This window comes from Helianthus annuus, chromosome 1, assembly GCF_002127325.2.
Source record: "Helianthus annuus cultivar XRQ/B chromosome 1, HanXRQr2.0-SUNRISE, whole genome shotgun sequence".
Classification (NCBI taxonomy): Eukaryota; Viridiplantae; Streptophyta; class Magnoliopsida; order Asterales; family Asteraceae; genus Helianthus; species Helianthus annuus.
The window spans coordinates 111,380,376-111,452,464 of record NC_035433.2 but is presented as its reverse complement, the minus strand read 5'-3'; the positions used below and the strand labels follow the sequence as shown (position 1 = coordinate 111,452,464).

At 38.7% G+C, this 72,089-nt stretch overlaps 3 protein-coding genes across 3 annotated transcripts; 2 read left to right on the top strand and 1 right to left on the bottom strand.

Annotated features, from left to right (window-relative positions):
• The first annotated feature begins 18,759 nt into the window (after window positions 1–18,759).
• Window positions 18,760–19,272, top strand: LOC110929992. Its single transcript, XM_022173195.1, has one exon. It carries the CDS (start codon window positions 18,760–18,762, stop codon window positions 19,270–19,272), a length of 513 nt encoding a protein of 170 aa, XP_022028887.1.
• An 11,808-nt stretch (window positions 19,273–31,080) lies between these two features.
• On the top strand, window positions 31,081–35,018 carry LOC110875762 (cytochrome c oxidase-assembly factor COX23, mitochondrial). The gene is made up of 3 exons (XM_022123967.2): window positions 31,081–31,229; window positions 34,076–34,152; window positions 34,754–35,018. The coding sequence occupies exons 1-3, from the start codon at window positions 31,136–31,138 to the stop codon at window positions 34,799–34,801; spliced, it is 219 nt and encodes a 72-aa protein (XP_021979659.1). The 5' UTR covers window positions 31,081–31,135; the 3' UTR covers window positions 34,802–35,018.
• Window positions 35,019–40,866: 5,848 nt separating this feature from the next.
• On the bottom strand, window positions 40,867–45,207 carry LOC110875755 (aquaporin NIP1-1). Its single transcript, XM_022123959.2, has 5 exons — window positions 44,750–45,207; window positions 43,098–43,322; window positions 41,987–42,184; window positions 41,841–41,902; window positions 40,867–41,239 (listed from the first exon to the last, which is right to left on the bottom strand). The coding sequence occupies exons 1-5, from the start codon at window positions 44,876–44,878 to the stop codon at window positions 41,023–41,025; spliced, it is 831 nt and encodes a 276-aa protein (XP_021979651.1). The 5' UTR covers window positions 44,879–45,207; the 3' UTR covers window positions 40,867–41,022.
• Window positions 45,208–72,089: the final 26,882 nt, after the last annotated feature.

Here is a 72,089-nt window from a genome sequence, read left to right as displayed (position 1 = left end):
AGCCAGGGTGTGACAGCTTGGTATCAGAGCTCTGATCATAGCGAACTAGGATTCCTTCTCGAGTCTAGACTATGATCACTAGGGCTCTCACGAAAACATTTTTACTGCATACCACTTAAGTCCAGATCCAAAACGTTTTTACAAACAAATGTTGAGCATATTTTATTTATTTATTTTTAGGCTCAGTCTTGGAGGCTGAGGCTTGGTCTTGGAGACCGAGGCTCGATCTAGAGATCGAGGTAGATGGCTAGTGAGACTAGGAAGAGTAGGCTCAGTCTTGGAGGCTGAGGCTCGGTCTTGGAGGCCGAGGCTCGATCTAGGAGATCGAGGTAGATGGCTAGTGAGACTAGGAAGAGTACGCTCAGTCTTGGAGGCTAAGGCTCGGTCTTGGAGACCGAGGCTCGATCTAAGAGATCGAGGTAGATGGCTAGTAAGACTAGGGAGAGTAGGCTCAGTCTTGGAGGCTGAGGCTCGGTCTTGGAGGCCGAGGCTCGATCTGAGAGGTCGAGGTAGATGATAGAGCAGTCTTAGAGACTGGGAGAATTTGGCTAGTGGGACTAGGAGTATCAGTCTAGGAGACTGGAAGGCTAGTGGGACTAGGAGAATTATTTGATTGCTTATTGACTAACATGTTTATATGATTATATGATTGATTATTATATGTATATGTGTTTGTGTTACAAACGCCATGCTTTCATCATGTACTAGAAAGATGGACACTACGAATCCCATGGCCATAGTATCAGACGACATAGTTTCATCGGAGCACGAGGTGTACATTTCCGATACTACCGGCACAGACGATGACGACTTTCAGCCCTTTTGCGCTGCCTGATGTCGTAACAGAGCCTACTGATGGCCATCTTGTTGGGAATTTGCCACTCGCGGTAATCCCTGCTCCTGTGCCCCTTGCCGCTTATCCTGTTGTTGATATGCCCCCCCCCCCCCGACGTGGCCTCTGATGACGATAACGATCTACTAGAGGAGGACCCATTCAAGGGTGAGGCCCTATTGCTGCTGGTATTAGCCTACTGCTTGCGGACGCTCCTGCAGGGGAAACTCATGCCCATTCCCCTGTCCCAGACTCATTTGAGTTCCTGACATCCGCAATTTCGCATATACAGGGAGTGCAGCACCATTCACACGACGCCGACCCTGATACGGCATCATCAGCTGCACCGGTTCCCGCACAAAGCTTTGAGTTTGATCACAGTATTGAGGGTGATCTTGTTCTTCCACCCGGTTTTGATCCAGACCATGACCTTGAGTTCATACACTTAGACCAGCCCTTGGAGGATCCTGTAACCCTCTGTGATGGTTGATCCAGCTGATTTTGAGATGGAGTTTGTTGATCCGGAGCCAGCCGTGGCCCCTGAGCCAGGCGTTGCTCCTAACACCGCATTGGAGCATGACCCTGTTCATGCCGATGCACCTGCTGTTGCTCCTTGATTGATCATCTGCTTGGACGAGAGAAAATTTGGGGTAACTGTGCAAGACAATTTATTATTACGGGGGCCCACGTAATAACGACTTGTAGTGCACAGAAATCCTGGTGGACTCTGCGGGTCAAGCTAATGAAAACCAATGTAGCAGGAAATAACTCGAACACGAATGACCAAGGCGATGAAGCCTCGAGTTCATTCTATTTCAAGCAACAAGCCAAATTGGCAAGCCTATGTGAAGGCTCAGAAATTTATTTTCCCCACCCATACATTGAGTATATTTACGTGTAAAATTGGGTGATTACATGATGGCTTATGGTGCTATGTATCTCATAGACAATTGGGAAGTTGTCTAACCCACTTCATGCTATTTCGGCAGAAGGGAATGCCACCCAGGCGTAACACAAACACCAGTATATTGCCAACGATAAAAGCCGAGCTGCAAAAACGCATCTCACAGGCAAATGCATGACATGAAGCACTCCGCTCTAAGCACAGCGATGGCACTACTGGAAATAACCCCCCCCCCCCCAACTGACCGCACCTATAAGCAGTTCCTGAACTGCAAGCCTTTGAACTTCGACGAAACAGGAAGCGCCATTGCATTTGTTCGTTGGTCCGAAAAGATTGACTCCATTCTAAGAATGACTAACTGTTCGCCCCAACAGAGTGTTACCTTTACCTCGAGGTCATTTCTAGATGGCACACTCTCATGATAGGATCTTCGGATTCAGACCCTTGGTACAGATGCTGCTTATGCACTGAGCTGGGACGAGCTCAAGGGAATGATTGAGGAGAAATGTGGTTCTAAGACTGGAATAACAGAAGCTTGAGATGGAGTCCTGGAATTTGAAAATGGACGAACCAGAGATTCCTGAACATGTCCAGCGATCGCACGAATTGCCTAGGGTCGTCCCCTACTAAGTCATTGATGATGTATGATACAGTTGGGTACCCGTAAACCTTACATTTTGGTCTCGGTTTGTGGCAATGCAATCGCAGTGATCTATTGTTTATGTTCTATGACATGGGATGTTATGTGGCTGATTTATTTATAACATGAGATGTTATGTGCTGATATTGTTGAATACATACGTACGTTTCACCTGCTATGACCTAACCTACGTGAAACATCTTTTAGAAGATGCCACCAAGACGCGAAATGCACATGCCCACCTCAGAGGCGGAACTCCAAAAGATAATTGATGCAGCTATAGCACAGCACGAGGCCCTACGCTCCGAACCTAGCAGAGGCACCTCAGAAAATAACGGTTGTTCCTACTGGCACTTCCTCAATTACAAGCCTCCGAAGTTCGACGGCACTGGGGGTGCCATAGCTTTTGTGAAATGGATTGAAAGTATGGAATCCATCTTTCGAATGAGTGGTTGTACGCCAGAACAACAAGTCCCATACGTTACTGAGTTGTTTCAAGATGGAGCTCGATTATGGTGGAATCTTCAGGTTCGAATAATGGGCCTAACTACAGCATACGCGTTAACTTGGGATGAGTTGAAAGGAATAATGCGTAAGAAGTATTGCACCCAAACAGAAACACAGAGGTTGGAAGGTGAATTCCAGAGCCTGATAATGGAAGGTCCGAAAATGTTGGAATTCATGCAAAGACTTCATGATTTGGCACGAGTCGTTCCGTACTTGGTAGAACCAGAATTGAGGAAATTAGGACATTTCATTTGGGAACTGGCACCTCAAGTCCTGAGTTTAATGACAGCATCCATGCCACCAACATCTATGGCTGCAAGTAAGATGGGCTTGGCACTCGTTACGGAAGTCATTAGACTAGAAAAAAAACTTGCAAACCCTGGCAAGGAGACTCACGTCGAGTCATCCGGAAGTAACAAACGGGAGTTCTCGAACCTCAAGCAAGGCACTAGTGGAGTTGTTAAGAAAGGAGAGTCAAGCGCGCCAGCTCAGGTTACAGCTGGTAGTAGAAAGAAAGGAAAGGGATATATGGGCACTCAGCCCAAGTGCAACACCTGCCAGCGTTACCATTCTGGCCGGTGTAGTTTGAGAGTGTGTGAAGCATGTGGAAAACCTGGCCACTTGAAGGATTCTTGTTGGGCCACTGTTGGCCAGGGAGGCCAAGGAGGATTTGGAAACAGAAACAATAACCGGGGTGGTAATGGAAATCGACCACAAGGAAACATTGGAGGAAATGGGAATCGAGGCAACAATGCGAATCAAGCGGGCACTGTGAATCGTAACCAGAGGAATAATCAAGCTGGAAATGGTGGTGGAAACAGGCAAAGACCTGGATGCTTTAACTGTGGTGATGATGGGCACTACAAGAGGAACTGCCCAGAGTTGAACCAAGCCCGGGGAAGGGTGTTCGATATCGAAGCAAGGGAAGCGCGCCAGGACCCCAATGTCGTTACTGGTACGTTCCCTGTAAACCAACGCTATGCATCCGTTTTATTTGATACTGGTGCCGATTATAGCTTCGTATCATTAGAGTTTAAGAATATGCCTGGGTTAGCCGCTACTAAGTTAGATATTCCGTACTCAATCGAATTGGCTAATGGAAAGTTGGTAAAAGCCAATGAAGTTGTCAGAGGCTGTGTGATCGAATTGGGAGAGCGTGAGTTTGCTCTGGATCTACTACCAGTCCAGCTGGGGAGCTTCGACGTGATGGTAGGAATGGATTGGTTATCAGGCAGCAAGGCTGAAATAGTTTGTCATGAAAAGGTAGTTCGTATCCCAACCGAAGATGGTGACACAATTGTGGTTCACAGAGAGAAGCGTGATACGCCATTAAGAATTATCAGCTGCCTCAAAGCGCGAAAGTGTTTACAGAAGGGATGTGCTGCCTTCCTGGCACACATTGTAGAAAAGAAAGCTGCTGAGCCGAAAATCGAAGACATCCCTGTCGTGAGGGAATATCCAGAAGTCTTCCCAGAGGACTTGCCTGGATTGCCACCCTAGAGGCAAGTGGAGTTTCGCATCGATATAGTTCCAAGCGCTGCGCCTGTGGCTAAGGCACCTTATAGACTTGCCCCGTCTCAGATGCAAGAACTGTCGACACAACTTCAAGAGTTGTTAGACAAGGGATTTATCCGACCAAGCTTCTCGCCTTGGGGAGCTCCAGTTTTGTTTGTCAAGAAGAAGGATGGTATTCTTTGAATGTGCATTGACTACCGGGAGTTGAACAAGCTGACGATCAAGAATAGATACCCTCTGCCAAGGATCGATGATCTATTTGACCAACTGCAAGGATTCAAGCTTTTATTCAAAGGTCGATCTTCGATCTGGGTACCATCAGTTAAGGATACAAGAGGAGAGTATCCCAAAGACAGCCTTTAGAACTCGTTATGGACACTACGAGTTCCTAGTTATGCCGTTTGGGTTAACAAACGCACCTTCAGTGTTCATGGATTTGATGAATAGAGTTTGCAAGCCGTACTTGGATAAGTTCGTGATTGTATTCATCGATGACATCTTGATTTATTCAAAGACGAAGGCTGAGCACGAACAGCACCTAAGAGCTATTTTGGAGCTGCTGAAGAAAGAACAGTTGTACGCCAAGTTCTCTAAGTGCGAGTTTTGGCTACGAGAAGTACAATTCCTTGGACACGTGGTGAACGGAGATGGAATTCATGTTGATCCCACAAAGATCGAAGCGATCAAGAATTGGGAAACGCCAAAGACGCCAACCGAGATTCGGCAATTCTTAGGTTTGGCTGGTTATTACCGAAGATTCATTGAGAATTTTTCAAAGATCGCTCAACCATTAACGCTCCTCACGCAGAAAGATAAGAAGTTTGATTGGGGAATCAAACAGGAAGAAGCGTTCCAGATATTGAAGGATAAGCTCTGCAACGCGCCAATCTTAGCATTACCGGAAGGTACAGATGATTTCGTGGTATACTGTGACGCCTCACGTCAAGGATTAGGTTGTGTGTTGATGCAACGCCAAAAGGTTATTGCTTACGCGTCACGCCAGCTGAAGGTACATGAAAAGAACTATACCACACATGACTTGGAACTTGGCGCAGTGGTTTTTGCATTAAAGATCTGGAGACACTACCTTTATGGTACGAAGTGTACGATTTTCACAGATCACAAGAGTCTACAACATATATTCAACCAGAAGGAGTTGAATATGAGACAAAGACGATGGGTAGAGTTGTTGAATGACTACGACTGCGAGATAAAGTATCATCCAGGGAAGGCAAATGTGGTCGCCAATGCCCTAAGTCGAAAAGAGAGGATCAAGCCCATAACGGTTAGGGCTTTAGAAATGATAATTCAGACCGATCTTTCCTTGCGCATTCGTGCCGCGCAGAAAGAAGCTCTCAAGGAAAGAAACCTTGAAGAAGAATATCTCCGTGGGATGGAGAAGCTATTGGTACCAAACGGGGAAGGAACGTTATGTTTTGAGAAAAGGATTTGGGTTCCTTTGTTTGGAGGTTTAAGGAAGGTTATTTTCGATGAAGCTCACAAATCGCGGTACTCTATCCACCCTGGAGCGGATAAAGATGTACCAGGACCTTAAAGGTTATTATTGGTGGCCTAGGATGAAAGGCGATGTGGCGATTTATGTGAGCAAGTGTTTAACATGCGCTAAAGTGAAAGCGGAATACCAGAAGCCCTCGGGACTTCTGCAACAACCGGAAATTCCCAAGTGGAAGTGGGAACAAATCTCCATGGATTTTATTACGAAGTTGCCAAGAACGCCAAAAGGCCATGACACTATTTGGGTAATAGTGGATCGATTAACGAAGTCAGCGCACTTCTTACCTATCAGAGAGAAGGATAACACGAGCAAGTTGGCCGAAATTTACATGAGAGAAACTGTTACACGCCATGGAGTACCTCTCTCCATCATCTCTGATAGAGACGGAAGGTTCGTATCAAGAATTTGGCAATCCTTCCAAGAAGCTTTTGGCTCGCAATTGAATATGAGCACCGCGTTTCACCCGCAGACTGACGGGCAAAGCGAACAGACGATACAGACTTTGGAAGACATGCTGAGAGCGTGTGTTATGGATTTGGGCGGTAACTGGGATAAGCATTTGCCTTTGGTCGAATTTTCATACAACAACAGCTACCACACCAGTATCGGTGCAGCGCCATTCGAAGCCCTATATGGCCGCAAGTGCAGATCACTGCTTTGTTGGTCTGACGCAGGTGATAGACAGTTGGTTAGTCCTGATGTGGTCCAGGAAACCACAGACAAGATTGCACAGATCCGAGATCGCATCAGTGCGGCTCGTGACCGTCAGAAAGCCTACGCGGATCGAAAAAGGAAACCTCTGGAGTTTGAGGTAGGAGATATGGTTTTGTTGAAGGTATCACCCTGTAAGGGTGTGGCACGCTTCGGGAAGCGTGGGAAGTTGAATCCGCGGTATATTGGCCCGTTCAGAATTCTGGAAAGAATTGGGTCCGTAGCATACAAGTTGGATCTACCTGCCGAACTGAATGGTGTTCACGATACGTTCCACGTATCAAATTTGAGGAAGAGTCCAACGCAAGATACCGTTGTCATTCCTACCGACGAAATTCATGTTGACGACACGCTCCATTTCGTTGAAGAACCTGTTGAGGTTACGGATTGGAAAGTGAACAAGATCCACCGGAGCAGTGTCAAGCTCGTCAAGGTTCGTTGGAATGCCAGACATGGTCCTGAATACACCTGGGAACGTGAGGACCGGATGAAAGAGAAATACCCCCATTTATTTCCCAAGAACCCTGCAACTAGAAGCAGAACTTAAAATTTCGGGACGAAATTTTTCTAACGGGGGGAGAATGTGATAACCCTCAGTAAACCAGGTATCCGTACGACTCAATTAATAATTAATTACTACTTAATTACTGTGCTTACCTAAAATTGTGGATAAACTGCTACTTGAATGTTGATACATGTACACACCTGCATCATACTCTATTTACCGTCACTACATTATTTACACGCTGAACCTTAGTGATAAACATGATGCACAAAAGCACAGTAGCACTATGAACGGATAACCTATTGAACATGCTGATAAGCCAGCATCAGGCAGATATTGCCTCTAAGGCCTGTATGAGCCAGAAATATTTCACTACACCCATAGTGAGTGTAGGGATACAAGGATTGTAGAACTGCGCCTCTAGGAATAAGATACAATGACAGGATGTGCCTAGGACATACACTAAGCACAAAACTCAGCACTTCAATTAACAATTCAGCTTTTAGCTAACTAATAAAGTGCCAAAACATGAGAAAAATATTACTAGACACTTTCCAAAGTGTCGGGAATAAGTTGTGTCACTAAAAGTGGTATTAACGACACTCTAAAGCTTTGTTAAGCGCTTTAACGGATTACTATCCAACCGAACAACCGGACTATACCCGGAACATGAAAATATTGTCATTAACATTATTTGTCTTTTTCTGAGTCAGTTAGGGTCCCTGAATACCCTAACACCCGCTATAAAGCACAACACACAACTAACCGGGTTAATACTTAACTAACCTAACTAACCTAACTATTATCTAACTAATAGTTACAAATGAACTAGAACCCCCCCCCTTTAGAAACCGTCCCCATCTAGGGGACATACTTGGTACACTTTTGATTATTTTATTCTTGGATGTTTAATATCTAAGAAACACAAAAACCATTGGATCTTAATCTCACAATTGTCTATAAGTACTAGAGGTTGCACATATGATTATTCACCATCCAACATCTCAACAAAACACCTCTCCCCTTGCTCTATAAGCTTCGGTCGAGATCCCCTTGTACATCCATCATATTTTCGGCTTCCATCATCACATTCCAAGATCACATAAGTGTCAAGGATCACGCATAAGGAGTCTTGGTGCACTCGGAGCTCGAAGGACCTCATTCTCTTGCTTTTATCCTCTCATTTTGCGCTTAGATTCTTCCCTAGCCTCGAGCTAGTGGTATGTTGCTTGAATCACCTACTCGAACTATTTTGAAGTGGTTAATATGATGTGTAACGGTTGAAACTCGAAATCTTACAAGTTGATGCATTAAAGTCTACTAAAAACACTTAAAATGATGGTTAAAAGCTCATATGATGTGTAAATGTTGTAGTAATTGATTTGTGTGGTTATTTGGACCCGATCTATGTTGTGGTAGCTCGGATCATCATTTAACCCGGGTTGGTCATGATCATGGATCATGACATAAGGTTGTTTTGAATGTAACAAGGGTTAAAGGGTGAAACTCTACCACACACGAATCATGAACTTGTGTAAAAGCATTTTTACTTGTGAAATAGTGTTTAAAACTAGCAGATCTACGTATCTACAAGTGGTATTTTCAAAGGACCGAGTGTCAAGAAAATCATGTTTTCTAAAGATGGATCTTACACTAACAAGAATGATTTTTAACACACAAGTGTGTAAACACTTGTGTAACACAAAGATCCGACAAAATAGCTATTTTTGTAAAATTTACAAGAAGATGTAAAGACAGACTTTCTATAAAAAACGGGGTTTTTACGAAATCAGATTGATTTGTATAAAGATCCGCTAAAAGTAATGAGGTTACTACATAGTTTTGGAAAAACTACAAGTTCATGAAACTTTTGCGAATTATATGTTTCTTAACTAGTTTGTTGATATATTGAATATTGTTTTGATTAAATAAGAAAATTTGTTGGATTGATTTGTAAAAGAAAATGATACGCTTGAAAGCGTGGCCACCTCCAGTTACAGAGGAAACTCTGGCGAAATTTTTCCAAAAACCTAACACTTAGAATTATTTTCACTATAAGTGTTAGAAATACTTTTCGACACGTTTTCAAAATATAAGTTTCGCCACGACTTTATTTACACATATCGGAGGTGGGATTTTCACAAAATCAAACGTGATAAATATATATTTAGTAAATATATTTTTCACAACGTTACTTGTTAATTATTTTGTGAAGTATATAATATTATTTTTAGGGTAAAAATAATATTATCGAACGTTAACGGATCCAAAATAATACGAACGCTTTCACGATAAACATATAAGTTACACCGGTAATTATTATTACCACTCGATCGTTAAAACGTAACTTACGCACTTTACGGAAATAATTATGAACGCGTATATTTGACAAAGTATTATTTTGGGAGAATTTTGTGAAGTAAAAATATAATATTTTTTGAGAAAAATAATTATATTTGAAGTAAGAAATAAATATATATTAAGTGAGACTTAATAATATATTTCGAACACACATGTATTAAATCCCCCATCCTTGGGAAGGAGAATAATTACCAAGTATGCGCAGAATGTAAACACGAAATAGTTGTCTAACTATTTCCCAAAACCTAAACATTAAAGCTAAGGCACGGCCGTCCATCTAATAGAGTTAGTACATGTAGGTCGTTGCACAGCTGCTTGACTTGGAGTATTACTTGGTAGAGACGCACCGCTGTGAGTTCATGTCCCCCTTTTCTCTTAACTGTTTTCAGTTTTCTAAACTGCGGGAGTGAAATACATGTTACTTTGATTATGATTACTTTATACATGGTATGGTTAGCGTAAGGAGGGTTACTATTTAGATCATGTGAATGGGTAGGCGGAAACTTGAGGTCATTAATCCTCAGGGTAGGACCGAGGGACAGGAGCGATAGATCTATTTGGGTGTAGCGAGCCTAGTCCCAGGCCCAGCATAACGGACCTCGGGATGACTTTGTACCCGGCGCATAAATCTGCTAGGTTTGAGCCTTCCTACTTGCATTTCACACATATCAATGGCCTTGCAAACCATTGGTGATCTCTTTTTCCTTATTTGCTACATACCAGGATTTTTATACAAACAAAGGTTTATTTGCTCACTTACGCATGAACTCGCTCAACATTATTGTTGATTTTTCAACTTACATGTATTTCAGGGAATTAAAGGATCTGGCACGGTATGGCACGTTTTCCCGCTGCACTATTTCCGAGGTTATCCGGGTTTAGGGAATGTGACTCTTTCCTGGACAAGTCACAGTCCTTAAACCATGTTTATGTTATGTTTGAGTTTGTAATGTTTGTTGAACAATGTTATGGTTGTTAGGGTGTTGTTCCGTTAAATCAATGTTGTTGTTTTTGGATATTAAAACTTAATCGAATGGATGATCTTGCATGGTTTTTATTCATATAGCTTTGTTATGGTTAAGCTATGGTATTAAGAAGTCACACCAAATTAACCACGCTTCCGCAAAGCCAGGGTGTGACAGTATAACCCTTAGAAGTTATACCTATTGGTCATGTTGTTTGATAGGTTATATGACAAGTCTAGACCTTATATTTTAAAAAGGACAATTATGCCCTTTTTATCTTAAAAACTAAAGAAATGGTTTTCAAACCAAAGTAACTATTATTTTGTCTTTTAAACAGAATATATAATGTTATGAAAAGTGTTTTGACACCTTAAGACTTGTCATAAGACCTATCTAACCTTCTGAACCCGCTATTACGCGTATAACTAGTTATATGAACCTAGTTCATGTAATTTAGGCGTAATGGGTCTAGATATATCAAAACCACTCCAAATCAGAATGCTTGGTTAAATAACTTTTATCCAATGAGTCATTGCACTCAGATAGGTATAAACCATATTCTATATAATCTACGCTTAATCTAGCGAACCGATTCTTAAGTAACGTGTCATATCTAAAGGGGCTAACATTTGACTCGTATACATTCTAACAGATAATAATTATGTTCAATCCAGACTATAGAACCCCTCAGATAATCGGACTTGGGTCAATAATACTTTTACTTGCGGCTTTTGCTACATTATAATCATATTGATTGGAATCTAGCAAAAGGTAAATACTCTTAACTTATTTTGTTTTTAAACTTGGGGTATGGTGAATACGTCACTTGGAGTGGGTATTACATAAATGAGTCGTCTATGATAACTCATAAATGTAAGAACCGGTTTAATCTGTTTTATTTGATAACCAGAACAATTGGGGGTTATTGGTACCGTGTCCGGGCGTCCCGACTCATAAACTATTATGGCCATACGGAATAGCATGCAGGGGTAGGCATACTGACTATAAGACACGTTTTATTCAACTTTGGTGTGTACCTTAATCATTATAGCACTGAAAATGACCGGCTCTGATCTATGGTTCCCATTGTATGACAAGTATGTAAATCTGGTGACAAGAAAGAATCCCAAAAATATTAAATGATTACCTACGGGTTTTCTATATGTATAAAACTCTTTTTGAAAAACTGTTTTCAAAACGAGTCAGTTAATTGATTTACCAGCGAAAGCTGATGTATTTTCAAAAGATTGAACCACAAGTACCGAACCTTACTATTAGGCTGGGAATTCGGGTTGGCTAGAATGAAGGCTAAGGAATTTGCAACTCCTCAAGCTTAAGGCCTGTGATGTCTAAAGCTCTGTTTATTAGATCCCGCCTGTGGACTTATACTGAAACACTTGTACAACTTTTATATATATTCAAGCTTTTATTGAATTATATATTTTACTCCAATACTTCCGCTGCATATTATTATATTGTGATACTGTTATCCAATCGTCATGACCCATCCGGGCCCACCGGAAATCGGGGTGTGACTGTGACAACCCGAGATTTCAAGGTCTTTCCTCGACACGTTACTCGTTTCGTATAGTGTTTTCGTAATCTGTTTGCATTATACCTTGTTCATGTTTGGTGCTTAGTATTGTGCTGGATTAATTAATAACAGCTTATGAGATTTAGATAAACTGATCACAAACATTGATATGTGCATGTCTTTCCTAATAAAAGCTTATAATGAAATTCCCAATCAGTTTGCATGTGATGTGATGTTCAATTGAACGACTCATGTGACCTTGTAGGTAAGGTCCAATTAGAAATGTTGACATTATAAGAGTGGTCGGCCATTTCTAATTAATTAAATATTGATAGGCCCTATTAGTAGTGTTGAAACAGGAATTATATGTGCATGTGAGCATCGATATTTGTTCACTGCATGCATGTGATATGTAACACTAGAGTTTAGTCATGATTCCATCTTCGACGAAACTTGGGGTTTCGTCCAAAGGTGGGGTTTCGTCGGGATCGGGCTTCGGCCCAAGGTAGTTTCGCCGGCCCAACTTCTTTATATCATAAAACCTTGTGAGCAGTTACGTAGTCACATTTAGAAACCCTAGCTCCGTCCTTGAACTTACAGCAGCACTCATCTGTACCTCGAAGTCTCCGTGCACTCTCGTAATCGCCCCAACGATCGGTTAGCACCTCACTGTGTGTTGTTTGATAATTGTCAAGTGTTGTCTGTCATTGATGTTTAACAATTGTTATGTGTGTCTTTGATCTATTATGAATGTAGGGATTTGTACCAGAAACTGTAATCGTATGTTGTGTGAATTAGGGCCCTGATATCTTAGTGTTAAACTGATAGATTGGAACGTAAATGATAAAGATTTGATGTTTTGTATTTAGTCAAGATTACTGTGTTATTGATGAATCTGTTGCCATGTGAGTATGATCTTATCTGTGCACAAAATCACCGAATAATCGGGATCTGTGACATTAGGCACAATGATTACTTAGGGTTGTGTATGATTAGGATAATGATTGCTTAGGGTTGTGTATGATTAGGATAATGATGGTTCATCTTCATGGTACATGTGTATGGTTAATAGGATTAGTGGATCTGAATGAAGAAAATCGTCAAACTATTAGCATCTCATGAGTAGTAACTGTCTGTTAGGGTTAGCGACGAAACAGGATAACTTTCGTCGTATGACTACTCGACGAAACATGTCTGCTTTCGTCACTAGATACACGACGTAACTTGTACACTTTCATCGCATGTAAACTGGACGAAACCCATGATGTTTCGTCATAAAAGGGGTTACGTCAGTGAGGTTGTGCATGAACAGTAAGGGTCTATGAATGATAATGATTGGTGAAACTCTATTAATTGCATGTCAATTATGATTGATACTGACTGAGCAAACATGTATGGGTTGTCAGGAGTAATATGTTTGACTATTATATGTGATCTGAAACATACATGTGAACTGGATTGTATGGATGTACGTAACTGATAAGTAAATCACAGTGTGAAATGTATACTATCAATTATATGTGAGTATTGTGAATATAAACTGACATTGCATACATTAATACCGTAGGCCGTGACTGTTTAAGTGTGAACAAGTAGTTAACAAACCGAGCAAACCAAGGTGAGTTCACTGCTCTTTTCCAAGCATGCATCCCGGGAAGGGATATCGGGTAACATTTTCAGGGAAGAACGTCAGGTTAATGGGATGTTTGTTATTACTCAGTTTCTATCATATAAGACCCCTTACATCTACTGATTGTTACCGGTCAGGCAACGAGGTATTTAGTTGATAGCGCTATTAGGTTTGGCACCCTCACACCGGGCAGGAATGGACGGGCGTGAACTATTTACCTTGACCACTTGACCAATGCTTTGATAGAGGCATTGGGCAAACACATCTAGTAGCCACATACGGTAATCGAGTTAATAACATCATCAAAGCAAAACATTGAACTGTTTTAAACACACATCTGGTAACTAAACGCGTTAACAAAACTTTGAACTCACCAGCGTCGTCTGACACACTGGTCTGCATGCTTGCAGGTCGTTAGATTTCTTGACATGGACTTACTACCTGGAAGTGCTGGAGTGGTCATGGATCGAGGCTCTTGGATATATATTTGATACATTGGTTTTGAACACTTAGTATGAAACAGTTGTTTAACGATTTACATATGCTTCCGCTGAACATCTACTTTGGTTTAAACTTATGATTTGGATCTGTACTTGGTAATTAAAGTAAATGTTTTATTTAAATTCTATACGTGGTTCAATGTGATTGGTGGCTTGGATCCTGGTACGTCACACATTCCGCGGTGTTCCCGCATGTGGTATTTTGGGGGTGTGACAGTGACATTATGTAACAGTTATAGTTCTACGATCAAACCCTAATTTCAACAATGTTACGAACCAAATCAACAGTTTAGCAGTTCTAATGTGTCAATATCATCTCTAATATCTGACAAACAACTACACAATCATTCACAAACAATTACACATTCATCAGGCATGATCAATTAAACACAGATCAATTGTTTGGATGTCTAGGGTTTTGTATGAAATCAAAAGAACAAGGTATCAACGTATAACATACACACTTACCTTAGATTCGATCTAGTGTTGTTCTTTTGATGGATTGGAAGATCAGAATTGTGTGTGAAATTTGTGTAGCTAAAGATGATCAGAGAAAACACAATTGTCGTACAGTGAGATTATGGAGAGTGTTTAGGGTTTTGAAGTAGCTTTATTAGAGTTTCTAATATTAACCATAAACACCCCTAACCGTATAACTTTCACACAAAAGCACATAACATCTCGTAGTTTGCAGTTAAAGCATATAATTCACGTATTTGTTATGCAAGTATAAACCGTCCGTTATATAAATTATTTGTGTTAGTCACCAACATACGAGAATTAACTTGTGTATGTGTTCTGGTAATTCCCCGAATTACCAAAGTAGACTCATTTAACTAACCCTAGTTAAATGCAGTGCTATAAATGTATGTCTAAACTAACTGTGGTTAGCTTAAAGCATTAACCTGAAATTGCGGGTTTTTAAATAATAGCTTGGCTAGTTTGTACAAATTACTGGGTATGGTTTTTGTTACCAATCTTATTTATCTTTAATAATAGTAACTTATTTTGAAAATGCAAACCCAAGTTATTTCTGTTCCACCTTTTTAAATCTTACAAATATTTTAGAGTAAATTACAAAAATCGTCCTTTACGTTGACACTAGATTGCAAAGTGTGTCTTTTGTCTTCATAAAGTACAAAAATGTACTCGATGTTTTCAAACCCTTGCACATTATGTCCTTTACCCCTAACTCGGTTACTTTTCATGGTTAAATCTGATCAAGTGAACCCTATGCGAGGGTATTTTGGTCATTCCACATATTTAATTACTTTTTTAAACAAACCCCATTTAATCTCACCCAACTCACCATCAAACGAATGCAGCCCAATCTTCTTCCCCTTTATCTCTATCACTGACTACCAGAATAACTCACCTAGAAATCACCATCCACCTCTGCCACACCAGCATACATCACCACCACAAACCACCATCCACCTCGTCACACCAGCATCCATCATTTCCGTAAACCACCATCCAACTCCGAGCATCCACCCCCGCCACACCAACATACCCCACCTCCGATCATCCACCGCCGTAACCCTAAACTTCGTTCCAACACCATCTTGTAAGTCCTGACGATTAGAAATTATATCTGGTTAGATTGGAGCATAGATCGGATACATGTGTCAGAAGGTATGCCCTAAATTTTCCAAGACCTTCACCATTTCTTCTATTTAAGTTTTCTTCTCACTCGGGATCCCAAAATCCCTCGATTCAATCCTTTTTTTTAATTTTTGGGGAAATTGATGAATGTAAGTGCGTACTTTGAAGGGTTTAATTCAGTTTTGTTTTGAGGTGAGTTATTGTTGAGTAATTTGTTGGAGAGTTGTCGGTTTGGTTGTTTATTAGGTTAGAGGTTTGGTCTAAAACTTAAATGGCGAATTGGATCTGGATTGAATGAAGTATTTGTGAGTGGGTGGTCTAGTTACTTTTGGGATTGTTGGCATGTAAGGAATGGCGAGATGTTAAGGTGAAAAAGCTTTGTCGCCATTTTTTGGTTTGGAGTGGTGCTAGGTGGGTGGTGAAGGTAATTGTTGGTGGTGGGTTTGAGTGGTGGTGACATGCAGTGTAGAGTGTGTGGAGGTGGTGGTGGTCTGGTGGGGTGTATGGAGGTGGTTGTGGTGTATGGAGGTGGTGGCAAAACCCTTCTCTCCATTCAAAGTGTAGAGCAAGAGAGAGAGAGTTGAGAGATAGATAATGAATTTTGAGATGGAGAAAGAGGGGGTCTTTATGTTTATTATTTTAGTATTTAGAGTTAAATAACCAAAATACCATCATATGGGGTTCGCTTAGTCAGATTTAACCATGAAAACTAAGTTAGGGCTAAAGGACATAACGTGGAAGAGTTTGCAAACATTGAGTACATTTTTTGTACTTTTTGAAGATAAAGGACAAAGTTTGCAATCTAGTGTCAAAATAAAAGACGATTTTTGTAATATACTCAATATAAAAGACGCATTGATGAGTGTTGATGTAGAAGGGGCCGCTGATACTCGGCTCATGTTGAATTTTCGAAGATTGAGGAGTCTAATATCGGGTTGGGCATCCAAATGTATTGAAAAGGAGCGGGGGGAACGATGTCTTTTGGAAGAGGAACTCGGTCAGTTGGATGTGATAATTGAAGAGCGTTCTCTTTCAGAGGAGGAGGTGTCGAGTTTAGAGGAGATTAAGAGAAGGTTAAGCGAGCTCGATATGTTCCGTCAAAGAGATCTCAAGCAAAAAGCTAGGAATAATTGGGCTCCGTTCGGAGATGACAACACTCGGTTTTTCCACGGCTGCATTAACAAAAAGAAAGCGTCGAATTATATTCCAGGTTTGATGGTTAATGAGGTGTGGGAAACTAAGCCGGAAATTGTCAAGAGAGAGGTTCTTCGTTTTTATAGATCGAAGTTTAAGGAAAATATGGTTGTTCGTCCGAAGCTAGTTTGCTATGGGGTGAAGAAGATTGACAGTATTGAAGCCGATAGGTTGGTTCAACAATTCTCTTTACAGGAGATTAAAGATGCGGTGTTCGAGTGTGGGGCGGACAAAGCGCCGGGACCGGATGGTTTTAACTTTCGTTTTATTAGATCGTTTTGGGAGATGTTGCAGAATGATTTTATGGAGGTGATGCTTCACTTTCACGAGGTGGGTAGATTCAGTCCGGGTGTGAGCTCGTCATTTATTACTATGATTCCCAAGGTTGGTGATCCGGTGGAGTTATACGATTTTACGCCTATTAATTTGATTGGGAGCATTAGTAAAGTCGTTTCTAAAGTCTTAGCGAATAGAATGAAGGTGGTATTGGGTAAAGTTGTTTTGGAAACTCAGTCGGTGTTTTTGACCGGGACGTATATTTTGGATGGGCCATTAATGGTAAATGAGGTTATATCGTGGGCAAAGAAGCGCTGGAAGCAAATTTTTCTATTCAAAATTGACTTCGATAAAGCTTACGATAATGTCAATTGGGATTTTCTGTTATCAGTGTTAGAGCAAATGGATTTTTCGTTGAAGTGGCGAGAGTGGATAAAGGGGATTTTGGTCTCGGCTAGGTCTTCGATTCTTGTGAATGGTTCTCCAACTTTTGAGTTCGGATGCCAAAAAGGAATTCGGCAAGGGGATCCTATATCTCCTTTTTTATTCATAATATTGATGGAGGCTTTTTCGTGTTTAATGAATAGAGCTACTGAAAGAGGAGCTTTTGATGGTGTAAACCTCCCGAACAACGGTCCAACTTTATCTCATTTGTTATTTGCGGACGATGTTATCTTGATGGGCGATTGGTCTTCTTTCAACTTCGACAATATGAAGCGGATTCTTCGGATTTTTTATTTATGTTCGGGCTTGAAGATTAATCTTCATAAGTCAGTTTTGTATGGAGTTGGGATTGACAATGATGAGTTGAAAGATAGAGCGGCCTTTCTTGGATGTAAAGCGGGTGATTTTCCATTTTCGTATTTGGGAATTAAGGTTGGAGCTAATATGAACAGGATAGCTAATTGGGAACCGGTGATTAACACGTTTAGAAGGAGACTATCGAAGTGGAAGGCGACGTCTTTATCGATTGGTGGTCGGTTGATTTTGATTAAATCTGTTCTTAATAGTCTTCCTACTTATTATTTTCCTTTGTTTAAAGCTCCAAAGAAAATTATTAATGAATTGGAAGGTATGATGCGAAGGTTTTTGTGGGGTGGATCTGATGAAGTGAGGAAACTTAGTTGGGTCTCATGGGATACGGTTACAAAATCTATAGAGGAAGGGGGGTTGGGAATCGCTAGACTTGAGATTAATAATAAAGCATTAATTGTTAAATGGTTATGGAGGTTTTTAAATGAGCAGCATAACTTGTGGAGAAAGGTTGTTATTTCGATTCATGGATCGAGTTGTAGTTGGGGTATTGCTCCGGTGATTTACGGATACACTAGTGTTTGGAAGAATTTTGTGTCGCTTTGGAATAGTATCAAGGTCGAAGGAAGAGGGCTTGGTAGTGTTGTCCGCGGTCAACTTAGGGATGGGAGGCACATTCGGTTTTGGTTGGACACATGGTTAGGCGACGAAGCTTTTAAAGTTAAGTTTCCTAACTTGTTTGCGTTGGAAAAAAGATAAAAAGGTTTTGGTTTGTGATCGGTTCAGAACCCAAGGGACGAGTCGGTTGTTTATGTGTAATTGGAAGCGAAACGTGGCTAGTACAGAGGAGGGTGACGAGAAGCAAGCTTTGGAGGCCGCATTGGTTGGGTGTACCGTGACCGATAAGAGTGATACTTGGGTGTGGTATAATGGTAGAATTAGAGATTTTTCGGTCTCCGAGGTCAAGAAGTGGATAAAGGGTTCGACCAATAATGGTGTTCAGTTTAGTTTCTCATGGAGTAAGTGGGTGCCTCTCAAATGTAACATCTTTATGTGGCGTCTTTTTTTGGATCGGTTGCCTACAAAAAACGCGCTGATTAGGAGAAACATTCATGTGGATAGCCCGTTATGCGGTTGGTGTGAGATAGAGGAAGAAACGGCAGAACACATTTTTACTGGCTGTGGGGTTTCAGCCGGGGTTTGGAACGGGGTCTCCAGATGGTGTCGTATTCCGGATATTTTTGTTTTTCATGTTAAAGACTTGGTCAATTTGCACGATTTATGTGGGATTGTTGGTGTAAGAAGGCGATGGTGCAGGGGGTGATTATAATTGCTTGCTGGGTTATGTGGAAAGCGAGGAACGACAAGATCTTTTCTAATAAAGAGTCAAAGGTGGTGGATGTTGGATCGTCGTTGACCCTGAATAAGTCGATCAGAAGAGTCGTTTTCCAATTCAAAGGCGGAAACAGTGAATTAGATGCTCAAACTAAATATAATGCTTCACTTTATTGATTCTAACAACGTTTACAACCTGGAAGCAATTCGGCAGCACTTCGTTACAAGTTCCAAGCCGTTACCAAATGAACTAACCAAGCACCTATATATAGAGTTCTGGAACCGCTTATATGGACTGCCATAAAAGCGATCCAGACAAGTTAGCTTGGATCGCTTTTATGAACATTGTTCATATAAGCGGTCCAACATGATAATTCATCACATTTCGTTTCTCGAACCTCGTGCACTGGTTAATCTAGCCTATCCTATTCTATTTCATGATACAAGACGAAGTCAATAGACGTAATGCACCAACAGACTCCCCCTCGGATATTGACGAAGTCTTCAGTGACCATTCTCTATTATGCCACCTCTTCAGTCTTGATCATTTGCCAACTTGATCATCAGTAGGCTCCCCCTCTCATCAAGCTTCTCTCATCAAGCTTCCGTGCTTTTAGAGATCATCACCTTACTTTTCAGCTACAAGCTCTTCCTCATTTACAACTTATCTTCAGACTCCCCCTTAGACTCGATTCTTCGGGATCGTAATCTGATTCTTTCCTGTAATCACTCATACAAATGACAAGTAACAACATTTTGAACGTTTTAATCAAATTCTCTAATCTACTCCCCCTATCAACAAACTCAACATATATGGCAGTAAACAAGAATCCAACTCCCTCACATTTAATCATCCACGTCCAAATTAATGATTTTGAAGATATTCACAACCTGTTTTTGAAGTTTTCAAATTTCAAATTAATGAACTTGTTCCTAAACACAATCAGCTTACTCAGATTTTGAAACTCAGCATTTCAGACATCGGTTTATCGAAAATAACGCAGAAAGCAAAATCTTTTTGTATTTTCTGAAATTATAAAGCTGTAAAGAAATATATACAAACAATATTTACAAACAATATTTTTGTTTTGAGAATGCAACAGAGGATCATATCAGTTTTTGACAAGTCACAAGTACCGTTAAGCTTTAAATCATACTCAGTATTAAACAATTCACTTAGATTGTCGATATACTGATCCATTTAAATTTTCATACAAATTTCAACTGATTCAGGATACGAATTATATGTTTTAAGACTTAAACTCATTCATGTGTCCCACTTCTTGAATATACTCCCGAATCCAGAATCCCAATATTCAGTCTTACAGGTAAGAATACTACAATGATGTCTGTACATAAATTACGGGATAAATGCGAGAACTGAGGGATCTCAGGTCAGAACTTCCGTTCAGCAGAGAGATATCAGTTTCGACTTTGCAGTATGTCCCCTTTAGAGGATCTTTTCAGCTACAACAGATGATTATCAATTTTATTGTCTAATCAGCTGAGGGCTTTATGCTATATTTCAAGCATTTCAGGATAAAGTATTAGCCAGGGACTAGGTCAGAACTACCGTTCAGCAGAAGTCCCGGAATAATACCCCAGACATCATAGAGTATAAACACCTAGTATATCAGAATACGAGACCTTTCAAACGAGATTTCAGGGGTTACCTATATATCCAAGTAGTGTTCCCCACAAAATAAGTAAGTTTGAATTTAGGTTTATATCCCGAAAAAGCTTACTAAATGTATAAAAACCTATCGACATATCATTAGTGAGACTGCTTAATGCTATATAATCATTACATATCTTTAGCATACTGTAACTGTCTACTGATGTACAATCATTTCCTCTTTTTACGCAAAACTCAAATTTTTGATTTATCATGTTTTTGGCTTTTTCGAATTTTCTAATGTTTTTGTATTTTCTAACAATATTTCTCCCCCTAAAATGCAAAACCATTAAAGAAATTTGACAAACCGATACTGATAGCTTTGTCTCGCCATCCATTTTCTGCTTCTCATGCTTTGTTTTGCAGAAAATATAACATCAAGTACCCCCATGATTGACAACCCATTGATTTTGACAGTTAGAAAACCGTTCTTCAACTTGTGAGTAATCATGTTTGTTCCGCCGTGAGGGTTTCGGCATAGTCCATCACCACTTATACAAAGGAAACTAACATCAAACATCACAATCATCAACCAAACAAACAAACAACCAACAAACAAACAACAATCATCAAACACAATTCAAATTTATACAAAACAACAAATAAACTCCCTGTCTGACCAAAACCAGGGATCTTCAACCTCTTCCCGTGCAACACTCTCACAATCTTCATCAGCACTTAGCACCTGCACATTCAAACTTTATCAAATACACAACCAATTTGACATAAACATTTCAATCAATAAAGATAGATGCCTATTCATGCTTCGCGATAAAGGAAGCTCCGGCAATTCAGACTATCTAGTCAAACATGGTGTCCACCCAGGCCTCAGCAGCCTTAGGTGTAACCTTGATTCTAGCAACCTGAATTTTAAAGTTTTCAGCCTTGAGCGGTGGAAAATTTGCATCACAGGCAACCAAAACTGAATCCTCAGACGTTTTCACCCCAGAAGTTGAACTTATTGTTTCAGTTTTTGGTTTCCAAATTTGTTTTTGTTTCTCAGTTTTCATACCAACATTCCCATCTTTCATTAAATCAATACTTTTCTTAACAGACCACACATGACCTTCCGGAGTACCTCTTTTGTAAAAATTTGTTTCTTTCTGAACCTTTTGAGTTTGAACAACATTTTTAGGTTTCCAAATCTTTTGAGGTTTTGTTACAACAACCGATGTTTTCTGACTCTGTGTTGTTCTCAATCTGGGTGTGTGAAAATTCCAGGTCTGTCTATTCGGGTTTGATTTCCAATTTTGATTTGAAGCAAACTTGTTTGTGTTAAACTTCCAAGTTTGTTTCGAATCAAATCTGGTTAACCTTGATTTCCCACTTTCAGATTTTTGGTCTTTAACATCAACAGACTTTGGATTTGAACACTTTCGCGCAACATGTCCAATTTGATCACAATTAAAACAAACTTTCTTAGACACATCTTTTGGCTGTTGTTGTTTCTTTTTCATGGCCTCAAACGCAGCATTAGATTGTTTTCCAATTTTGAATTTTTCTTCTTCGGTGAAACTTTTTCCTTGAACAAAACTTGTTGTTGTCTGGAAATTTTGCCTGTTACTTCTATTCTGATTTTGTTCCTTCTTATAACCCAAACCAGCTTTCATGTTTTTCTTTTTAGAACCCGAATTGTTATAAGAACCTCTGTAACCTTTACCAGCAAACTTCGACATTTCAGATTTCTGAATTTCAACCATCTTGAAAACTTTGTCAATTTTCTCTGAAATCACATTCTGAATCGGGAAAACAACGTCTAAGAATAATTTGTCTGATCCAATCATGGTATAAACCAATCCCTTTGAATCATCATTCAAATTTTTCTCGGATGTTGTGTTTTTCAGATATTCATCATGAAAATTTCCTTCATTTTCAACTTGTGATTCAGTTTTACCTGCATCAACTGACTCTTCTTTGAAAACACTTTCAACAACTTTATTAACCACCCCTGAATCATTTAGATCATCAGATTTGGTATAAATCACATCGATGTTGTCGGGTAACTGATCAACCATGTTGATTACTTTTTCCACTTTTTCGCCATCATAGAATGTATAATTATTCTCCAACGGTGGTGGAACTTGATGGTATTCAGACCCTATTCCCTTTTTGTTTTCAGACTCTTTCTCATCAGGTGTGATGTTGAAAATGCGTTCCAGAATATATGAAGATGAATGATAACTTTGCAGTTTATTGACCAACTTTTCTTTGTCTGCCAATTCTTGTTTAAGCTTAGCAACATCATCAATATATTGGTTTACCACTCTTTGTTTATCTTCATATCTAGCTTCAAGAAATTTAGTGTTTCTTTGACAAGCACACAATCTATCATCTAGACTTTTGACTTTACTCTTTAAAGTTTCATACGCTTCTTTTACAGTTTCATATGATAATTTCATTACATCATATTCTTTTTGCAACTCTTGAATTTTGATGTCTTTTGGAACACATTCGTTGCAAACAACTGAACACTTTTCTTTTAATTTCTTGTTTTCTGTTTCAAGATCATCACATTTTAATTTCAATTTTTCATTTTCTTGTTTCAAAAACTTTTCATTTTCAATCATCTCATGACATTTTTCTTTGAAAATTTTTTCTATTTTAGTGAATTCAATGTCTCTGTTGTTGAGTTTTTCATCTTTCTCAATACAAGAACTGCACGTTTCCATGCATTTCTTGCATTGCTGTTCAGCTTCATTATCAATTTTATCAGAAGTATCAGTTTGAATTATTACCTCAATGACTGGCACTTTGGCTTCCTCAATCTTCTGAATCTGATCTTCCTCAGCCACTTGCATTTTCTCTTCAACAACTTCCTCAGCTTTCTCTTCAACCTTCTTTACTTCATTCACCATCTTCTCACTTTCAGTCACAATCTCTTCAACTGTCTTCTTCTTTTTCTCCTCCAGACTAGCAAAGATTACTTTCCGAATGCCTTCTTCAACCTGTTGTTTGTATCTTGGATTCTCCCTAATGCCTTTGCACCAAACATCCACAGTAGGAATAGCAGCAACTAGTGCATCAAGGTCAACTGTCTTTGGATCAACAGTTGGATTTCCTTGAGGATCAACATAGCATCCTTTATCTTTGCTCCACCTACCTGCCCATGTTGCTTCTCTGTAAGCATTATACACATCATCCAATCTCATACGAGCATGTCTTTCTTCTCGAGTCAGTGTTATTTCAGCAGTCATTGCCTTAACTTCTACTTCAGCAACCTCTTCGTCATATTGACTCCAATCATAGCCCTCATCATCGTAGATGATTAAACCAGGTGATTTTGCGTCTATCAACCCCACTTTCCAATCAAGAGTTTGAACCATAGATTTATAATCATCATCTATACTATCCACATTTTGATCACAATATGACAAAGCAGCTCTCTTTTCTTTGGATGATACTCCATCAATTTGCTTTCTAATTGGCTGATCCGTGTTCTTGTGATATATTGCCTTTTTGTAATAATCTTCACGAAACGGATTTACACTTTCATCAGCTCTGTTGTTTGGACATTCTCTTTTGAAGTGACATTTTTCCTTACATTTGAAGCAAGTTACTTTGTTCTTGTCAAAACCCATCTTCGTTTCAGGTCCTTCCAAACATTTTCTGCCAGTGATCTCCATGAATCGTTGAGCTCTTCGAATGACGCTTGCCATGCACCAACGAATATCCATGAGTTCCATTTCTTCTGGATCCACCTGATCGTAATCCTCTTTTGTCATGTTAGGATTTCCGATCTTTCCTGCAATTAGACCTTCGTAAGATACCAGAATGGACGCTAAGAAACTCATAAGCTGTTGAGCAAACTCATTGTTTAGCAATGGAGAGTTCTTCCAATCAGAGTTGGGATTTGCAGTTGATGATCCAGATGCAGATGATGCATGATATCCTGGATCATGACTTGAAGAAGTATTCTTTGATGTGTCACTGGTCTTTTCTGCCGTAAAACCCGTTTTGATTCTTGGAGATTCATTGATTTTTGAAGACTCATTATTCTGTAACAACCCTCTTCGATAATACAAACCAACATTTTGTTGATAATTGGAACTTGACATCTTGTTTTGTTTTTGAATCAACAAATCATGCCCCTCAATCTTCTCTATCAATTGATCTAATGTCAGTTTCTCAAAATTAACATCATTTTTCAGCACAATCACATATGTTTTCCAATCATCTTCAGGAGGCAAAGCTTCAACCAGTTTATCTACCATCCCTTCTCTATCTTTATTAATTTCGAATCTCTCTAGCTCGATCTTTAAATGACAAAAACGTTCAATCATTTGACGAACTGTTTCATTCTTCATGCAGCTAAACATATCAAACTCTTTTTTCAACAACGAAATTTTGTTCTTCTTGATATCTTTCCCTCCTTCAGCTTTCACTTTTAATGCTTCCCATATTGACTTAGAAGTTTCACCATACTGAAGTAGTGAAAAAATATCCTCTCTGATGGATTGTTGAAGTAAAGTCTTCATTCTCAATTCTGCTGAATGTTCCTTTTTATCATCTGCTGTGAAATCTTTTAGTGTGATCAATTCACGTCTATCATTTCTTGGTTTATTATATCCCAAAGTTAAACAAATCCAGCTATCATACGCATAAGCTTGCACCCAGTTTTCAAATCTTTCATACCACCAGTGATAGTCTTCGATATTCATGAGCTTTGGTGGTCTTTGATGATTTCCGTACACATTGTCGTAACTCAAACTTTCTGATATCACTTTAGTAGCATTCTTTGGAGTAATTGGTACATCTTCTGAAGTAAATGCATTGTAAAACGTGTTGTAAAACTCTTCACCAAAATCTGACATCTTTAATCACCTAAAAGTAATGACCTGGAAGCAAACAAACAAACTTAATCAGTTCAAACAATATTAAGTAATTTTGAAATTCACTAACACTTGATTGTCGTGAAATAATCTTGACACTTGAACGAAATCAAATTGATCGTATGAGCGAACAAATAATCGGAACTGATTGAACAGATAAGAGGACCAACAACTTTGACCAAAAGAGCAAACTGGATCGGACCAAATAAACGATCCAGTTATCGTTCAAATGAGCGGACCCGAACAATGTATCTATAAGCGGTCTAAACAAGTTCAATCAAGCGGACCAAGACTTGTCATACGAGCGGTTCAGAAATTGTCACTCGAGCGGTCCAGAATATGTCGTATGAGCGGTTCAGAATATGTCACTCGAGCGATCCAGACCAGAAATGTACAAAACAGCGGCCCAGAATTGTTCGGATGAGCAAACCAAACTTAATTTTTGGAGCGGTCCAGACTCAATACTGTACGAATGAGCGGTTCAAACAACTTCTTTTCGAGCGATCCTGGATGTTCGAAAAAGCGATCATTAGTTTTTAGCCTGTTTTACCCATTTTTAGTCCAATTTCACTCTAAAACTTTCTAGGGTTTGTTATTGTCCAATAATACACGTCCTGTGAAAAATTCGTCCGATTTTAACCGTGGAAACTTGTCTAAATCGAAAAAGAAGGTGTAGAAGACAGAAAATAGATCAAATTTGAGCTGAACTCTTCTTCCTTAGCTCTGATACCACTTGTTGGATCGTCGTTGACCCTGAATAAGTCGATCAGAAGAGTCGTTTTCCAATTCAAAGGCGGAAACAGTGAATTAGATGCTCAAACTAAATATAATGCTTCACTTTATTGATTCTAACAACGTTTACAACCTGGAAGCAATTCGGCAGCACTTCGTTACAAGTTCCAAGCCGTTACCAAATGAACTAACCAAGCACCTATATATAGAGTTCTGGAACCGCTTATACGGACTGCCATAAAAGCGATCCAGACAAGTTAGCTTGGATCGCTTTTATGAACATTGTTCATATAAGCGGTCCAACATGATAATTCATCACATTTCGTTTCTCGAACCTCGTGCACTGGTTAATCTAGCCTATCCTATTCTATTTTATGATACAAGACGAAGTCAACAGACGTAATGCACCAACAGTGGAGCTGGTGGCTGACATCAAGACTTTGGGCTTTCTTTGGTACAAGCACAGATTCAAAGATGGTGTGGTGGGTTGGGATAGATGGACTAATTTTGATTTGATGTAATCCGGTTTTTTTGTTTGGGTTTTGGCTTGTTTTCTCCGTCTTGGAGATAGCTTGCCTTTTTGGTTTTAGTGAAAGTTAATCTTCAAAAAAAATATATTTTATGATGAAAAAACACGCAAGTTTAATCATGAAAAAGATATTTAATGTATTGTATGATAGATAATGTCAATTTCACTCCTATAAAATATAGTGTCAGGATATATTAGTAAGTTTTTTTTTTTTTTTTTTTTTTTGCTAGAAAGGCTGAGAAGTAATCTTGAGTATCAATTGGTTAATTAATTAGATGAGTATAATTGATAAAAAAGAAGGAGGCGCGTGGGTTTGTGTAGGGGTATTCTAGTCAATCCAAATCAATAATTTCTCTATCCTCCAATTCCCCCTTTTTTAAACGTTAATAACTCTTTCATACGATATTATTTTTTTATAAAAATTGCACAAAAAAAAGAGCGTTTTTATATCTTTAAAACGAGTATACTATTCCTATATTTTTTTTTCAAAAACTCAGATGCGTAAAACGCAATGGACAAAAAGCATAAAAATGATTTTTTTTCTAAAACGCAATTGACAAAAAAAATACAAAGAAATGCCTTGTTTCTAAAATGCAATAGACAAAAAAACACAAAAGAAATGTGTTATTCTAAAACGCAATGGCTAAAAAACACAAACAAATGTCTTTTTTTGTAAAAGAAAATGGCCTAAAAACACAAAGAAAAGTCTTATTTCTAAAACGCAATGGCCAGAAAACACAAAAAAATGTCTTTAACCTAAAACGCAATGGCCAGAAAACACAAAAAATGTATTTTACCTAAAACACAATTGACTAAAAACACATAAAATGTGTTTTACCTAAAACACAATGGACTAAAAACACAATAAATGTGTTGTTTGTAAAACGCAATGGCTGAAAAACACAAAGAAATATATATATTTTTTTGTAAAACGCAATGGCCTAAAAACACAAAGAAATGTCCTATTTCTAAAACGCAATAGCCAGAAAACACAAAGAAATGTCTTTTTTCTAAAACGAAATAGCCAAAAAACAGAAAAAAATGTGTTTTTACCTAAAATGCAATGGACTAAAACACATAAAAATGTGTTTTACCTAAAACGCAATGGACTAAAAACACAATAAAATGTGTTGTTTTTAAAACTCAATGGACTGAAAATATAAAAAAGTGTTTTTTCAATACTTTGTAAAACGTAATGACTCAATTCAAAAACTCATATCGTAAAAATGAAATTCAAAAATTTCTTACATAGATCGAAACCGATTTCGTCAACGATTGACGAAATTTGAAAGCTAGAAACACTTATCAGCGATCGAATCGAACGAATCGAGTGATTCGCTTCAAAATCACGGGAAAAATGAGATGTTGTATCAAATTAAACTGGGTTTTTTCAAAAAAAGTTGAAGAAGACATTGATTAGGTGTTTGAATCATTGATTGGTGACGAAAATCGCACTATAATGTAGTGATTATTGAAATAGAAAGTGAAGAAAAGGTTAAAGATGGTGGGTTTTGAAAATGATGGGTTTTGAAGTTACTGGGAGAGAAGAAGGAAGAAATTGGATTAAATTGATTAAAATACACTTTCTCTTTATTTTTAAATTTTGTCATATGTCATAATTCTATTGCTTCATATCCTTTCTATCCAAATTAAACTTACTATTTGATTTTCTCCCATAAAATATAAACAATTATTACAGTTTAGCAATTAAGGAAACAAAATTTCACATTTTAAGAAAACAAAATATCAATTCCCGGAAAATAATATACTTATTCTTACGAATTCAAAGCTTGTGACTATTTTAGCCAACTTATAACTTATTAACTTTTTGAAAATAATACACAACCAAAACAGATCCACCAGAGGGTGTTTGGGAGTGCTTATTTTAGCCAACTTATAACTTATTAACTTTTTAAAAAGTTAAATGATGTTTGGGTTTGTGAGGGGAAAAGTCAATAAGTTACTACATTGTAACTTATTAACTTTTCCAAAAGAGTAAACTGCCATTTTGGTCCCTGTGGTTTGGGCACTTTTGCCATTTTAGTCCAAATCTCAAACTTTTTACATCTGGGTCCCTGTGGTTTGCATTTTGTTGCCATTTTAGTCCAAAACTCAAAATCCCTGATTTTTTACTGTTGAAAACTAATTATTTTGTCCTTTAGTGCAGGGGCATTTTGGTTATTTTTAAATATAATTTCATTTGTGCAACCAGCAGATCAAATAAATCATCATCATCCCCAACATAATCACATCTCTCTCTCTCTCTCTTTCTTCTCTCTCTCTATAGCACCACCACCACCACCACCACCACCGTCATCCCATCCAACACCCACACCTCCTTCCTCATTTTCCGGTGACAGCGGCTCCGCAAATAAAACCCTGAAGTTGTCGATGATGAAGATGAACACCAGCAGCAGCAAACACCAGCCACCACTGCCCCCATCTGCCACCACCGCCCCCATCTCTCTACACCACCTCTCAATCCCGCCACCTGCCATCACCCACTCCCACCCCCACCCCCACAACCACCGTCACCACCACCCACCTGCAACCACCAACACCACCATCCACCTGCCACCACAACCATCGTGAAAACCCCTCAAATCCGAAAACCCACCATGAAAAACCCTCAAATCCACCACCGTAACCACCCAAAATCCCCAAATATTCACTAGAAACAAAAACCAAAATCCCCAAATATTCACTAGAAACTTCATGAAACACCCAAAATCCCCAAATACTCACATTATCACTTACCAGACGATGTATCCCTATCACCGGAGTTGCCGCCGTCACCACCTTCACCAAACTCAAAGCAAACCAAACCCGAGCCACACCATAACCACCTCCACTGCCGTCGTCAACCACCCCCTTACGTCATCATCATAATCACCGTCCATCATCATCATCAATCATCATCATCATAATCAGTCATCGTCAACCACCCCCTATTTACAGAACTGAAAAGAAAGAAGGATGGAGGAGAGATTTGTGTAGAGAGAGAGAGAGAACTGAGAGAGAGAGTGTGTGTATGGCGGTGGACGGTGGTGATCTGTGGTGATGACGGTGGTGAACGGTGTAGAGAGAGAGAGAGAGAACTGAGAGAGAGAGAGGGAGAGTGTGTGGTGTATCTGTGTTGTTTTAGTGAGAGAGAGATCGAGGGTTATATATATATATATATATATTATATAATATATAATTAATTTTGTTTTAATTTATTAGAAGAGTAAAATCAGAATGACCAAAATACCCCTGCACTAAAGGACAAAATAATCAGGTTTCAACAGTCAAAATAGAGGGTTTTTTGGATTTTGGACTAAAATGGCAACAAAATGCAAACCACAGGGACCCAGATGTAAAAAGATTGAGATTTGGACTAAAATGGCAAAAGTGCCCAAACCACAAGGACCAAAATGGCAGTTTACTCTTTCCAAAAAGTCATAAGGGGGTTTGAAAAGCTAAGCCAAACATCTCCTTAAACCAGTTCGGATCCAATGTGATACCCCCATTTGAAACCGGCTTCAGTAGAGACGAGACTCTGAATCCAATTTTGAAACTGGTTCGAGAGAACTTTAGTTGAATAATACGTTGAAATTGGTTTCCAGTCTGGTCTAATCCGTATGGTTTTCCTTTAGCAACCGGTTTTAAACGCTTCACCAGTTTGGGGTGATCCACTTTGACTTCCACCAACTCGACCCAAACAAAATATAAAACCGATCATGTTTGTCCCAAAAACCAATATTATAAATGGTAATTGGTAGCGGCATCTTAGGGGTGGGATAAGGCTTATGGACCTTTTGGTCATGGGTTCGATTCCCACAAGAGGTTTTTCCAGATTTATTGGGTTTCCTCCTGAATTGGTGTATAGGCGTTATAGTCTAGTGGAGATGGATATGATCGGGTGGTTCCCCTGGTGACACGATAAATCGATAATACTCCAATGGTCCGTTAGTGATCCAAATTTGTCGTTAAAAAAAAGATAGAAAGCCCATATCAGGCCCATTGGGCCAAACAACAAGGCTTTGACTTGTAGTGAGCATCTTATAATCTGTAAAGCTTTATCAAAAACGAAGATCAAGCTGAAAAAATGGGTTCTACGAAAGATCAATTGCCGCCATATCCAAACGCAGCTCGAATTTCAGATTCTCAGTGTTATCCTCAGTACACTGCTTCTCTCAAGTGTAACAATCTTCTACCTATACTTTTTATTGTTATTTGTTTTATTGTTAATCAACATTTGTAGTTTTAGGGTTTATTTATTCGTATCTAGTGTTAGGGTTTATCTTCCTTTGTGGATGCTTAATTCGATCATTGGTATAAACTATGGTGATTTTATCTAGAATGTTCTTTGATCCGGAGAAAATTTTGTATTTGATTGGCTATTTGTTCTGGTTTGCAAATTCATTGCTTTAGAATATGATTTAAGATAGTGATTTACCTTTTAACTATATGTTCGATAGGAACTGTGTTACACCTTAGGCAAATCCCACGTATGTTTTGGCGCAATGTTTATGGATGAGGGGAGAACTCTACAGTTAAACGTGCTTAGGTAGGAGCGGTATGAGGATGTGTGACCTCGTGCGAAGTCTATACTTGGGCAGCAAAAAAAATCCGTGAGCTCTTTGTGGGAAAGCAGACAGTATTAGTGGTACGAGAGGCCGGATGTTACAAATTGTTTAGGGGCTGTTTGGCAACATCTGAATGGTTAAGTGCTGAACCAATAAGAGGTCTGAATCATTAAGTACTGAACCAGTAAGAGGTCTGAGTCTGACCCATTAAGAGCCTGTATAATGTTTAACCGTTCAGAGGCAAATGTCTGACCAATTCAGATTAGAGGTCTTAACCATTCAAACTCTGTATAATTCTTAACCATTCAGAGGCAAATGTCTGAACCATTCAGACATCTGCTCGTGAAACAATCAGTCTGAACCATTAAGTGCTTAACCAGTAAGAGGTCTGAACCATTAAGAGCCTCATTAAGAGAATCAGTCTGAAACAAACAGCCCCTAAACAATTTGTAAGCTTGGTTTTAAAATGCGTGTACTGTAGATTCATATTGGTTAGACAGTATGAGAATTAGTAAGGAATATCTTGGAAGCTTGGTTTTAAAATGCGTGTAGCGATTCGATGCGTTTTGATCTCAAAACCTGATGCGTGATGCACAATGCACGAAGCGCACGCATCACGAATGCGAGGTGTTCTTTATTTAAAAATACTAAAAAAAATTTATAGCTAATATCTTAACTCGTGAACCTTTAAACACTAAAATATAATATACTCTCATCATCTATTGTCAGATTTGTTCAATTAAAGATCTAATTTGTTCGAATACCGCTCAACTGCATAAGACGCCACATTAGACCACATCATGTGATGCGCGCATCATGGAATCACAACATGTGATGCAATCTCATCACTGCATCATGTGATGCGCGCATTATGCGTTCTTGATGCGCACATTTTTAAAACCAAGCTTGGAAGAATTTTCTTTGTAGGATTAAGAAAGAGAATATAGAGTTTTTAAAATTAAGTGAATTCCAAATATGGAAGAATATAAGGGGGGAATTATTTGCATTTTGCACCAAGAGTATAATCTTAAAAGACCCAGAATTCTAAGTAATGTTGCAACCGGTAAACTTTATCTTTTCCAAGAATTCCAATCTCCTCATGAGTGTTGTTTTGATCATGTTGTCAGCTACATATAAATATACAATCTGTTTTGTGAAGCTGCATAGAATTTTCCACCTGTTAACCTCAAGTGCGTGTTGGTTTTAAAAAGTGCGCGCCTAGGCGCGAGGCTCATCAAGTCTCAGGGTCCCTCGCTTTTTTGCTTAGCGCCTAGAGTAAACCCAAGAAGCGGTACGCTTGAACGCTTTTTTTGTTAGGCGATGAGGCACTGAAACGTGCGCTTTAAGGACCTTACACGAAAATTACACGTTCTGTGTAGAAACAACCATACCTGTGAAGATGAAACACCTGGCTATTCATAAAATTGGAGATAATATTGCCAGAATTAACGATTTGAACTTTGAAGTGCTTTTGAGAGAAGGAGTTGTAAGAGTGATGGCTAGATATGAAATAGAGAGTGACGGCTGAACTTTTTTAGGGTTTACACCCTTTTTAGTTTTTAGTTTTTATCTTTTGTTTTCACCAAAATTACAATTTTCATCCTTAATGTTATACTATTTTAAATTTTTTCCAAAACTTTTTCTAACTTAGTTTTTTTCCTTTTTTTTTTTTTTTTTGCTTTTTATGGAGTTTTATTGATTGCCATATAATTTTGTTAGTTGTATTTTGAGTGTATAGTAGAGATTTTGTGCTTCTTAGGTTGTATATATGGGTTATTTAAATATTAAAGCATATATAGAGGTTACTTGTGTCACAATTTTAGGTAAATGATACTAGAAACCTTCGGGAAATATATAAAAATATATATATAATTAGCTTGCGCCTCGGGTACAAAAAGCTCGCCACTTTTGCTTCGCGCCTCGGTTTTAGACCTCGTCGCTTTTGTGCGCCTCTCGCTTTTTAAAACCAGGAGTGCGCCTTGCGTGCGTGATCTGTGTACCTTCGCCTCAGCTCTAGGGACCCCATCACCATGGAGCGACTTCATGCTTCTTAGAAATGAGCTTATCAACATTCTTACTGCTTAACAGAAAGTGCATATTTGGCTTGGGATCAACAAAAGAAGTAGACATTCGAACTTGTTTTAAGGAATGTAATCTCTCACCACAAACGTTTCCTTGTAGAATTCTGATGGCTTAAAATATATTTTTGGTCTGTGCTGTTGTGACTATGTTTGCGTCATTGCATGCTATCATAACTACTTCATGTGTCCTTAAAATGTGTTTTTATTATGAAAATGGTAATATTTTTGTCGATACTTGTTAATGAAAAACATATGCAACTCTGATGATGCTAAGGAATGAATTATGTTGTATTTTAAAAATTCTCAGTGTTGGAAACCCATCCATTTCTCGCATCATATGTTTTAGACAATCGGTAATAACATATCCTGACTTTTCAGGTTTGGAAGAGTTTAGCTCTGATAAAAGTAAATGTCAAGAGCATTTTGATGTGTACAAAGAATGCAAGAAAAAAGAGGTTAGCTTTAATTATTTTTTATCGTTCGACTCTTGAAATAATTTTCTTATCCTCCCGTTAGGTTACCTGTATATCATAATCTATCTTTTATCATTGAGTAAACTGCCAAAATGGTCCCTGAGGTTTGGTCACTTTTGCCGGTTTAATCCAAAACTCAAACTTTTGAATATGGGTCCTTGTGGTTTCAATTTTGTTGCCATTTTCATCCAAAAGCAAAATCTGGTCAATTTTTCAAGTAACATCCGGTTTTTTCCCTCCCTTTTAATGAAGGGCAAAATGGTCAGGTTTTTTTTAATATGTTATAATAAAACGTTAAAAGACCATTTTGCCCTTCATTAAAAAGGAGAAAAAAGACAAAAAAGCTGGATGTTAACTGAAAAATCTGACCACGTTTTGCTTTTGGATGAAAGAGGCAACAAAATTGAAATCACAGGGACCCAGATTCAAAAGGTTTGAGTTTTGGAATAAACTGGCAAAAGTGACCAAACCTCAGGGACCATTTTGGCAGTTTACTCTTTATCATTTGAGAATACAGTTGATTGAAGTTTTAACTGTGAAATGTCGAATAATGGTAGAATACGTAACCTTTTTGTTGTTGCAGAGGGAGGCTCGTTTGGAACGCAACAAAAGTCGATCATTGTTCTCATGAAACACCCAGTGAGAATCCGAAGAAATGGTTATGTACTACTCTAATACTTGTTTAAACAAACTAAAATAATGCTTCTTCGATATGTTACTTGGCTCAATAAATAATTTTGGTTGTCTTTTATTGGGATCATATTTGCTTAGAAATCTGAAAGAAACCATCTGATTGTTTTGAAAAGTGAATACATGAAAGGTGAGAAACATTTAGATTGTTTTGAAAAGTGAATACATGAAAGGTGAGAAACATTGTATATTGTATGCCTGTGGACTAACAATCATTCTGTATATCAGAATATTAATGTTGGCTTATTTATTCAAAGTGATGTTTGCGCTGGCGACAAGAGGCAATTTCTTATGAAAAAAGAGAGTTGGTTAAACTGTGAAAGCCGTAGTAAACTTCTATATGCTTAGAGAAACAACTCGACGTAATGTTTAATATTGCGTCGGCTCATGCTCAAAATCTCTTTTTTTGTTAAAACACTTTTAAGTTCCCTGATCCCGGTCCAGATGATGTCGCTAACCCGGTTCGGGGCTCGGCTCTAAGCCGCGAGTTCGGGTTCGAAGAAAAGCCTTTTTAAATTTAGTTATTTTTAATTTAATTATCGTTAGTTTTCTTTGTTTGAAATTTGAAAAGTTCCAAGCCTATCTTGTAGGATAGGAGCATGGTTTAAAACCTTTCTTTTCCTTGTTTGTTGGTGGACTTTTGTTTTTGATCAATCGAACTTTCGTTTCTTGTGAGATTGCCGGCTTTGGCTTCTCGGAACGTTACCGGAATTTGGTAACGGGTTTATCTTTCGCTTAGCTTCCGCAACATTTGGCATCAGAGCCATGGCACGCGACGGGAGGAACCACCGTGATTTTCAGCGTAGATTCGCCGCAGGAGGCAACGAAGATTTTCGCGATCAGGATCCTCGAGACGCTGAACTCGACCGTTTGCAGCGCCGTATTCGCGAACTAGAACTCCGTTATGAGCCTCAGAATGATGATGAACGTACGGAGTCAGATCTGTATAGTGACTACGACGACGGACAAAACCCGTTTGGGGGTCGTCCTTTACGTCCGCGGTCACCACCTCCACAGCAACCCGACCACTTAAAAGCCTTGGGTATACGGGTTGAGATACCCGTATTCGAAGGTCACTTGCAGCCCGATGATTTTCTAGAGTGGTTACATACGGTGGAAAGGGTTTTTGAGTTGCGCGACATCCCGGATCATCTCAAGGTTAAGCTAGTTGCAATCAAACTCCGGAAACACGCTTCCTTGTGGTGGGAACACGTCCGAAAAAAGCGTCAGTACGAGGGAAAGGCAAAGGTGGTCACATGGGAGAAGATGAAAAAGTTGCTTACGTACAAGTTTTTGCCACCAAATCATCGTCAAGACTCATATCTTGATTACCACAACTGCAAGCAAGGTACGTTAACGGTTGAACAATTTATTATTGAATTCGAAAGGTTACGAATGCGTTGCGGGGTAGATGAAACGGATGAACAATTAATTGCTCGGTTTTTGGGGGGGTTGCGCCAAGACATCTCTGACGTCGTTCAATTACAACCGTATTGGACGTTTGAGGAGGTTTGTGCGTTGGCCCATAAGGTGGAGAAGCAAATTCGGGCTAAACAGAAAACAACTATTCCAAACCCACGGCCCACAACAACTAACCGCACCACTGGCCCAACTAACCTTCCTACCAAAACAAACGGCCCATCTGTGGCGATCCCAAACAACACCCCCAACCAAGCCCCGCCCACTCCGACCCCCACCATGCCCTCGGTCCAGCGATGCTACAAGTGTCAAGGGATCGGTCACTTGCGTCGCGAATGCCCCAACCGTCACGTTGTTGCTTTAACCGAGGAAACAGCCCCTATTTATGATACCGAGGATGACGAAAAGGAGGGCCCATCGGAAACCTTATTACCCGACCGTGGCGAGGCCCTTATTGCACAACGGGTTCTCACCTCAGCCGTTGCCAAAAATGAAGACGAGAACGCGTGGTTGCGTACTAACATTTTCCGAACCAAATGCACATCAAAGGGTAAGGTTTGTGTTATCATTGTAGATGGGGGGAGTTGCGAAAATATGGTTTCAACGGTGATGGTTGAAAAATTGGGTCTTCAAAAACACGATCACCCCGAGCCATACCAACTGTCGTGGTTAAAAAAAGGAAATGTTGTTAAAGTCACCCATCGATGTTTGGTCCCGTTTTCTATCAGTAATAAGTATGTGGATGAGGTGTGGTGTGAAGTTGTTCCGATGGACGCGTGCCATATCTTATTAGGGCGACCGTGGCAGTTTGACCGTCGTACGCGTCACGATGGGTTCCGGAATACGTATTCGTTTAAAAAGGATGGTATCAATATTACATTAGCTCCACTTGATCCGCGTGAGGGCCAACCCGCGGCCATGCTAGTGTCGCGCACGGAGTTTTTGGACTTTTCACGGCTCACGGGAACCACTTTGATTCTCGGCCTCTTCATAGCCGAGCAAAACCCGGAAGCCGATCCACCTCCGACGCCCGTACAGCCATTGTTGACCGAGTTTTTGGATGTTTTTCCGGACGAGATTCCGAAGGGTTTACCCTTGATGCGTGAAATTCAGCACTGTATCGATTTCCTACCGGGTTCGAGTATTCCCAATAAGCCGGCCTATCGCATGAACCCAAAGGAATTCGAGGAATTACAACGGCAGGTGCATGACCTTTTGGATAAAGGACTTATACGCGAAAGCATGAGTCCTTGCGCGGTGCCCGCTTTACTTGTGCCTAAACCGAATGGGGCCTACCGCATGTGTATTGACAGTCGCGCGGTGAATAAAATTACAGTTAAATATCGCTTTCCTATTCCGCGGTTCGAAGACCTTTTGGATCAATTATGTGGGGCATCTGTTTTCACGAAAATCGATTTGCGGAGTGGTTATCACCAGATTCGCATGCGCCCGGGGGATGAGTGGAAGACGGCCTTCAAAACACGGGACGGCTTGTATGAATGGCTGGTCATGCCCTTCGGCCTATCCAATGCACCGAGCACTTTTATGCGCCTCATGAACCACGTCTTCAAACCTTTTATTGGTAAGTGTGTTGTGGTTTACTTTGACGATATTTTGGTTTTTAGCAAATCGGTTACCCAACACCTTCAACACTTGCGCTCCATTTTCGAGGTTTTACGGGCCCAACAGTTGTTTGCAAATCGGCCCAAATGCCAATTCTTAACCAATGAAGTGATTTTTTTGGGCTATCTTGTCTCGGCCCAAGGGATTCGCATGGATACCCAAAAGGTGGATGCTATTGTTACGTGGCCCGCTCCAAAGTCCCTTCATGATATTCGGAGTTTTCACAGGCTCGCGTCGTTTTACCGGCGATTTATCCGTAATTTTAGCACTATTGTCAGCCCCATTACGGATTGTTTGAAGTCCACAAAGTTTGTTTGGACACCGGCGGCCCAAAAGGCATTCGAATTGTTAAAAAAAACCGTTACCGAGGCACCCGTTTTGGCCCTACCGAATTTTGAGGTTGTTTTTGCAGTTGAGTGTGATGCTTCGGGTACGGGTATTGGGGGCGTTTTGACACAACAGAATAAGCCGGTAGCTTTTTTTAGCGAAAAGTTGAATGACTGTCGTCGAAAATATAGCACGTACGATAAGGAGTTTTATGCAATCGTGCGCACTCTCGAGCATTGGCGACATTACCTCCTACCGAATGAGTTTGTTCTTTTCTCAGATCATCAAGCACTCAGGTACATTCAAGGCCAATCCAAGTTAAATCCGCGTCACGCAAAGTGGGTTGAATTTTTGCAGGGTTATTCCTTTGTGATTAAGCACCGAGCCGGTCACCAAAACGCGGCCGCCGATGCTTTGAGTCGACGGCCTTGTCTCGCCACCACCGTTACGGCATCATTCAAACCGGCGATTCCCGGGTTCGAGTCGATCCAAACATTGTACCGAGACGATCCGGACTTTGGAAACCCGTGGGCTTGTTGTCAAGTGCGACCGTCGGGTGATTTTTTGTTACGCCATGGGTATTTATACAAAGGGAACAAATTGTGCGTTCCTCGGTCTTCTTTTAGGGACGCTATTGTACTCGAATGCCACCAGGGTGCTCTCGCGGGTCATTTTGGCAGAGACAAAACAGTTGCTTTGGTTCGGGAACACTTTTATTGGCCGAAAGTGGATAAAGATGTTATGCGGATTGTTCGTCGGTGCCGAGTTTGTCACATGGCTAAAGCACACGGTTCGAATCAAGGACTATACACACCTCTTCCAACACCTTCGGGCCCGTGGGAGGATGTATCCTTGGATTTCGTGCTGGGCCTCCCGCGAACACAGAGACAAAAGGATTCCATAATGGTTGTAGTTGATCGTTTCTCAAAAATGGCTCATTTTCTACCGTGTGCAAAGACGTTTGACGCCTCACAGGTCGCTCGGCTTTATTTTAGCGAAATTGTCCGTTTACATGGCATTCCGAAGACAATTACTTCAGACAGGGACGTCAAGTTTATAAGCCATTTTTGGAGAACTCTTTGGAAGCGTTTGGGATCCAAGCTCCAGTTTAGCAGCTCGCACCATCCCCAAACGGATGGTCAAACTGAGGTTACAAACCGAAGCCTTGGTAATTTGCTTCGAAGTTTGGTGGACAAAAATCCTAAACAGTGGGATGCAATATTGCCACAAGCTGAGTTCGCGTACAACAGATCCAGTCACAGTTCCACCGGCATGTCTCCATTTTTTGTCGTCTATGGCCGAAACCCATTCACTCCGCTGGACCTAGTTCCAGCCGAAGACGTGGGCCCCTATTGTGCGGAGGGAGCGGAACGGGCTACACAGGTACAGACGATTCATAAACAGGTCCGGGATGCAATTATCAAACACAACCTACAGTATCAAGCCCGTGCAAATAAACACCGGAAAAAAGTTGTTTTCCAGGAGGGTGACCTTGTGTGGATTCATTTGCGCAAAGAACGTTTTCCGACAGGCCGCTATGGGAAGCTACAGCCGCGAGCAGATGGGCCCTTCAAGGTTCTTAAGAGAATTAACGACAATGCGTACCAGATTGATCTCCCGGGCCACTACAATGTCTCGGCTACGTTCAACGTTGCGGATCTTATTCCTTATGAAGCGGAGAGTGATGACAGTGATGACTCGAGGACGAGTCCTTTTCAAGTGGGGGAGGATGATCCTGGTCCAGATGATGTCGCTAACCCGGTTCGGGGCTCGGCTCTAAGCCGCGAGTTCGGGTTCGAAGAAAAGCCTTTTTAAATTTAGTTATTTTTAATTTAATTATCGTTAGTTTTCTTTGTTTGAAATTTGAAAAGTTCCAAGCCTATCTTGTAGGATAGGAGCATGGTTTAAAACCTTTCTTTTCCTTGTTTGTTGGTGGACTTTTGTTTTTGATCAATCGAACTTTCGTTTCTTGTGAGATTGCCGGCTTTGGCTTCTCGGAACGTTACCGGAATTTGGTAACGGGTTTATCTTTCGCTTAGCTTCCGCATCATTCCCACTTTTGATGTCCTGCGATTCTGCTAGTTTAGAAACTAAGGAGACGGGCTGGGGGCACTAGGTCAGAAAAGCGAGAACTCTAAATTCTGATACATGGTCAAAATGAAGTTTAGAATGGGGAACAAAATCTTTTATAACTTTGGTACTTGTACATTTGAAAGGAGAAGATTCTTCATTAGCTAATGCTGTAAATACTAGTGATAAATAACATCATCCCCAACACCACAATATCTTAGTTTTTAACCCCGTTTTTGACGCCCTTGTGTTTTATATCATAAGTCGGTAGCTCTTGGTAACAAAAAGTAGGTGGAAAGCAAGGATAATTTTTGGTTCAACAATGTGTGGGTTTATATCAGTGCTATAAAAATCGTGACTAGTTGGAGATTAATCGTTGGTCGGCCGGGCTTTCATTAATCGGTCCATTATCGCTAGTAGGCCGACTAAAAATCGGTGATTCCGGACAAATTCTGGCCAAAAATTGGCGCTTTCGGCCAAAACCTGTAAATTCTGGCCCAATATTTCTGGATTTCTGGCAAGTTTATGCTTTCAAAAAACATTAAATCTACATAATGAATCCGAATATTTCCTTATAACAACATTAAATCTACTTATAACAACACATCCATATAAAATCATAATCCATGCATAAATATTTGTACACATAAGCCAAACGCTTGAACCAAAGCACAAATACATATGCATCCAAGTAGTAGCATACAAAATCACCATTTATATTCGTTACGACTTACGACTGCTAGCATACCGAAGAAAAGATGCACTCTTGGTGATTTCGCGCAAAGGCTTATCCGTGAACCTTATGATGTTGTAGACCCACGCTCCAGAAATGGCACCAGCGGTCGGACCCAACATGTAAACCCATATCCCCCTGTATTCCTTTGACACAATGGCTGGTCCCAAACTCCTTGCCGGATTCATTGACGCCCCTGATATCGGCCTGTCACCCACAACAGAATCATAAGTATTTCAAACTTAAAAAGGGGTGCTCATGGTTTTGTTTGAAACCATAAAACCGCTCAAGCTGGTCAACGGTTTGGTTTTCTTGTCGGGTTTTTAAAGTTTCTTAGGTCGGTAGGTTAAGGAATTTTCAAACCGTACTGAACGAATTGGATTAAAGTTCATACTCGAATCCGGTTAGAAGAAACCAAACCGGGATGTACGATTTGGACTATATAAGTTTTCGAATTTCACTTTTGTCTTTAACTAGTAAGATTACTCGCGTTACGCGGCGGGTTTTAGGTCAATATCTATTTTGGTTTAGTATAGCAACCGAAAGAAATATGCTCAAAACGTAATTCAACTTGAATTTATCCCGACTCGTACATAAATATAAACACGTAAAACTCGATTACAAAGTCGGTCTTTTAGTTTTAAGTGTATTTTATCGTATTTTAAATCATAAAGACCAAATAATCCAAATTCCAAACCATGAAACCAAACTGAAGCCAAATTGTTAGTAACGGTTTGGTTTGGTTTAAAATGGTCAAAAACTGAAAACCGTCAAAACCGGACCATGAACATTATGGACTAAATCATACCCTGCAAACATGACATTGAGTAGAACCGTTGCTCCGACCGCAAGTCCGGCCAATTCTCCGATCTGCATGAACATACATCATTAACTTAACAACATTTATATAAAGTATAACTATGAAATCTGATCAACAGTTATAAATGTACTAACGGCTCGGTTATCGGTGGCAACGCCGGAGATGACGAACATGAGGTAGAATGTGATGATAAACTCAAGAACCAAAGACTGGAGATCGGAACCGGCGGGAAGAGTTCCGGCGAAATGATCTTGACGGCCGTTAAATATTAAACGGAGGGTCCCACTGGCAAGCGTTGACCCCAGGACTTGAGCTGCCACGTATGCAGGTACCTATATTGAATATTGTTGTTGAGTGTTTGTTTGAAATATGATTCAAGATTCAACTAGAAATACTTATTTATTTATTTATTTATTTTAGAACAATATAACATTCACAGTTGAAAATATGATAGCGAATTCTGTTTATTTTTTCTGTTAATAGTATTTACAAGATGTCACGTGTCATGTGCCACAATCACTTTGCTTGAATCAGGCACTTATTTGCTCGGATAAGTTAATCAATTAAATTAGAAAATATAATAATGACAATAGTTAAAGTTTTATTTAATTGTTGTATTTTATAATTATTTTAAAACTAATACAATTTATGTATGGCAAATATCATTAAAAAACCAATATTATTTCTTATTTTTCTCATAAAAATCTCTTAATATTCTTTTTGCATATGAAAAACTAACCTACTTTTTGTTATGTCTTATAAAAGTCCCTCTACAACTTTTTAAACAATAAAGTCTCTTTACATGTTAAATTTGAACAATATTATGACAAAAAAAAAATAAATAAATAAACAATTTAGAACCGTTAGAGGTGTCCATCGGTTCGATTTCTTTTTGGTTTATTCGATTATGTGGTTCCTTTTATTCGGTTTGAAATTTGTTGGATTAAACCAAATATCCAACCAAACTAAACGAAATTTAGGTATTTCAAAACTGAATCACAAACTGCGTTCGAATTCGGTTTGCTTTTCGGTTTCAACTGAATACAACGAATTCATATTATTGGGTTTATTCGTCTAATTAGTATAAAATATGGTTTACTTTGGTTATTCGATTTATTGGGCTACATATAAACCAAATTCATTTTATTTGGTTCGGGTTTAATCATTTTTTGTTCGATTTTGTTTTAACTGTTTTTGGTTTTGTAGCAATGAGCTATACATTTTCAAACATATCTTAAAAGTTACCTGTTTAACAGGGAACCTATTGCAAGAGGCAAAAGCAATGGTAACGGCAGGGTTGAAATGGGCACCAGAGATATGTCCAACGGAGTAAACCATGACCATCACCACCAACCCCCACACAATGGATATTCCAGGCAGACCGATCACTTTATCCTTGTCGGTATTCACCACCACAGCCGCGCACCCAGCGAATATCACGAAATATGTTCCAAGAACCTCCGCTATCAACTGTCCATCGTAACAATCAATCACTGAACCTCGTTATTTGTGCATTGATAACTTGTACATAAAAAATAATGTTATTTAATTATTTAATAAGTATTGAAATTAAAAATGGTTTGGTGGTGGTTAATCACTATTGACGAATTTAGGTGTGGACGACGGCCAACCAAAAGACAAGATGAAAAAATTATTATTAAGTTAATAATTAAAAAATGTGTAATTTTAATAAGACAATGAAATTTATTGAATATAATTATTTCAGATCTAAATGTAAATAAATAATTTAAGAATTGACAAAAAAAAAAAAAAAAAAAAAAAACTACGTATCTACACGTGTAAATAAATAATTTAAGAATTGACAAAAAAAAAAACGACGTAATTTTATTGCTTAAATCGAAATATTATTAACATTTTAAATCAATTGTAAAAGTACAATCAAACAATTATCAATTTGGTTTTCGAAACTATCCAAACCAAAAATAAAATGTTTAATTACGATAGCATAGTAGCAAACACCTCAAAAATATCAGATGAGAGACGACATGACAACAAAAGTTTTCTTTATATATTCGTTTAATCTATTTTATTTTATTACTGACAGTTATAGTAAACTATCAGAGGACGACAATGTTAGATAAGCATTAATTAGATAACCGGCTGGCTAGCAGTCGGGCACACCTTTAGTTCCATCGATCGAAGTGATTTTTTCGCACATTAAAATGACTTGTAACAAATTTGTACCATACTTGTTTGTAATCTATGAAGGCTACTATCTTGATTATGATGTTATACCAAACAAGTCAAGTTTCAAAGACCATATGCATTTCCATAAATCAATTAAAAAAAATCCACATTTGTTTTCATAAACAAGAGTTAAATGTCATTTTAGTCCCTGTGATTTGAGTCATTTAGCCAGTTTAGTCCAAAGGTTTAAAACGTTGTCATTTTAGTCCAAATAGTTTCAAACGTGGCCCATCTTAGTCCACTAGGTTAACTTCATTCATTTTTTTCAGTTAACGAGAGAGGCAATACGGTCATTTTATATGGCCGAATTGCCTTTCTAGTTAACAAAATACATAAAAATGGCCGAATTGGCTTTCTAGTTAACAGAAAAAATAAATGGAGTTAACCCAGTGGACTAAAATGATAACGTTTGAAACTACTGGATTAAAACAGTAATATTTCAAACCTTTGGACTAAACTGACAAAATAACTCAAACCAAATGGACTAAAATGATATTTAACTACATAAACAATTCATATTTCATTGGAAAAAAACAAGAAACAAAAGCAAAAACAAAAAACATGTCCTTTTTATGAAAGTCATATTCACATGATTCAGGAGACTCAAAAGGATCAAGTATGACTTCACCTTTGTTTTTCACATATAATAAATAAAAATACAAAGGAAATAAAAAAAAAGAGTAATTAACCTTTTGAAGAAAAGAAACAGACGGAAAACAACTAGTAGTTGTGTGAGTTTGATCTTCTGTATTGAGGGTCACAACATGGTGGCCGTCAGCCATCGTCACCGCCGTAGCTCCTCCGTCAATCTCCGGCATGGGTAGAGTTGTGTTGCGTATGAAATGGATATGATGGGAAAAGGGTTGTGTGTTTTCCTAAAAATGGCCCATATTTATGGGGGAAGAGAGGGTTTGACTTGTTGTCCAAACAAATTTGACTTATTGGCATTTATTATTATCTTCATCCCTTCACATGCTCCTCTTCCAACTAAGAGAAAATAAATAAATGATATATTTTTCAGAAGTTTTAATCCCAATTTATCTTTTTTGAGAGTGGAAGGGGGTGGTGCCAAAATAGAAGTGTGGGTTCACAAGATGGAGCTAGAATACCGTCGCAAGTGATGTGGGTTGGTTTGGTTGAAATAGATTGAGATAAGGTGATCGAGTATAATTGGGTGATGGTGTGAGTTCACAAGATAGACCAATGGTGTTTAATAAGTGAGTTGTGTCGAGCCTATTTTAGGGATGGCAAAAATACCCGAACTCGACGGGTATACCTGAAACCCGACATGTATTGGGACGGGTATGAGATTAGTTTTAAAAATTTTCGCGGGTATGGGTCGGGTATGGGGGTGATACCCGACCCGATTACCCGAAACCACATACCCGTTTACCCGAACTATATACCCGATCATATACCCGAAGTTTTTAATTTATATTTTTATTTTCCCTTAACCCTTATCTATTAGTGATTTATTTTAGTATGTTCATAATGTGAAAAAATAAATTTTCTTTTAGCATATGTATTTGATAATAGTATTTATATTTTGTATGCTGTGTAGTATATACATATAAGCGTATAACTATTATAAAGTTATTATTAATTTATCATAAAACTTATATGTATGTAATGTATATTTTTAAATTTATGATAGTTGTTGTATAAATAAAATTATATAATAATTATAATAGTAAAAAATGTAATTAGAAACCCCAATGTATATTTTTTAACAAACTAATGGGTATACCCGATACTATGTTAGTGTAACGGGACATAAATCGGGGAATCAGATAGAATGAGGTCTTGTAAACCAAATGAGTGTTGAAACTTATGTGAAATGGTTTAACAAAGTCTACATTTCTGATTTGAAATGAATCCTAAGAGCTTTTGACCCGTTATGACTCGTTAAGGTAGTTTATGCTACTTTAACGTGTCATTTGCGTAAATACGTGTTCGAATGGTTAAATATGAGCTATGATAAGTCTTATATGCCAAAACATGTTTAATTAAGTTGCAAAATCAGTTTATATGTCAAAAAGTTGGTTACATATGTTTAAAACGGATTTATGCGCAAAAAGGGCATTTTGGTCATTTTTAGGCATATAATAATCGACTTATCGTAACACTAACCAAACGAAGAGACCATAAGGTATAACCTCAGGAGGTTATTCCCTATACAACTAAGGTCACAAATATGTGTTTGGTCGGATGTAACAACCCGCACGTTCGTGCGTTGTTACTACTCGTTATACTCGTTACGCCTAGCACCAGAGATTCGGATCATAATGTACCTATATCGCATACATCGCTATATCGCAATATTTTCGCATATTTTATCGCTATCACATCACATTGTACTTGCTGACAACCATGAAAATGTCGAGTGAGGACCAATTCTACCCTCCTTGATAGCCGTGATGTGTCGCAAGTGCAAACTCATTACTCAAAATGCACATCGCATCACACACATTAACGTTCACGATGACGTTGAGTGAGGACCTATTCTACCCTCCTCGATGGCCGTGAAGTGTCGCAAGTAACACGTAATCAAAACGAAACCCGATTATTGTATCGCAACTTTGATATACGGATATGTATATAGGACCCCTTGTGATTAATTATATATATATATATATATATATATATATATATAATATGATAAATAAATATAGGAAAATGTGTAACAAAACTATCGCAACGCTCGCCACATAAATTGAACCAATGAAGTTCTTCGCACCAAAGATCCAACCAGGTTGCCATCCGAACGGATTGGCTATCCGAACGGATTGCCATCCGAACGGATTGGCTGCCCGAACGGACTGCCCATCCGATCCGGATCACTGCACCTCCTCCTCCTCTCTTGCCTATAAATAGCCCTGCCACTTCACTTGAACAGTGATGTGACAGCCTTCACTCGCCCAGAACGCTCTTGGCCCATTTTCTCTCGATTTCTCGCGATTCCGGTAAGATCTTAACCTAAATCTTGTACTTCTATAATCTACACTCAATTCTACACCTTTCTATCTTTTAAAAATCAACTTTTAACCGTGAATCTACTGATTTGAGGTGTTCTAAGATGATGTCATCAAGAGTTCATATGAACTTCAAAGTGTGACCTCATCTCACCATGAACAACTCAGATCTGAGTGACTTTCACATATTATTATAACAATCTCACCTAAAATTTATGTATCTAATCAAAAGTGTTGTGTGATTTCGGGTTAAAAATGGAAAAACGTCAAGAACGGCCGGATATGATCTAACGGGGTGGTTCCCGGCCGTTAGAACGGGTCAGATTTGATGGAATTTCATTTGTTTAACACGATGTCACACCGTCTTGATCTAACCACCTGTACTCTTTCCAAAAACCATCAAGTACAGTCTGATCAGGACGTTGGAACGAACTGTCCATCAATTTTGATGCCGTCCGACCAGATAAGATCATCCGACCGAACAGACCATCCGACCGGATAAGTCATCCGACCGGATAAGTGTCATCTGACCTGATAAGGTCACCCGACTCAGTATCATCCGACCGGACGGACCTCTAATGTTGTCCGATCGGACAGACCATTAAGTACAATACTGTTCGACCAGACTGCTGTCCGATGGAACTGACCACTCGGTTTAAGCCATCCGACCGGATTGACATCCGATCGGGTTGCCACTAGGCCGTTTACTCAACTATTCCCATTTAGCACGCCGTGCATCGCTTACAATACCGTTCGATGCTTAGGCTAACTCAGACACGCTCTTAACCGATCCAATCAAGTTGTGTTCTCGCTGAATACGCACTGTGAGTATACTCGAACCCCTTTTAATCGCATTTTTGGGTGTAACATAGGTTCCTAATAAATCGAACTTATCAAACGAATTATTCAATCAATCTGTTTATCACTTGCGAATAATTGTTATGCATAATTATACGTGATGCTAGTTACATATGTGTTAGGACTTATACTCGCGAGGTCCCGCCTTAACTAGTATATTACTATAGCACCTGACGGGGTCTAGTTAGGATGAATAGCAATCGCAATTGCAGCTCGAGTGACTTAGCTGGTAGTATCTGTCTTTTTGCATGTATGTTGAGGTATCCCGTTTATGTATTTGGTAATTCGCAGCACTTTTAACTATTTTTACGCTACTCTATCAAAACTTGTTAACTCGCCAATACTTTTGTATTGACGTTGTTTTAACGTATGTTGCAGGTTTAGTAGCAGTCTACATCAAATCAAGCTAGGAAGTCTAGAAACTCACCTAAAATCTATGTTGTCGGATTTGTATTGTTCGAGAGGACAAGAAATCTGTGATACCTTATGTGATTGTATGGTTTACTAGTATGGGATATTGAACACATTAAACACTGTCGCAATATAGTTGTTATGGATTCTCTTAAGAAATCTGATTCGTATAGTGTCGCGCCCCGATGATTCCGCCATCGGTTGGGGTGTGACATCGGATCCTAAGATCAACCAAACGGGTCGGATTCGAAAGTCAAAGCGGTGGTCAAACCGCTCGACTTACGACCCTAAATAAGCACTAAACTAGAAGTGACGAGTTAAACATGTCAAAACTTGTTTAACTAAGTTGCAAAACTGATTTGGTATCAAAACTTAGTGTTTTGATACCCGAAAATAGTTCTATCATAAAATGCACATATTTGTGCATTTTGACAGAAACTTTGACTCGTCACTTCGACTATTAAACGTGGTAATCAGTAGGTATAATCGCAAGGGATTATAACCTTCATGATAACGATCACATTGCAAAGTTCGATTGAACTTTGACTTGACCAATTCATGGTCAAAACTGAAACTGTTTGACTTTCAGCTTAAATAGCTGAAATAAATGAACAAGACTGGATAGAACACTTACTTGTGCTCTAGGATGAAGAAAACTCAGATGGGAGGCCTCCAAATATGGTAGCAACTCCACTTAGAGTAATTGAGATGAGAAAGAGCAAATGAGCAAGTTTTGGGGCAGATTTTGAGGGTATTTATACTTGTTGTGAAGCCACAAGATCTTGCCATGTGTATGGAGTGTTACCTAGGGGTGTAAACAAGCCTAGAGGCTCGAGAGCTACTCGTGATCGGCTCGGTTAAAAGCTCGAACTGTCACACCCTTTTCTGCGGCGGAAGCACGAGGTGTGATCATGAAAGGTTCTGATTGCATACGAAAGTTAAACATACTACATGCTCATAAAAACAACTTCAATACCAAACATTTCATAGTTTGAAAACATAAGTTAGCGTTTACATCGCGAAGTAACATAAAACATTGTCTTAAAAAGTTTACAACTTTATTTAAAGATAAACATAAGCGACATCCACAAGCATGAGTAAGGCCACGCGCACATTCACTTCTAGTTACCTGAAATACATGTGAGTTTTGGAAAAACGTCAACATAATGTTGGTGTGAATTCATGCAGTGATTGTTTTGAATGTTTAATATACTCGAATGAAAACATAGTATGAAACTTGTAGAATGTATGATTGTTTGAATGTAACTTGTAAAACGTATCTGTAACTGGGCACTATGATTGTTTGAATGTGTGAGGTTGCTAATGGTTTGCAAGGCCACTAACATATGTCACGACATAGTAAGTCACCAAACCTAGGCATTTTTGTCAACTTTGACTGAGACACAGAAGCACTCATTGGTAGAAGTAGGCCAAGAGTGAGGTTGCCTGAAACCCATTAGATCTAACCTTTTGTTCCGCGGTCTGAATGTATACGTTGATGAATGGTGCTTATGGTACCCTATTCGAGACATGGTCTAGAATGTTTCACTTGAATGTTTTTGTACCCATCATAACACATGTAAACATTGTAAAATTTGTAACATGTATTTCACCCCCGAAGTGTAAAACAAAAACAGTTAAAGAAAAAGGGGGAGCATGAACTCACAACTTTGCGTTCCTTGCGTCGTAAACTTCACCGGATTTGCTTATAGTGCGTCGTGACCTAAACGGGTTTTATTATCGTTAGTCACTAGACTTGTATCGTACAAGCGCAAGTCACTATCTTTTGTATATGTATTGTTGTGTTAAAAATATTTTATATCTTTAACTATGTATCTTACTTATATTATTTTCTCAAAAGTTAATATAAGTATCTTGTATTTTGCACTTTGCACCCGGGTTATGTATCTTTGCTCAAAACTTCATTTTATGCCCATAACTTGTCCAAGTTATTTATTCTATCAACTAATATATTTTCACCAATATATTTTCTTGCATTCGTCTAAGTATGTTGTATGTGTATTTTTGTGTTTTTACTTCTCATGAGTATTTAGTGTATTTTTCAAGTCCTAATACACTAGCACGTATAATACATACTACATACACTTAGCACAAAATTTGGTGACAAAATAATATATATATTTTTCTCAAAAATATACATATTTAATGTCAATTTTTAACTTCGACGAAATCATCGTTTCTTAACTCAAAAATTAGGGAAACCTTGGTAAATACCTTGGTGTACATTTTTAGGGAATAAGTTTCGCAAAACTTATATATTTTTCTAAGTGTCAAAATTTATAAAAATTTTGACAGAGTTTCCCCTAAAAATGGAGGTTTCCCATGTTTTCAAAACATGTGTTTATTTTCTTTTAAAATCATCAACAATATCAACAACAATCATCAACAATATCAACAACAATATACACTAATTTTTCTATTTCATGAACTTGAAAATTCATAAAAATGTGTAGTAACTTACTAGGGTATTTTAGTAAGTCCTGTTCCTCTTTAAAGTGTGTTCGTTCCTTTAAAAGCTTCATTTTTAAAGAATCTAGTTCTTTACAACTTGTGACCGTATTTTCTAAAAATACTACTTCTTGTATTTTTCTTGTTACACATGTGTTTATACACTTGTTTACTTACCAAAAATAATTTTAGTTCATACAAGATCCGGGTTTTTAACAATCTATTATTTTCCACTTGGTTCTTCTGAAAAACCGCTTGTCGATCTTTAGATCCACAAGTTTACAACTTCATTTTACAAGAAAAATTATATTTATTCAAGTTTCAAGTTCATGGTGGATGGTCTCATCATCTTTCTCATTTCTAACACTAACATAATACTAGTTCATGTTCTTGAACATGATCTAGCATGTCTTGATGATGATCCATCCTACTTTTATTAACAAACAACGTCAAATAATCACATCCATACAAGATTCACAAGATTTACACACATATCTTCTCTTTATCCACCATTAATCACTTATGTTCAAGACTTTAATGGAGGTTCTTTAGTGTTCTTAAGATTTTCATCATAAAAAGTCTTTTAACCACTAAAAATGGAAGTAAATAAGAGTGTTCATGATGCTTACTACTACCTTGAAGCTAGGGAAGAAACAAGATGCAGATTGAGTGGTTAATAGCAAACGGTTGAGGTTCTTCAACTTCCGAAAGCTCCTAGTTTCCTTATGCACCTTCTAACATCATTGTGTAAGCTTGGAATGTATGAAAGTTGAATGAATGAAAGTGGTGTGTGGGGGGTTGGTTACGGCCTAGACTAGAAGAAGGAGAGGAGAAGAAGTGGTGTTGGTGAAATGTTGGTGAATGAAGGGGTATGATCCTCATGGTTCTTCTTATAACACACTAACTCACTTTTTCCATTGTGTAATATGTTCAAGACTAGGAGACATGATCTATTATTTTAAACAAGGAAAATCCAATTGTGGGGTCATGTTGGGCCGCCTACTAGGTGTGGGGGGGGGGTCTTAGGCTAGGGTTTAACTATTAAGTTAGTTCATAGTTGATATGCCAGTCTCTAGTTAGAGGTTTGGTTATTAGATGCTTATATTGGGTGTTATGATGTTTAGGGACCATATCTAGCTTGGTAATGTTAAAACAATGCCTCTAATAATATTTTGATGTTCCGGGTAAGGTCCGATTGTTCGGTCATATACCGGTTCGTTAAAGTGCTAAATAAAGCTATAAAGTGTCATTTATATTGTTTTTAGTGACACATTAAATTCCCGACGCTTTGGGCAGTATTCTGGATGATAAAGCGTAAATTCTGCATAATATTTTGATGTTAAAAAGCTGTTTTGAGCTGAATTTATTAAAATTCTGCACTTAAAGTGCGTTTCGGGTGCTTTTTAGTTCTTATTTTAACTTCCGAATAGTCTATATACAAACCCTTGTATGTACTCTTGGGTTTTAATGTATTCTTGTTGTTGGACCTACACCTAGGCCCTAATTTTAATTTCTGACTGCTTTCTGCAGTTCTGTTGACACATTATGTCTTACCGGTGAGTTAACTAGTATTTCTGACGCAACGCTCTCGTTAATGCATAAAGCAATGTTTTGTAGTATAAAACGTGCATGAATTCACTTGTAAGTATGCTAGCAGATAATGTTGACATTAAAGCACATAATTACGGTCATTAAATAGTATTTAAAGTGTACGGAAATTACCGGTTTGGTGCCAGTTGTCACAGTCTCCCCTCGTTAAAAGAATTTCGTCCCGAAATTCAGGCCAAACTAGCTCTGGCAGGAGTCTTCTTGAACAGGTGGGGATACTTTTCTTTGAACTGGTCTGCACGTTCCCATGTGTACTTGGGTCTGTGTTTAGAGTTCCAACGTACTTTGACAAGTTTGACACTGCTCCTTCTAGTCTTGTTGACTTTCCAGTCGGTAACCTCAACGGGTTGTTCTGTAAATCGGAGGGTGTCGTCTATATGCACTTCGTCCGCAGGGATGATCACGTTTTCTTGTGTTGGACTCTTCTTGAGGTTGGATACATGAAATGTATCATGTACTCCATTAAGTTCTTCCGGTAATTCCAACTTATACGCCACGGTACCAATTCTTTCTAAGATCTTGAATGGTCTGATGTATCGTGGATTCAGCTTCCTACATTTTCCGAATCTTACTACGCCCTTCCAAGGTGAGACCTTCAACAACACTTTGTCTCCCACCTCGAATTCCAATGGTTTTCGTCTTCGATCAGCGTAGCTGTTTTGTCGATCTCGAGCCGCCTTAATGCGCTCTCGGATCTGCGTAATCTTGTCGGTTATCTCTTGTACAAGTTCAGGACCGACCATTCGCTTGTCTCCAGCGTCTGCCCAACATAAGGGCCATTGGCACTTGCGGCCATACAGAGCTTCGAAAGGTGCGGCTTTGATGCTTGTGTGATAACTGTTATTGTAGGAAAACTCAACTAAAGGTAGATGAGTATCCCAGCTGCCGCCTAGGTCCATTACACATGCGCGAAGCATATCTTCTAATGTTTGTATAGTCCGTTCACTCTGGCCGTCTGTTTGTGGATGGAATGCCGTGCTTAGATCTAGCTGAGATCCAAAGGCTTCCTGAAAGGATCGCCAGATTCTTGAGACAAAGCGTCCATCTCTGTCTGAAATGATTGAGATAGGCACTCCATGACGCGTCACAATTTCCTTTAGGTATATCTCAGCAAGCTTTCCAGTGCTATCCTTCTCTCAAATTGGTAGGAAATGTGCAGACTTCGTTAGCCAATCGATTATCACCCATATCATGTCGTGCCCTCTCGGGGTCTTGGGTAATTTCGTTATGAAGTCCATCGAGATTTGCTCCCACTTCCACATGGGAATCTCTAGTTGTTGTAGTAAGCCAGACGGTTTCTGATATTCAGCCTTAACCTTAGCACAGGTTAGGCATTTTCCAACATAAACAGCAACGTCGCTCTTGAGCCTCGGCCACCAATAGTACTCTTTTAAGTCTTGATACATCTTGTCCGATCCTGGGTGGATCGAGTATCTTGATTTATGTGCTTCATCAAGGATGACTTCTCGTAGGCCACCATAGAGCGGAACCCAAACACGCTTCTTAAAGTTTAAGGCTCCCTCTTCATTTGGTGCCATATACTTCAATGCACCCCGGAGGTATTCAGCTTTGCGGTTTTCCACTTTAAGGGCTTCTTGTTGTGCGTCACGAATACGTGAAGTGAGGTTCGTTCGAATAGTCATCTCCAATGCTCGAACCCTTAGGGTCTTAACCCTTTCTTTTCGACTTAATGCGTCCGCAACAACGTTTGCCTTTCCAGGATGGTACTTAATCTCACAGTCGTAATCGTTTAGCAACTCGGCCCATCGCCGCTGGCGCATGTTCAATTCCTTCTGATCAAGTATGTGTTGTAGACTTTTGTGATCCGTGAAGATTGTACATCGAGTACCATACAGATAGTGTCGCCAGATCTTTAAGGCGAATATCATCGCACCTAGTTCCAAGTCGTGCGTGGTGTAGTTCCTTTCATGAACTTTCAATTGTCTTGAAGCATAAGCGATGACTTTTTGGCGTTGCATAAGCACGCAACCCAAACCTTGTCTTGAAGCGTCACAGTATACCACGAAGTCTTCTGTGCCTTCAGGTAATGATAGTATTGGTGCATCGCATAGCTTGTTTTTGAGTAGTTGGAAGGCTTCTTCATGCTTGTCACCCCAGTCGTACTTCTTGTCTTTCTGCGTAAGGGTCGTTAGCAGTTGAGCTATCTTTGAGAAATTCTCAATAAACCATCGATAATAGCCTGCTAAGCCCAAAAGTTGCCGAACTTCAGTCGGGGTTTTGGGGGCTTCCCAATTCTTTATGGCTTCAATCTTGGATGGGTCTACGTGAATGCCCTTCTCATTCACAACGTGACCAAGAAATTGAACTTCGCGAATCCAGAATTCACACTTTGAGAATTTTGCATAGAGCTTCTCTTTCTTTAGTAGTTCCAGTATGGTTCTGAGGTGTTGCTCGTACTCTTCTTTCGTCCGTGAGTAGATCAGGATATCATCGATAAATACAATCACGAATTTATCGAGATATGGTTTACATACGCGGTTCATCAGATCCATAAATACCGCTAGCGCATTCGTCAGTCCGAATGGCATCACAAGAAACTCGTAATGCCCATAGCGTGTTCTGAATACAGTCTTTGGTATGCTTTCCTCTTGTATCCTTAGCTGGTGGTATCCAGATCGAAGATCGATTTTGGAATAGTAGCTTGATCCTTGCAACTGATCAAATAAGTCATCAATCCTCGGTAATGGGTACCGATTCTTGATTGTGAGCTTGTTCAGTTCTCTGTAATCGATACACATCCGTAGAGTTCCCTCCTTTTTCCTCATGAACAATACTGGAGCTCCCCAGGGCGAGAAGCTTGGCCTTATGAATCCTTTATCCAACAACTCCTGGAGTTGTGTAGATAATTCTTGCATCTCGGATGGAGCAAGTCCATAGGGTGCCTTGGCTACAGGAGCGGCTCCTGGAACCAAGTCTATACGGAATTCGACTTGTCGTTGCGGAGGTAATCCTGGCAGATCTTCGGGAAAAACATCCAGGAATTCCTTCACCACAAGAATCTCTTTGAGTTTTGGCTCCTCGGCCTCCTTATCAACAACGTGCGCTAGGAAAGCAACACATCCTTTCCTTAAGCACTTCTGTGCCTTCATGCAACTGATGATTCGTAGAGGCGCGTCTCATCTTTCTCCATGTACGATGAGAGTTTCATCATTCGCCAAAGGGATGCGAATGATTTTCTCATGACAAATAACTTCAGCTTTGTTCTTGGACAACCAGTCCATTGCGACTACTACATCGAAGCTACCCAATTGAATAGGTAAGAGGTCGATGCTAAATCTTCGTTCACCAAGTTCTAGTGTGCAGCCTCTAACAACTTCACCCGATTTGACAAGTTTACCATTGGCTAGTTCTATGGAGTAAGGAATATCCAATCTACTAGACTCTATCCCAAGCATGCGTTTAAATTCCACAGATATGAAACTATAATCGGCACCAGTGTCAAATAATATGGATGCAAAGTGATTGTTAACGAGAAACGTACCGGTGACCACGTTAGGGTCCTCGCGTGCGTCCCTTGCTCCAATCACAAATGCTCGAGCCTGAGCGTTGTTTCTCCTTGGGCAGTCTTTCATGAAATGTTCATTACTTCCACAGCTGAAGCATCCTTGGTTTCGCCCAGCTTCATTTCCAACCCGGTTATTGTTGCCATTTCCATTCCCACCATCGTTCCCATTTCCAGCACCGTTACGGTTTCCATTCCCGTTCCTATTACCATTACCATTGCGGCCTCCAATACCTTTACCCCAACAATCCTCGGTACGGTGGCCTGACTTTCCGCAGTTCTCACACTTCCCAACGCGACAATTTCCCACATGGTGAAAATCACAGCGGTTACACTTGGGCAGAGTGCCCTGATACTTCTTAGCTCCAGACTCATTTGCAGTTGCGAAGGTTTTTGCCTCCCTAGGTGGGTTAGTGTCACGCTTCTTGTTGTTCGAACCCTTGTTATTGCTGCGGGTTGCTTGGCTCAGATTTGAATGCTTTCTTTTCTTGTCACTAGACGACTCAGCATGCGTCTCGGTCGTTTCAGTTGGGTTTAATGATAACTTCTTCATGCGAACACAATCTTCAGTAAGGCTGACAGCCAGAGTTACGGCTCGGTGATTGTTTGAGGTTTGGCTGAAGTTACCATGCCGCGAAACTCTGGGGCCAGTCCCCAAATGTAGCGTTCAACGCGCTTGAATTCCGGAGTCACCATGTAGGGAATCACCCTAGACAAATCACGGAACCTTCGAGTATACCCAGTGATGTCAGCACCTACCATAGTCAAGTGCCAGAACTCCGTCTCCGGCCTTTGGAGTTCGGCACGAGAGCAGTACTTCTCCCTCATTTTCTCTTTCAATTCATCCAAAGTCATGCCATACGTGACATCATCACCCAACGTTTGGACTTGCAAGTTCCACCAAGTTAGAGCTTCATCGACAAACAGCCCAGTAGCAAAAGTGACTTGTTGATCCGCGGTACACTTGCTCATGCGGATAGTGGCTTCAGTCTTTTCCGTCCAACGCACAAATGCTACTGCTCCTCCAGTGCCATCGTAGTTCAGTGGTTTGCAGTCGAGGAACTGCTTGAAGGTGCAGCCTGTAATTGACCCAACCAACTCACATGTGAGCAATCGAAGAAATAATGAAACAAGGACCGTTCATAAATTTCTCCATGCTTAGCAAATTGTCTTAAGGTTACCTTGGGCTGCGTTTCCTCCAGACGAATCTCCGTTCCCATTGCGCCTAGCATTGCTTGGTCCTCCACTGTCTTGAGTACGGTTTGCCTCGTACTGGGCAATAGCAGCAGAGATCCTTTCTTCCAGTAGAGCGTTCAGTTCTTCAGCAGTTCTTAGCAGTGGGGGAGGAGGGGGTTGATCGCGAGCGTTCACAGCTTTCCTGGGTGCCATTTGTTTGATATCTTCATAATAGTAGTATATATATACGCAGGCATATACTACATAAATGACATCAAGCAATTATTACTCTAGCAGAGTATTTAGTGGGCTGAAAGGGGTATTCACGTTTGATCTTTATCTTTCACTGGGGAAATCTATACGTGATAAGACCTGCTGTGGTTTCTGTGCACTTAATTCCATAATTATGTATGCATCCATAATTACGTAACTCCTTGCATAGTCCGCACAGTTTGTTTCATCCTCGTATTTCTTCCTTCAGTTAGGCCATTGTTTTCAGGTAAAGTCATGTATACTAGTGGTATTCTACTTCTAGTATATGTTTATGCTAATTATCACTCATAATTGCAAGTAATTTCTTAGTTTAAGACAAGTGCTACTTCTGTGCACCCTAAGTCCCGTAGTGTTTCTTCTTGACTTATGTAAACAGTTTCAGGCAGTGGATGTCGCGGGAAGTTTTATGCAATGAAAACTTTTTGAAAAATTGTTTTCGTGATAGGATCCCAGAGATTGTAGACTAGACTCGAGAAGGAATCCTGGTTCACTACAATCGCAGCTCTGATACCAATCTGTCACACCCCTTTCTGCGACGGAAGCACGAGGTGTGATCATGAAACGTTCTCATTGCATACGAAAGGTAAACATACTACATGCTCATAAAAACAACTTCACTACCAAACATTTCATAGTTTGAAAACATAAGTTAGCATTTACATCGCGAAGTAACATAAAACATTGTCTTAAAAAGTTTACAACTTTATTTAAAGATAAACATTACCTGAGATACATGTGAGTTTTGGAAAAACGTCAACATAATGTTGGTGTGAATTCATGCAGTGATTGTTTTGAATGTTTAATATACTCGAATGAAAACATAGTATGAAACTTGTAGAATGTATGATTGTTTGAATGTAACTTGTAAAACTTATCTGTAACTGGGCACTATGATTGTTTGAATGTGTGAGGTTGCTAGTGGTTTACAAGGCCACTAACATATGTCACGACATAGGAAGTCACCAAACCTAGGCATTTTTTGTCAACTTTGACTGAGACACAGAAGCACTCATTGGTAGAAGTAGGCCAAGAGTGGGGTTGCCTGAAACCCATTAGATCTAACCTTTTGTTCCGCGGTCTGAATGTATACGTCATCAATGGTGCTTATGGTACCCTATTCGAGACATGGTCTAGAATGTTTCACTTGAATGTTTTTGTACCCATCATAACACATGTAAACATTGTAAAATTTGTAACATGTATTTCACCCCCGAAGTGTAAAACAAAAACAGTTAAAGAAAAAGGGGGAGCATGAACTCACAACTTTGCGTTCCTTGCGTCGTAAACTTCACAGGATTTGCTTATAGTGCGTCGTGACCTAAACGGGTTTTATTATCGTTAGTCACTAGACTTGTATCGTGCAAGCGCAAGTCACTATCTTTTGTATATGTATTGTTGTGTTAAAAATATTTTATATCTTTAACTATGTATCTTACTTATATTATTTTCTCAAAAGTTAATATAAGTATCTTGTATTTTGCACTTTGCACCCGAGTTATGTATCTTTGCTCAAAACTTCATTTTATGCCCGTAACTTGTCCAAGTTATTTATTCTATCAACTAATATATTTTCACCAATATATTTTCTTGCATTCATCTAAGTATGTTGTATGTGTATTTTTGTGTTTTTACTTCTCATGAGTATTTAGTGTATTTTTCAAGTCCTAATACACTAGCACGTATAATACATACTACATACACTTAGCACAAAATTTGGTGACAAAATAATATATATATTTTTCTCAAAAATATACATATTTAATGTCAATTTTTAACTTCGACGAAATCATCGTTTCTTAACTCAAAAATTAGGGAAACCTTGGTAAATACCTTGGTGTACATTTTTAGGGAATAAGTTTCGCAAAACTTATATATATTTCTAAGTGTCAAAATTTATAAAAATTTTGACAGAGTTTCCCCTAAAAATGGAGGTTTCCCATGTTTTCAAAACATGTGTTTATTTTCTTTTAAAATCATCAACAATATCAACAACAATCATCAACAATATCAACAACAATATACACTAATTTTTCTATTTCATGAACTTGAAAATTCATAAAAATGTGTAGTAACTTACTAGGGTATTTTAGTAAGTCCTGTTCCTCTTTAAAGTGTGTTCGTTCCTTTAAAAGCTTCATTTTTAAAGAATCTAGTTCTTTACAACTTGTGACCGTATTTTCTAAAAATACTACTTCTTGTATTTTTCTTGTTACACATGTGTTTATACACTTGTTTACTTACCAAAAATAATTTTAGTTCATACAAGATCCGGGTGTTTAACAATCTATTATTTTCCACTTGGTTCTTCCGAAAAACCGCTTGTAGATCTTTAGATCCACAAGTTTACAACTTCATTTTACAAGAAAAATTATGTTTATTCAAGTTTCAAGTTCATGGTGGATGGTCTCATCATCTTTCTCATTTCTAACACTAACATAATACTAGTTCATGTTCTTGAACATGATCTAGCATGTCTTGATGATGATCCATCCTACTTTTATTAACAAACAACGTCAAATAATCACATCCATACAAGATTCACAAGATTTACACACATATCTTCTCTTTATCCACCATTAATCACTTATGTTCAAGACTTTAATGGAGGTTCTTTAGTGTTCTTAAGATTTTCATCATAAAAAGTCTTTTAACCACTAAAAATGGAAGTAAATAAGAGTGTTCATGATGCTTACTACTAGCTTGAAGCTAGGGAAGAAACAAGATGTGGATTGAGTGGTTAATAGCAAACGGTTGAGGTTCTTCAACTTCCGAAAGCTCCTAGTTTCCTTATGCACCTTCTAACATCATTATGTATGCTTGGAATGTATGAAAGTTGAATGAATGAAAGTGGTGTGTGGGGGGTTGGTTATGGCCTAGACTAGAAGAAGGAGAGGAGAAGAAGTGGTGTTGGTGAAATGTTGGTGAAATGTTGGTGAGTGAAGGGGTATGATCCTCATGGTTCTTACAACACACTAACTCACTTTTTCCATTGTGTAATATGTTCAAGACTAGGAGACATGATCTATTATTTTAAACCAAGGAAAATCCAATGGTGGGGTCATGTTGGGCCGCCCACTAGGTGGGGGGGGGGGGTGGGGGTCTTAGGCTAGGGTTTAACTATTAAGTTAGTTCATAGTTGATATGCAAGTCTCTAGTTAGAGGTTTGGTTATTAGATGCTTATATTGGGTGTTATGATGTTTAGGGACCATATCTAGCTTGGTAATGTTAAAACAATGCCTCTAATAATATTTTCATATTCCGGGTAAGGTCCGGTTGTTCGGTTATATACCGGTTCGTTAAAGTGCTAAATAAAGCTATAAAGTGTCATTTATGTTGTTTTTAGTGACACATTAAATTCCTGACACTTTGGGAAGTATTCTGGATGATAAAGCGTAAATTCTGCATAATATTTTGATGTTAAAAAGCTGTTTTGAGCTGAATTTATTAAAATTCTGCACTTAAAGTGCGTTTCGGGTGCTTTTTAGTGCTTATTTTAACTTCCGAATAGTCTATATACAAACCCTTGTATGTACTCTTGGGTTTTAATGTATTCTTGTTGTTGGACCTACACCTAGGCCCTAATTTTAATTTCTGACTGCTTTCTGCAGTTCTGTTGACACGCTGTGTCTTACCGGTGAGTTTACTAGTATATCTGATGCAACGCTCTCGTTAATGCATAAAGCAATGTTTTGTAGTATAAAACGTGCATGAATTCACTTGTAAGTATGCTAGCAGATAATGTTGACATTAAAGCACATAATTACGATCATTAAATAGTATTTAAAGTGTACGGAAATTACCGGTTTGGTGCCAGTTGTCACACGAATGAGCCGAGCCTTAACGAGCCCGAGCCCGAGCTCGAGCTTGAAATAGAGCTCGTTTTGTTATCGAGCTCGAGCTCGAGCCTGAAATACAAAGCTTGTTTAGGCTCGCGAGCCTAAACGAGCCCAAACAAAATTTTATTTTTTCGTATATAATATATTAATAATGATGATAACATTGATGAGCCGAGCTTTGGCTTGTTTAAGCGATGTTGATGTGAGTTCGAGTCAAGCTTTTAGCTGGTTTAAGGTTGTTCTCAAAAATAGTTCGAGCCGAGTCGAGCCGAGCTCGAGCTTAAAGAAGTATGCTCGAACCGAGCCGAGCTCGAGCTCGAGCTCCATAAAAACCTAACGAGCCGAGATCGAGCCTGGTCGAGCTCGGGCTCGGCCCGGCTCGTTTACACCCCTAGTGTTACCTAAGGATTATTGTGATCAAAACAAGTGTATGGTTCTGATTCAAAGACTTGAAGATCATTCATAATGCCCATAATAATGAAATATTAACTTAGAAATACAAGTGCAACAGCTGTTTGGAAGATTCTGGCGAAACCCACTCCTAGCTTCGCGCGACAACAATAGCCCAAAGCTGTCGCGTGACGCGACCACATGCTGCCATCTTTCAGATTTTGTCAAAAATGGTCCCTGTAGGCTTTTAAATGTGTTTTCGACGCATTTAACCCCCGTTAACCCATTTTTCAGGCTTCACAAGGATGTTAAAGCTTATGGGACTTGAAATATGCTTGGAAATATCATGTATGTTGGTTCGTTCGGCTGTACAGTCGCGTTTTTCGCTTAATTACGACGAACGCTCAAACGGACGCTAAAACGATCGAAATTAAGCAACGAAGGACATTTTTGCATTCTTATCACTAAAATATAATAATTTTAATGATTACAAAAATTTTTGGATGTGCGTACGTGTTCCGTATTAAGAAATACGCGAATCGGTAGACTTTCGCAGTTTGACGCAAATAGTCCCTGTGCATGAATAAGCTTGTTTTTGCGATACTGAACCCCTCAAAACTTATTTCCAAGTTATGTAAAGGGTATTTAGGGTATGTTTGCCTTAAGACCTTATTCCGAAGAAGTGTACGTTGTGTTAAAATGATTATGTTTACGTAACATTTTACGTATAACTTTCCAGAAATGGATTAAGAGTTTGAAATCGAACAAAGACTAAAACGTGCAATTGTCACATGTAATTATAAAATATTCAGAACTAAAACACAATGTTTCATTGATTATTGAATCGTTCGGAGTTGTACAATGCTTAAAAGACACAAATTTCAAGTCGTAAAATATTTTTTTTTTGTATTACAACGCGTAAAGTATGGTCGGTAGTTGACGTTTGACGCATTCGTTCGTCAGTTGCGTTAAAATTGCATAGTATGTGTCGTTTGTCGTTTTAATCCATTTTCGGTCCGGTTTCGACATTGAATATTAAAATTTGATTACGAAGCTAAATATTTCATAATATTTCCGTTTTTAAGGTAACACACGTGTCCGATGCTTCCGTTTCGTTGCCGGTGCGTTCCTGCAATCGTGTTTTCCGTTCACGTATGTGTTTGTGGCGTACGAAAGCACGATAAATTCGCAAAAACTAAATTCACATGTATAAAATTTGCATTTTCCGGCGTTGTCAGTATTTTGTTCGGTTTCAGTTCGTTACCGTTTAATATTCAGCATTTTTCCCATAAACCACCATTCACGCACTGTAAAACCGGTTAGACGTTCCTAGATACTCCAGGGTCTAATTAAGTTAATTTGCATCTTAAACAATACTTTTAATCGTCTTAATGTTCGTTTTGTGCCTAATTAAGAGCCGCAAATTACCGGCGTCACAATTGACATGTCAAAATTTTAGTGGTAAAAAGAGTTCATATGGTTCTTATAACTGGGGTTGGTTCTCCCTTGAACCGAATCATATATATATATATATATATATATATATATATATATATATATATATATATAATGTAAGTATCTATAAAAAACCCACTTTAATTTAGAAAACCCGGGAAACTCAAAGCTCCCGATGTTTTTTTTTCTTTAAAAAATTTACACATGTTATATACATGTTTTTAAGGGTTTTGGGCAAAAAAAATCAAAAAAGCGCCGAGTAGATATTTAAAAAAAAATAAACAAGTTTTGGTGTAACACATGTTACAAATATGTCAGATGAATGTAACATGTGTTACACCAAAACTTGTTTATTTTTTTTTTAAAATATCTACTCAGTGCTTTTTTTATTTTTTTTTTTGCCCAAAATACTTAAAAACATGTATATAACATGTGTAATTTTTTTCAAGAAAAAAAAACATCGGGAGCTTTGAGTTTCCCGGGTTTTCTAAATTAAAGTGGGGTTTCTATACATCCTTACCCTATATATATATAAGGATAGGGATCCTGTACATTAATCCAGAAGTATGAGAAGTGTATTATAACACTATATATAACACTATATAACATCATATAAACACTGTATAACACCATATAACACCATATAACACTATATAACACATATAACACTATACATCTATCATAGACATGCTATCAGACAAAATATAGTGTTATATTTATTATATAGTGTTACATAGTGTTATATGGTGTTACATAGTGTTATACGCTGTTTATATGGTGTAATATAGTGTTATAATACACTTCTCACACTTCTGTATTAATGTACAGGATCCTATATATATATATAAATATATATATATATATATATATATATATATATATATATATATATATATATATATATATATATATATAGGGTGAGGATCCTGTAAAAAGGACCTTTTTTCGTGAGAAGTGTGAGAAGGCATTGAAATTGACATGTAGGCATCGCGTTTTGAATTTAGGCATGATGTTTTGGGTTGTTTTGGCAAGAAAAACACCAAACATAACAATTTAAAACACAATTAAACGTATTATGGGCGTGAAATTTAAAACACACTACTTAACACTTAAAACACACTACTTAACGTTCTTAGCATGGTGTTTTAAGTTTTAAGCCTAGAATTCACTGCATTGTGTCTTAAATTGTTATGTTTGGTGTTTTTCTTGCCAAAACAACCCAAAACATTATGCACAAGTCCAAAACATGATGTCTGCATATCAATTTCTATGCCTTCTCACACTTCTCATGAAAATTGTCCTTTTTACAGGATCCTAAGACTATATATATATATATATATATATATATATATATAGGGGGCTGCTAGAATGAAAACCACCCCGAGTTGTAAGAACCGCGAGAACTACACCCCACAGAGCGCCGTTCGCCATGATTTTTTTTTACAAGTAGATGTGTGTATTATAAACACAGCCGTAAAAAATCATGGCGAACGGCGCTCCGTGGGGTGTAGTTTTTTACACCACAAGTTTGGTGTTTTTAATTTTTTTTCTTTTTTCTTTTTTTTTCACCAAACTTGTGGTGTAAAAAACTACACCCCACGGAGCGCCGTTCGCCATGATTTTTTACGGCTGTGTTTATAATATACACATCTACTTGTAAAAAAAAAATCATGGCGAACGGCGCTCCGTGGGGTGTAGTTCTCGCGGTTCTTACAACTCGAGGTGGTTTTCATTCTAGCGGCTCCCTATATATATATATATATATATATATATATATATATATAGTGTAAGGTTCATTGGGGAACACTAAAAAAGTGGGGAACAGTGGGGAACCGACTCAAACGAACTCCGATTGGACTCATTCCAGCGGCGTTGGAAACGTCTCGTCGAACCCTAACTAGGATCTCTAAACCCTAAACTCTAAATATATTAGGGTTTGGCTTTTAGGGTTTAGCTTTAGGGTTTAGCCTTAGGGTTTAGCTTTAGGGTTTAGCATTAGGGTTTAGAGTTTAGCTTTAGGGTTTAGGGTTTAGCTTTAGGGTTTAGCTATAGGGTTTAGCTTTAGGTTTAGCCTTTAGGGTTTAGCTTTTAGGGTTTATAGTTTAGATTTTACGGTTTAGCTTAGGTTTTAGCCTTATTTTTTAGCTTTAGGGTTTAGAGTTTAGGAGTTAGGATTTAGGATTTAGGGTTTAGGGTTAAGAGATCTTAGTTAGGGTTCGACGAGCCGGTTCCAACGCCGCTGAAATGAATCCAATCGGAGTTCGTTTGAGCCTGTTCCCCGCTGTTCCCCACTTTTTTAGTGTTCCCCAATGAACCTTCCCCTATACATACATACATATATATATATATATATATATATATATATATATATATATATATATATATATATATAGTAGGAGTTGTCTACAAAGCCATTTTTTCCTACAAAGTGTAGGAAGCCTCCTACATGTGACATGTGGCAATTATAGTTTTTAATCAAAAGGGTATTAAGGTAAATTGATTATTATTTTAATTATGGATTATAGTAATAGATTAACTAACTAGCCAGATAATTAAGGAAACTAAATATCTCATTAAAATCAAATCGACAGTTTCGTTTAAATTATACAATCAATACAACATATCCCCAGAGGATTCGTATTGCATCTGGTTCTTCATAACATCTTTACTGATCAAAATCATGGTGTCAAATGTTATGGTTGATTGCGGTTATGGTAAAGTTTTATGATATTGCATAAACTTGAATTTTTGTTTGATGTGTTGTAGCAATTGTATGATTTATCTAACAAGGATTACGATATTGAATTAATGCTGGAGGATTTCTTGACATTGTGTTTGAACAGCAAGCAGACTAATACCGTTGTGTTTTAGCAGCAAGCACACTAATACCGTTGTGTTTTATCAGTTTATCATTGGATTAATTAGAGGATTTTTTGTCGTCTTTTAAGCATTCACGGTGTAACATGTGTTTTACCAGACACAATCCTTCATGAACAATTTCTTGACTATGTGTTTTACCAGCTGCAATCTTTCATGAATAATTTCTTGACAATGTGTTTTACTAGTTACAAGTTAATTCACAGTGTGTTATAGCAGTTTATGTTTTAGGAAGGAGATGTATTTTGTAATTATTATTGTGTTTTTAGGAAGGAGATGTATTTGTAATTTCTTGACATGTGTTTTACCAGTTACAAGTTAATTCTGTTGGTGCACTACATCTGTCGACTTCGTCTTGTATCGAGTCTTACATTGTATTGTATAGATTAGGGCGCGTTTTACGATAAAATAGGAGAGTGATTGTGTATAATGAGATGATTTCGCTCATAGGGTCTTAGGATGGGGTTTCGCCCATTTGGACAAGGTGATTTCGCTTATCTGTACGTGTTAGGGTTTCGCTCTTATGGCCATGTTCCTTGGAGCGAAATCTTTACCCTATATATAGGGTCCCATGAGCGAAATCACAGATCCAGTCCTTGTATTCCATACCGAAGTGTTGCTGGTGTGAAGATTGAGCTGTAATCGTTGTCAAATCAATACAATCAGTGTTATTAGTGAAGAATCAGTTGTTTCTACCTCCGTTTCTTGTTATTCCGCACCTGAAACAGAGAAGAACACCTCTGAACGACTCATTCGGGTCAGATCGCGATCCTACAAGTGGTATCAGAGCTCAGGAGGAGGAGTCTGCAGAGATTAGCTGGAATTCATTGAGATTTCTTACTTCTACACCTTCTTTCATCATTTTAGAAAGTTTTACCGGTCAAAATTTGCTCAAAAGTTCACAGATCATAGACTATTGGACATTAACAAACCCTGGAAAGTTTCGTACCTAAATACGGACTAAAAATGGACCAAATTAACCTCCGATCAGGTTTCGCTCATACGGACATTTCATGATTTCGCTTATATGACATCTTGATTTCGCTTTTGTGACACAGTATGTTGAGGTTTCGCTCCTGGGTAACCATTGATTTCGCTCCAGAGACATCATTTCTAGGGATTTCGCTCATAAGTCATATCTGATTTCGCTCTTGTGACATAATTCAAGGATAATTTCGCTCCAAAGGTCATTAGGGTTTCGCTTTTGTGTGCAACATACTATTTCGCTCTTAAGGACTATCAGATTTCGCTCATAAGGTCATCCAGAACCCTAATTTCGCTCAAAAGGACACCCAGTATACCTGATTTCGCTTATTTGCCACTGATCTTGAAAAACATGCTAAGTCATCATGGATACTGAGTTCTATAACGCGTTTGCAACACCGTCTAGTCCAGCTGCTATTGTTCAAGCCATGAGTTTAGAAAACGAGACGGGTACCACCCAAAATCCCCCAAAATTGATGAGTATCGAAGAATATTACGGGCGGAAAGATAGATTCGAAAACTGGGTTCAAGCAAACCATCTTAGGTCTTGGGAATGTATTCTGAAGAAATACGTGTTGCCTCGAACAGAGTTGCAGGTTCTTAAAGAATTATCAGAATTCACAGATCAAGAACGGGTTATGTATAAAGCAGAAAAGATGATGATCAGTCTGCTTCAACAAGCTATCAAGGAAGACATCTTCATTCTGTTACAGCACGATAAAACTGCAAAATCAATCTGGGATGCACTTAAAGTCAAATTTGAGGGTAGTGGGAATATGATAAAGAGCAAGAAGGCGTTGTTAAAGAAAGAGTTTGATCTGTTCAGTGGCTTACCGGGAGAGGATACGAAGAAACTGATTGAGAGATACTGCCACCTAGTGCGATCCATGTCAATGTTGAGTATTACAAAAGATCGTGAAGAGTGGGTAGATAAGTTAGCTGATGCGTTACCGCAGAAAGAATGGGGAACGTATTTGATGATTCTGAAAAATACAGGTGTTTATGATGGATTAACTATCTCTCAGTTCATAGAAAAGATCGAGAGTCAGGATCTGGAACAAAAGAAGATAGCTAGGATGAACAGTCCGGCTGGTCAACAGGATGTAAAGATGTATTACAAGGGTAGTATTCCAGTTCCAGAATCTGAGAGAAGTCCGAAAATTCAAACTGCATTCAGTGCTGAGGATTCAACAGAAAAGGCAGATCAGAGTTCAACCAAAAGCAGTGGATTCTCATCATTTCCGAGTGTCAATCCTAAAGAGTCAAATACAAGCTTTCAGTCACAGAGCACAAAGACTGGAAATGGTTATGTGATTCAGTGCAACATCGCTCTAAATCTTCCAGAAGGTTAAAGTTTTTCAGAAGACACTGCTAAAGAACACATGGCTCTACTTGGTTCTGTGTTACTATCTTATGAGGGTTTAGTGGCTGGTCGGATCGGAAATCCTATGCTCACAAAGGAGGATTACGATCAGATAGACGCCGAAGAGATGGAATTAATGGATATCAAATGGTGTCGAGCTAGTGTTCTTAGGCGTGCTGAAAAGTTCAAAACAATTACCGGGAAAAATGACTTTCTTGATGCTCATGTATCTACTTTAGGTTTTGATAAATCTAAAGTTACTTGTTTTCGATGCAGGGAGAAAGGCCATTTTAAACGAGAGTGCAAGAACAGGGAAGCTAGTGGAGCTCAGAATCCATTCGGAAAAGACGATTACTACCGGAAAGCCATTTATTAGCAGGTTGGTCAATCACAGGATTCACAGACGGCTCATGGTAGGAAGATTGAGGATTCAAAGAGAGCATGTTTGGTAGAATTCAACTGGAGTAACTACATATCTCCTGATAGCAAAGCTTGTTTAGTTGATCAAGATGATGAACAACTACCTGAAGGCTTCAGCTGGGATATGTTTGTTGATGAAAAAGGTGATTTCAAAGCTTTCATTGCAAAGATTGTCAGAGAGCCAGATATGTTTGCCACCTGGATGAAGTCTATTGGTGAGACAGTGAAAAGTGTGGAAGAACAGTCTGTTGCATCTGATGAAAGCTCAGAAAGTGCTGATGAAAGTTCAGAGAGTGCAGATGAGTGTGTACAGAATGATGTTAGTTCAGAAAAAGAAGTTATTTTTGATCAAACACCATCTGATTCTGGTTTATCAGATGCTAGTTCTGAAAAATCTGTACAGTTTGATCAGTCACCTCCAGATGATAGCAGTAGTGATGATGAGGAGGAAAAACATATTAATATTGCTAAAACTCATCTTTCTCCTGAAAGTTTTCATTTCTATTTTGCAGATCGCATGGAGAAACGAGCTGCTAAAGAACAACAACAAATGAAAACTGAATATGTTGTTAAGAATGAGAACGTTGAAAGTGTTGCTGAGAAGATGGTTGAGACTGAGCAAGCGAAGGTAGATGAGAAGGTGACAGAAGAAGAAAAAGTGGTAGAAGTGGTAAAGACAATCGAAGTTGAAAAGATTGTTGAAGTTGTCAAGCCTTGCACGAAGTGTTTGGAAGCATGCAAGGAATGTGCAGCAAAGAATGATATAATTGCTGAGTATGAGAAGAAGAAGGAGCAGTTGCTGTTCAATCTCAATTATGTGAAAGAGTCTTATGATGTCTTGAACAGAACAGTAACTGGTCTCCAAAAGACAAATTCAGAAAGAGAACAAGCACTGACGATGATGAATGCTGTTATGATGACAAAGCAGAAAGCTATCAACTTCTACATCAAAGAGAGTGCTAAATGGAAGCAAGAGTTGGAGACAGAGAAAATTGAGAATGAAAGAATTAGACGTTTGTTACAAAGTTATTCTAGTTCTGATTATTCATTGATCATATTTACCCAACTGTTGCAGGTATGGAAGCTTTTCAGGATGAGAAGCCAAAGAAGAAGAAAGATTGTGGTAAGAAACCGACTGTTAGCTATAACAAGTGTCCGCCTTCAATTTGGGAAGGGTATTCTCCTAGAAAACCAAACGAGGAGCAACTTGAAAAAGCAGTCAATATAAAGCTAAAAACCGACACAACTGAAGTATTACCAGATAACATTGATGTCATGTTTACCTCGTCTGACACTGATCATGAGTCTGAGTTAATCAAAAAGGTGGTCGATCAGGTGTTGGATACTGATGAGAAGTTCGAGTCAAAGTCTGAATCTGGAGGGTCAAATTCGTCTGTCAACGGTCAAAAGTCGTTGGTCAAACGGTCTTATAGTAAAGAATTTTTGTTATCAAAAGCAAATTTGGATGATGAAACATTTGAAGTTGCATACATTTTAAATGATTCAGACAAATTATACTCTGACAAAGAGTTTCCAATAAGAAGTGTTCGTTTTGACATGATCAAAAAGGTTTTCAAAATGACAGAAATTAATATTTCTGAAATAAAAGATTTAAATCTTACTTAAAAATCTAAAAAATACACTTCAAGAGTTCAACAACGTTTAAACAAGAAAAAGGGTTACAATTCTGGTTCTGGTTTCCAAAAGAAACCTAACCAAAATCGTAGCTACAAAAAGAAAGGCTTAGGTTTTATTCCACCAGAAAACCATAAAAATATGAAAAATTCTAAAACAAAAACAGAATTTGTGTCAGGAGGAAGTGCAGAAGAGGAACAGAAGAAACCGTTCTGGAGGGAGTCAAATCAAGAGTTTCTTGCTGAAAAGATGAAGAATGGAACCAAAGTATATCGTTCAAAGGAAACTCGAACCTGTTACAAATGCAATGAAGCCGGTCACATTGCATGGAACTGTCAGAAAAATGCCAAAACAAAACAGGGAGTTTCTAGGAAATTGAAAGAAAAGGTTGTTGATGTTGAACCACCAACCGAAAAACTTAAAGTTTTTGAAAACTCAACTTATGAGGTTGGTGAGTGTTCGAAGAAGAATTTTTATAAAAAGAAAGAAAAAGACAACCAAGTGTGGGTTGCTAAGAAGGTTAATGATAAAGTCGGCGATGAATCTGGTTCCACAAAGCCAGAAGAGCCACAAGATGAGGTGAAAATTTCAGTGAATGATGATGATTTTCCATCATTGAAGTTTGAAGAGGTTAAAAAGAAAGTTGGCAAGATTGATATCTCGAATCTGTTTTATACCGAGAAAACTAAGTTTGATGTCGAGAAAACATTTAATGGAAATGTAAAGAAAATTTTTGGGAAAATGTTGAATGGGAAAGCAAAGGGGGTTAAAGATTTCTATGCAACTAAAAAGACAACTTACAACCCCACTGCGCAAGAATTGAAAGCCATCAAGTCTGAAAAGACTTGGATGGAAGTTTGTTTCCCTTAAAGTCTTAGGACTATGCCGGAGATCCCAAGTTTATTTCGTGGATCAGGAATCAGCATCTTCATGTTTAATCAGGGACATTAAGTTGTACTTGATTTACTACATATGGTTAAAATAGACAAGATGATGAACCATATCCCCATACTTAACAAGTTACAAGTGGTAAAAACAAACTCATTTTCCGGAAAAATCATTTTGATTAAAACAAACTTAAGTGTTTTGAGATCTAAATGAGAAAATGGTTTGTTGAAAGGGGGAGTTCAGATTGTTTATGCATAGTGAATGGCGATTTGATGCGATTTATTATCGGTTGTCACTTTATTTGTACAGTTTGTGTTGAATTTTTTCTATAATTGGGTCAAGAGCTTAGATAGTTTTCAAATTTCCTTTGAAATGTGTTTGCATTTTAGGGGGAGTAAGAAAATTTCAGAAAATCCAAAAACATTAGAAAATTTGAAAAATCCAAAAACATGATAAAATCAAAAATGAGTTTTGTTGTGAAAAGAGGAAATGATAGTACATCAGTGGGCTGTCATAACATGCTAAAGAAATGTAAAGATAAAATGTGATAAACAATCTCACTGCGGATGTGTCAGTAGGTTTTCACACATTTAGTAAATTGTGATGAGATATAAACATAAAATTCGAACTTGCTTGTTCTGTGGGTTAACAACTTCTTGGATATATAGGTAACCCCTGAAATCTTGTTTGAATGGTCCCTTATTCTAAGATACTAGGTCTTTATGCTTAGTGATATCTGGGGTATTATCCCGGGACTTCTGCTGCATGGAAGTACTGACCTAGTCCCCGGATAATGCTTTCTGCAAAAGCTTGAAACATAGCTTCGCCCTCAGCATGCTGATGAAACAATAAAATTGATAGTCGCTGCTGTTGAAATCAAAAGATCCTCT

Coding starts and splice junctions, on each gene's coding strand:
- LOC110875762 (XM_022123967.2), top strand. CDS start 31,136: ATGGGTTCTACGAAAGATCAATTGCCGCCATATCCAAACGCAGCTCGA. Junction 31,230..34,075: donor GTACACTGCTTCTCTCAAGT/GTAACAATCTTC, acceptor CTGACTTTTCAG/GTTTGGAAGAGTTTAGCTCT. Junction 34,153..34,753: donor AAGAATGCAAGAAAAAAGAG/GTTAGCTTTAAT, acceptor TTGTTGTTGCAG/AGGGAGGCTCGTTTGGAACG.
- LOC110875755 (XM_022123959.2), bottom strand. CDS start 44,878: ATGCCGGAGATTGACGGAGGAGCTACGGCGGTGACGATGGCTGACGGC. Junction 43,323..44,749: donor CTGTTTCTTTTCTTCAAAAG/GTTAATTACTCT, acceptor TACGATGGACAG/TTGATAGCGGAGGTTCTTGG. Junction 42,185..43,097: donor ATAGGTTCCCTGTTAAACAG/GTAACTTTTAAG, acceptor TATTCAATATAG/GTACCTGCATACGTGGCAGC.
- LOC110929992 (XM_022173195.1), top strand. CDS start 18,760: ATGTGTAATTGGAAGCGAAACGTGGCTAGTACAGAGGAGGGTGACGAG.